Here is a 72,089-nt window from a genome sequence, read left to right as displayed (position 1 = left end):
TAAGTAGTATGGACATTTTAATAATGTTAGTTCTTTCTGTTAATGAACACAGTACATGCTTCCACTTATTTATATCTTCTTCAATGTCTTTCTTCAGGGTCTTATAATTTTTTTGAGTACAGTTCTTTTACATCCTTGGTTAAATTTTCCTATGTACTTTATTTTATGAAGCAATGGTAAATGAGATTGTTTTTCATTTCCCTTTCTGTTAGTTCATTATTGGTGTATAAAAATACAACTGATTTTTGGATATTTATTTTATATTCTGTTTCTTGACTGAATTAATTTATCCATTCCAGCAGTTTTTGGTAGAATCTTTAGGGTTCCCTATATACAGTATCATGTCATCTGCAGATCATAATTTACTTCTTCCTTTCCAATTTGGTTTTCTTTAATTTCTTCATCATGTCTGATTGCTGAGGCTAGGACTTCCAGTACTATGCTGAATAAGAGTGGTAAAAGCCAACATCCCTGTCTTGTTCCTGATCTTAAGGGAAATGCTTTTAGTTTTTGCCCATTAAGTATAATGTTGGGATGTTGGCTGTGGGTTTGTCATACATGGCCTTTATTACACTAAAGTATGTTTTCTCCAGTCCCATTTTGCTCAGTTTTTAATTATAAGTGGGTGCTGGATTTTACCAAATGCCTTTCCTGCATCTATTCATATGATCATATGATTTTTATTCTTCATTTTGTTTATGTGGTGCATCACATTTATTGGTTTGAGGATATTGTATCAACCTTTTACCTCTGGAATAAATCTTACTTGGTCATGGTATATGATCTTTTTAATGTATTGCTGGATTCATTTTTCTAAAATTTTGCTGAGGATTTTAGCATCTATGTTCATCAGGGATATAGACCTATAATTTTCTTTCTTTGTTGTGTCTTTATCTGGTCTTCTAAGTCACACCACTGATTTTATTATAGAAAAAACAAGGCTTTCTCCAGGGCACTGTTGTCATTGGACTGTGGTGTCATGTTACACAGGAGAAATGCATTCTTCCTTCCTGGTTAAGGTACACAGAAAGCCCACTCTCCCAACTTCCTGCTGTAGGTAACCTGAAGTAGAGAAGTGGGAAAGGACAGAATCAGTGGGAGGAAGAAGAACATTTGTTTCTAAAGGAACCAGTGTCTGTAAGGAGAGGAATTCAAAAGTCTCTGAGCTGCGAATGTCAGGCAAGCCTTTGACCCCATGAGGGAGACTTGAGAAGACACCAAATGATGAACACATTGCCTTTCACATCTCATTTTTTCATTCACAAATTAAGTAATGACATTCCGGGAAGGGGGGAGAAGATGCTGCTGCACTGAATATACAGTATTCAGTCTATGTTGTTACAGGTAGCAGATTGAGTTTAACCAGCCATATGGGTTATAATTGTCTAAGTATGATTAATTCATAATGTTGGTTCATTTTATGCCTTATGACTTGTTATTATTTCATTTAATTACAGTGTAAGTCCTTTTTCTAGGTGTGATTGGGACCCCTTAAAAATTTGGACATCCCTCCCATAATAACAAGTAACTTCCCAATATTTCTGGACTTTACCTGGGACCTGTTTCTATTGGTGGAAGTTCTGTGAAAGAGCTAAGTGAACTTGGAGCAGATGGTGCATCCTTCCATTGGAGAACTTCACTTGCAGCCTGAAGAAAACTTTATACTGAAGGTGGAAATAATGGTTTTCTGCTCAGTTTGTTGTAAATTCTAAACGGGCGAGTGAAGGCTGTAATGATCACTGTTGTTGGATATCTCGGGCCTTCAGCATCTGGCGAATGCTTTTACTAGCTGACAGCTGTTAGCCTTGGGAACATGGTGTGCTACCCAGAGCTTTTTTGTTTTAAGTAGGTGGGGATTATTCTAGAAGCAAGTATCACCAGTTCATGTATCAAGACAAAAAAACCCACAAAACTTTATTTTCAGGATTAACTTCCCCATGGTACATTTAGTAAAAACAGAGCCTTTTGCATATTGTTATGGAAATGCTACAGCCTCTTATGCTCAAAACCCAAGATTTTTATTACATTTTTAGCACAAGAATTTAAATTAATATTCTAAACCCTATTTAGTCTCTGTCAGAGACAAATCCAAATTGCGAACAAGCATAAGATAAATTTAGGAAAATTGGCTTATGTCCTGAGATCGGGTTCAAGATGAGTCAGTAAAACTCAATAAAAAAAGGAAGCAGTTTCTGGAGGTAACAGCTTGAAGGGGTAACATTGGAAAGTATAGTACTTTGCATTGGGATAAGCAATTTGGCTATATTTTAAAAGTGTGGAATTTAAGAAATAATAATATAGGCAAGATGTTTGGAGTAAATATTTCCATCACTAAGATACTTTAAATCTAGGTTTTGGGTGACTAATACAACTTAAATAAGAATAAGAGTAACATTTGAAAAGAAAATTATTACTTGAAGGTTTTAAAATTTTAGAATAGTATTCTTTCTCTTATTTTTTCAATAATTAAAAAGTCACTTTTAATCACCTTATCCAGATTCTTTTTCTTTCACATTTCAAAAACATTATTACTGGATTTAAGGACAAAGGAATTTTAGTCTTTCTCTCTTTCTTTCTTTCTTTCTTTCTTTCTTAGAGGCAAAAACTATCCCCCTTTTGATAAGGATCAGAGAGGGAGAGAGAGATTAAGACAGAGAGAGAAAGGTTCACGGCACACAGGCTTGGGTCTGCGTGCTATGAATCTGCTATTTTAAGAACTGAGGTGTTGGCAGAGTTATGGTCTGAGACGATCCAGCCTATAACTGCATACTTTCCATGTGAAAATACAAGTGAGAGAGAAGTTTTGAGTTAAAGGAAAAGGAGGTGGTAATGTCTCCTCTGGGAACTTTTCAGAGAAAGAGGGCCTTTTTTTTTTTTTTTTTTTAGTCCTCACCCAAGGACATTTTTTTTTCCATTGCTTTTAGAGAGAGAGTAATGGAGAAAGAGAGAGAGAGAGGGAAACATCAGTGTGAGACAGAGACATCGACTGGTTGCTTCCCATACACATGCAGACCAGGGAAGGAACCCACAACCCAGGTATGCACCCTAACCTGGAATTGAGCCTGCAGACTTTCGGTGTATGGGACTACTGAACCACACCAGGCAGGGCAAGAAGGCCTACTTCTTAGAGTCAACAAGTAGAACCTCCTGGGAGAATAGAAGGAGGGACAATACTAATGCCTGGAAATCCTTCCTCTTCGCTAACTCAGAAGATGAAACACTCACTCCTCTGATCTTTGGCGTCCTTGCCTTATCTAATACCAGAACCTGTGTAGCTTTATGTCTTTCTTCTCTGTGGAAATGCCAGAACTCATCATCAAAGGTGGTTTCCTCTAGATGGGTGTTGGGCACCCTGCAGATGATGATGATGTTGAAGATGATGACTATAATATGGGTGATACTGAGGAGTTTAGCTAACCTTAATTGAAGTAGAAAGGGAACTACTCATTTTCTTATAGTTTGGAATTATTTCTTTTCTTTTCTTTTTTTAATAGTTCATTTTTAATTGTATTTTTTCATTACCATTTATCCCCCCTAAACCCTCTACCACCTCGCCCCCACCCTGCAATTACCATACTGTTGTCCATGTCCATGAGTTCTTTTTCTTTTTTGCTCAATCCCTCCATCTCCCAGCCCCCCTTCCCAGAGCTGTCAGCCTGCTCTCCATCTATGAGTGTGTCTATTTTGCTTGTTAGTTCAGTTTGTTCATTAGATTCCACATATGACAAGTATGAGTGAAATCATTTGGTATTTGTCTTTCTCTGACTGACTTATTTCACTCAGCACAATGTTGAGTGAAAGGTCCATCCATGCTGTCACAAAGGGTAAAGTTTTCTTTTCCATTTTTTTTTTACAGCCACATAGTATTCTATTGTATAAATGTACCATAGTTTTTTTAATCTACTCATCTACTGATGGAAATTTAGGCTTCTTCCAAATCTTGGCTATTGTAAATAACACTGCAATGAACATGAGATGCACATATTCTTTCAAATTAGTGTTTTGGGTTTCTTCAGATAAATTCCCAAAAGTGGAATCACTGGGTCATAAGGAAGTTCCATTTTTAATTTTTTGAGCTAACTCCACACTGCTTTCCCCAGTGCCTGCACCAGTCTGCATTCCCAACACGCACAAGGGTTCCCTTTCCTCCACATCTTTGCCAACACCTGTTGTTTCTTGATTTATCGATGATAGCCATTTTGACAGGCATGAGATTCTATCTCATTGTGGTTTTACTTCGTGTTTCTCTGATGAATAGTAACGTTGAGCATTATTTCATATGTCTATTCGCCATCTGTATGTCCTCTTTGGAGAAGTGTCTATTCAGGTCCTTTGCCCATTTTTTAATTGGGTTATTTGTGGTTTTGGTGTTGAGTTTTGTAAGTTCTTCATAAATTTTGGGTTTTTTAAGAACCCAGTGTTTTAGATATCCTTATAAGCATCGATACAGATTTTAGAAACTCCACCAGTAACACTGATAATTTCAGATCAGCCACTTCCAAAGTGCAACTTCTATATATATAGTGTCCAGAGTTGATAACTGCATGAGTGATGAATCTAGTTCTACTTCTGTGTTAGAAACCAGAGTCAAAGGGAAAAAGGGTTATATTTATTAGGTAAATAAGAGCACATTGGCATGTGCTAAGAATCTTCAGTGTGTCATCTCACTTAATCCTTATAAAAACTCAGTGAAGAAGGTGTTATTTTTATCTTTGTTTTACAGATAGAGGCTGAGGTATAAAATAATGAAGGAACCTACCTAAGGTCACTCCACTATTAAATGGTGGACCCAGGACTTAGACCCAACCTCCCCAACTACAAAGTCATCAGCTCTTAACCACTGTCAATAGAGACTTACTGGTTGGTTGATTTTCAGTAAAAGGAAGTGACTAAGGAAGTCTTTGCTCTCTTGTCTCCTGATCACTCAAGTCCTCACTAGCGCTCCCCCTCACCCATCCTCCTCCCGCCCTGCCCCAGCACTGCCCCACCTACCCTCCCACCCCAGGCCATCTTTGTGTGTCTTACAGCAAGGCAGAACCTGCAACTGTATTTGTGAGAAAACAGTGCGTTGATTTAGCTATGAATACAGCATTGTAAAATCATTGGTTGGGTCATGATCTTTTAGGGAGCTGTTGGGAGATGTGAAATAAATCACAAGGGCAGCATGGCAGAGAATAAAGATTGCTACCTGAAAGTCAAGGCAAGCACTCTGCCACTAACTGGCAGTTAAGTCATATAACTTCGCAAACTCACTTTCCTCAGCTATACAGGAGAGCATTAGAGTAATTATGTCCAAGGTCTCTTTAAGTTATATTTTAAAAACTGAGCCATATACTTTCATGCCACTGTTCTTATTAAGGTGAAAACACATTTCATTTCGAGACGTAGCCTACAAGTATTTATAACCTGATATAGCTTGAAAACAGTCAGAAGCAAATGGCTACACCCGTTAAGTTTTCCTTTTCCTTAGGGAGTCTAGAATTTGCCATTTGGGGAACAGCTACAGAGGCCTGGCAGTTTGCCAGTTCTCGTGAAAAAGGTTTGCAATGCGGTAATGCCAAGAACTCTGCTTGTCAGTCTGGACCCAATACTGTGTCTCTTGTCGTTGTCTGCCCCTGCCAACTGCTGCTCTCTGCCCCAGCTGTTTGGAATCCAGACCTGGCACTCTGAGGTCTGCCTTGGCACGCTGTGTGTGTGCATGTGTGTAGATTCAGTGTGATCTGATGGAAAGGAGCAAAGAGGGCGTCATATGTGGAACTTTACCTTCTTTACCTACACATCACCAAGTCAAATTCCAAGTTTACTTCTTCCCATGAGACCCCCTGGCTGAGGCCCTGCTCAGCACCTTTGGCTATATTGAGACTGCAGAGGAGCTGGTGATAACCAAGTAAAAAGTGTTCCATGGTCTACCCTAGCTGGTGGCCCAGCATAAGTAATAATAATGAACTTCTGCACATCCACAGAACTCTATGTGCATCTCACACCTTCTGTTTTTTTGTGTTTGGTCTCCTGGGGGAACTACGGGGATTGTTGTGACATTCAGGGTTTATCAGCATACCTGTGGCTCCATCTCAGGTTGGGGGGCATCTAGGTGTTTCTGTGGGGAGTGCTTCTACGCCTTTGGGCAGAGCCCAGAAACAAGGCCATCTGGGAGGGAGAGTGAGAATGAAGATGTTCTTTTTGGCCCATGACTTCTCAGGTGGCAATTAAAACAAGGACAGCCTCAGGTGCTCCAGAGAAAAGTATGTATGGACAACAATATTACCTGTAAAATTGTGAGGTGTGTGAGAACTTTTTTCTGTCTTCTTATAATTTTCTATTTGTTCCCTTTATTTTTTTTATTATAACTCTGCATCTTGGTACTATTTTACAAACCCTCAGATTTTCTAGTTACTTTGATTATTGCTTGAGCAAAGTTGGAATAGCCATTGATTGTTTCAGTAAGGACACCCAGCTGGTTGCTGGGGATACACAGATCAGAAAGACCCAACTCCTGCCATCATACAGATTGCACTTTAATAGAGACAACACTAAATGACCACAGAGAAGTGTGCTCAGCTCTGTGGAGGGGACACCAAGAAGTAGTTAAGAGTCTTACCTGGTAGGAGTAGAGGCTTCATCTGGGGTGACTGGCCATGTGACAAAGGGCTGGGCGTTGAGAAGTCTGTGGGGTAGGAGGAGGTCTGACTGAGAAGACCAATGAACACACACAAAACCAAACAGGGAGGGTCAAAGCAGGAGGCACCACCTCAGTACACGGTTTCAGAGAGCTGGTACTGGGCATTCCAACAGTAGTCAACTCCCAATATCTAGAATTTGTTCCCATTTGATTCTAAACTATTAAATGGAACATGTGGGGCTATGTGATTAGTTAGTACTTGCATCATTTTATACCTTAAATTTTCAAGGGTATATAGCTTTTCTTAATCAGCTCTTAAGTTTACTGCAAGTGGAATTCATAAATTTTACTGTTCAGTGTTCCCTATAATATCTAGCCCATCGCTGCCTAGACAGTAGCTGCTGACTAAACATTTGTGAAATAAGTGCAGCACAAAATGATTTCTTATTGTTTTCCTCTGAGTAATTCTAGGACATAAGAAAGATGAGAAGCTACAATTACCCAGAATTCAACATTCTAGATTCATTACTTGCTCTTCTGGTGACCTTTTCTTCCTCTTCTTCTTCTTTTTCCTCTTCCTCTTCCTCTTCTTTAGCAGATGCACCATCTATTATTCAGGGCCTTCCTTCACCCCATTGGAAATGTGGATGCGTGAGTGTAACTCCCTGTAACACTTTCAGTAGCGTGGCAATCTCATCAGCATTTGAGGGGACAGAGGATGACAGCAGACAGATGGGCCCATTGACAAGTAGGTCCCCTTGTGGTGCTCCTGTCACAACTGAATCATTCTGTCACTTGTGCTGTCACCAGATCAAGGCTGATCCAAGAAGTACAAAGAAGAGCATATCTTCTGATTCTTAATCACAGAGGGAAATGGCTCTGTATATGTGTGCTTTCTGTGCAAGGGTCTGACTCTGTTATTTTCTAGGAGTGGTGACAGGTGGCATGGTGTAGCAGGATATACGTAAGTGACCTGCTTGTGAGAGTAACAATATTTTGAATTGCCTCCTGATTTGGGTCTCATTTTGTTCAACCAATATCCCTTTCCTGTATTTGCTCACCTAAATTTAAGGAGCCCAGCGTGGGAGCTCAGGAGCTGTGCTGGACCACAGGCCTCACCAGCCAGTCATGCTGTCTTCATGTTAAGGGCACTTAGTTCCCCACTACTAGAACCCTCCCCTGCCATTTCCAAGGAACCCCATGAGTGGGGCAATGTCCTGCCCATGCCCATATGTCTCCACCCCACATTGTTGGGTCATTCTTTGAGGACAGTCCCCCCAGGACTCCAGGGCACTCATGAGCTCAAGGAACCTTCTGGAGGGAGGAGCTCCCGTAGTTGTACCCCTGGCATCAGGCTTCCTTGTTGTGTAAGTCTCTGGCACTTGACTAGAAAGTTGTCTATTGTGATTCCAATCCCAGAAAGTGTGATAGCCTTGGGAACTAAGGGAATCGACTGTAGTAAGGCCCTTTGATGTCAATTCTAGGAAAACTTATTTACTAAATATAGTTAGAATCACATTTTTTAAAGCAGGAGAACTAGAGTTTTTCCATTGCTCATCACGCTTCATATTTCACTAAAGTTTTTCTGAATTACCCCAATAGCTTCATTTTACTCACTTTCTACACAGGACTTTCTGTGATTTGTCAAGGTGAAGCTCCCAGAGCACAAAGGCTGCTTTGTTAATGAATTCAACAAATATTTATTAAGTGCTTACTATGTTTCAGGAGTGTGGAGATTAATAAGGCCTGATATTGACTTCTAGGATTTCAACCATCATCAAAGGGGACAGTAGAATGATGTCTGGCTAATAAGGAGTAATTCATTCACTGTCCGGAGCATCTTAGCATCTGCTCAGGGCTGCCACATAAGTGATGGAGAGGTGTGCGTCTGGAGGTGTCTAAATGTTACAGTTTAGGGCTCAGTCCTCACAGTTTGAATTTGATATGTAATTATAAATACATACTAGAAACAGTCCCTACCACTCACATTGCCCTTTGTCAAACTGCCCGCACTGCCATCACTTACCTGCTCCCTGCAAACATTTGCGTGTGCAATCTCTAAATTCTCTATTTTCTTATCTCTTTCTATAGTCATTCTTGTTACTACTTTCTCAATGCATAGTTTGTGCTGCTGCCTATAAATATCAAAGCCATATTGATAACTGTATCCTAATAGTAAGTTGCATAATTCAATGGTAGCTTAGTTTTTATCCTTCAAGAAGGTTTACTTTTATTTTCCAGAGTATGCTTACATTCCTGACTGGATTTGAACATGCTGGCTCACTTTGTATAGGCAAATAAAGCAAAGAGTTTGTAATAATTTGAAGCAAATGCTTTGATCTAAAATGCTACAACTGTTACTACTACTATTACCAAACTCCATTGCAATAAACCCCTATATCATCCAGAATAAAAGCCTTTGTAATTAATAAAGGTACTTTCCTGGTACTTGCAAAACACAGGTCTATTTGCTATTGGCAATCTACCTGACTTAGAGAGAGCAGGAAAAATACATGAAAATCACCCTGGAGAAATGATGACTCAGGAATGCTGATGTTCCTTTGCAGGAGGATATTATTAAATAACAAGATAACTTAATTATAAATAGAATATACATATGTATATAAACATATAGATAACATTTATTATATTTAATATTATATATCTATAATACATATACTTATAATATTGTATAGTATACTTTCAAATAGAATCATATTTTTATAGCTATTCTACTACCCAATCACAGAGAGATTTTGTCATGTCAATAAAAAATCTAGAACTGGTAAAAAAAATCTACTATTTTAGTGCTTTATAAGTACTAATGAACATTTTAGAAACTCCACTAACCTGATTAATATTTCAAATTAGCTCCTGCGAGAAAGCAACTTTGATGGTGCCCAGAGTCGATTTCTACATGAATAATGGGTCTAGTAATGTGAGTGTGCTAAAAACCAGAGTTAGAGGAAAATACCTATCGTACCCCTTAGAAGAGTAACAGAGACTGGCTTGTGTTAGTGTAGCACACTTAGATGGCAGGGCTGTGCCCCTTTCAGGATTATGTTATTAGCTTGATCAAGGATTCAGTTGCTTTTCTTTTTCTTCCCTTCAAAGTATAATATGTAACTGCTTTCCCTCTTTGTCTGGCCTGCTACTGTGGCCTGTTAGCCTAGGGAAAATGTTACAGGGAAAAGGGCTGTGAGTGGAGGCAAGTCTTTAGAAATACTGAATAAGTAGAGAAATGAGGAAATTAGAGAGAACTCTAGAGGTTTTGTGATTTTTTTTTTTCAGTCTTTAACCAGGAGTAAAACTTTGTGACTCCCTGAACTTGAGGTAGGGTATGTGGTGAAATGGCTGTAACTGGTAACAGTTACAAGGACTCTCATGGAGATAGTAAGCCCAACCCCCAATGGATTTACGGTTTAGAACTGGCAGAAGGGCAGCTCTATCCAACACTGAGACATTTCACCTTGCTGTAAACCTTAGCCTCATTATAATACATTAGCTTACTGAATGACACACCCCACACTGCCATGATTGGACATGGAAAGCTCATACAAGAACACAACGTGGCCAACAGGGCTCTTACTACTCAGTTGTGATATATAATGTTGAAAACTGTAGCTGATGAATCAGAGAGAATGAGAGGGTTAAGTCTTTGTCTCGTTCCCTCCCCTCAATCCACTCCCCTCTCCCCCTCACTCCTATCAATTTCCTGTGAAACTAGACAGTACCAGGGTACTCAGATATTGCTGTTCATTCCCACAACAGGAAGAGGGACCTGCATAGGACCCACAGCATGCCCAGTCCTCGAGCCACCTTAGACAGTCTTAGTGGGACCCGTAGGCCCCAGGTGGGCTTCCTGGTCCAGTCTCCTCTAGGTGGCTCCCCTTTCTGTTCACAGTAGACTTTGTTACCTGCCTGTGTCCAAATCTGATCTCGGGATACTCGTCCATGCCTGTGGACGTGAGGATGGGTGTGTTTCTTTTACTTCAGATTTCTTTCTGAAGCACATGCACATTCCATTGCTCTGCACTAACGCTGCTGATTATGTGTGTGAGAGAAGTATTGAAGACAAGTACCTAATTATTTCTTAAATAAAAACAAAACCCAAACCTGTCTCTTGCCTAATTTAACTGTTCATCTGCCTGAGACCTGCTTCCATTTATATGCAAATAAAATGTAGTGTCTGCCTTAGTGTTTTTATCTAAAGTGCTTGCTTGACTTCTGAAGGTCAGCTGCCTTCCTCACCCGGGCTTGGCTCTGCAGTGTTTCATTTCTTGTATTTTAAAGTGTAGTTATGGTAAAGACTTTTACGTCAGAGTCTATACACAAGATGCATTCAAACAAAGGATATTTTTTATAGTCACTTATTTTGAAGACTATGCCATTGCGGTACCAAAGGCTGAGTCCATATACTGTGTTGTGTTTGCTGACATGTGAGCTGCTGGGCTTCTGAAGACTGGTTGGTGACGTCAGGGGTCCAAGCCCTAACACGCAGACGCGTGTTGAGGACGTCTTGGCTGTTTTGTTCCTCTAGATGCATGATGTATATGGTTTATGTTCCGGTGGGAAACAGCTATTCTGCACTGTGCAAATGCACACTTATAACCCATTCTTGAATATGTATAATTAAAAATACCTGTGGGATTTGAATCGACTCTTTTTCTGATTATGCTGTTTCTGATGTAAGCATTTTAAATTTTGGAAATATTTTGATTTGGAAATGGTCTTGATTCAGAGTTAGTGAGATTCTGGATGCACCTGGGAGAATGGTCTAACAGTGTTAAGTCAGAAAGTCTGAGGTAGTAAAAGGAGGGTCTTAGGTAGAGCACATCTACTTCTTAGGTCTAAAGTAAATGAAATTGGGACCTTAAGAAGGCAGTTAATCAGTTAAAAGAAAATGGAGCCTCTGATGTCCAAGAAACTTAATAACCTGCAAGTTTCTTTTCCAAATAGAGACAGTTAGATTTTTGTCAACATTTTGTTCATGGGTTGACTATACAGTTGTTGTGGACATTCTCATCTTTCTTCCAGAGAATTTGGGTGCTGGGTTGAGAACTTGAAGTGAAGACAGCCAGCCAAAATACACAATTAAAAATGAGGACAGCGATGAGAAATGGTCACAGGTGGACAGGGTGGGTGGGGAGAATTCTAGTAGGTAAAGCGGCAGATACTCGGGACATCAGGCCCCAGGTGAAAGTTTGCTGCAAACACAGGGAGGCTGCTGTAGAAAGTCCCGGGCCTAGAGAAGCTTCTCTGTGGGCCTTTCCTCTGTGGGTCATAATCCTCCGGCACCTCCTTCTCTCCTCCCTAGCATTTTACTGAATCTGGTAGGAGAAGGAGAATATTTGGGTCAGTAAGTGAAAAATTACTCACTTGATGCTCCCGCTCATTACAAGCAGAGGTTCTCAGCCCTGACAGACCTTGTGCTTTCCATCCAAAACATTTTGTTAACACTCCGCTGTCTAGAAATGACATTCATGGGTAAAATAATCTTCTTACACAGATAACGTATAGTGCTCAATTGTAATATAAAAGAAAAGTTATTTAAAATAAAATTTCCTTTATTTTAATATGTAAAGGCTTGTGTGCAACTACATAAGAATCCAGACATAGCAACCATGCCTGTGACAGCTGCAGAGGCACGCTGACACAGGAGTGCGGTGTCAGAGTCTCAGACACCTAGAGCAGCGTTACTGTCATGAAGTGACATTCGGAGACAATGACAAGTCGTGGTAAAGTCTCAAACAAAGCAAGGAATAACCTTCAGCAACTGGAAAATTGAGAGCATAATAAAATCATGCAAATTGCAAAAGAATCTTCTGTCTTCATATGTAAAGTGGAGGAAGGTTCTAGGTTAAAAATAAGACGATGTTCATGAAATGAATGTGCAGTAGATCATTTGAAAGTCATGAAGGGTGCGGCTGGAGGACAATTCTTTGTTGTTTGGGAATGCCTGTGTGTCACAGGACATCCAACGGCCTTGGCTCTGTCTACTAAATGTATGTAGTAACCCCCTCCTATAATTATTTTGACAATCAAAAACACCCCCACAAAGTGTTAAATATCTCCTATGGGGCAGTTCTAGACCTCTTGAGAATCATTGCACCAGATCTTTCTATATGCTCGATGAAGGCCCAGGAGATGGTGGGCTGGAAGGACACACACAAAAAAACAGTAATGAGGCCAGTATTGGCCATGTGATTGGCAGCCCAGACACCCCTACAACAATGGGGTTGATACAGTCAAGTCTGGGTGCCTTGCCAAGGGAGGCTGGGTGCTCTGTCACCATCTCTCTCTCTCATGTTTCATTATTTGTACCCTACAAAGAGCCCTTGCTAATTCTGACTTTGCTCTTTTCTACTCATCAGCTAGTTGTTATTATTGGATATGAGGGGGTACCCAAAAAGGGAATTCATTTATAAAAAATTGTATATTTGTTCTTACCTGTTTAAACTTCAGTTACCTTCAAAGCACCTGTATTCCAGGTGCACCTGCACAAAACAGTTTCTGAACTCATCGATTTTTATGCTTTTTAGTGCTTCTGCCATTTTTTGTTTTACCTCTTCCACATCGACAAAACATTTCCCTTTGAGGACTTTTTTTCATCCAGAAAAACAAAAAAACAAAGAAGTTGCTGGGGGTAGGAGGCAGGGAGATCAGGTGAATAGGGAGGGTGGAGCACTGGGGTCATGCTGTTTTTGGTCAAAAACTGCTGAACACTCAGCGTGGTGTGGGCAGGTGTGCTCATAAATCACCCATCATGAAATGGGCAAAGTATTGGAAGAGTCTTCAAAAACATTTCACAACCCGAAGCCAGCCTGTCACAACAACGCCAGCTGGTACACTGACACAGGTGGGTTCCTAGAACACTCAGCTAGCAGGGAAGCCTGTACTACAAGGGGCCCACCCTCCAGAAGATAATTCCAGTTTTTTGGGGGGTCTGCCCTCATGTATTTGGGCAGGGCTCATCCAGCACCTCCCTTTGAAGTTTTAAACAGGATCACTTACAGAAGTAGAACAGTGCCAGGGGATTCTCACTGTAAAACTAGCTTTCTCTGCTTAGATTAACATACATGATGAACACTGAATCTCTCTGTATTTTTTCATTAAAATTATTGGGGTGTCATTTGTTAATAAAATTATATAGATTTCGGGTGTACAATTCTATAATTCATCATTCGTATATTGTACTGTGGGTTCACCAACACAAGTCTCCTTCCATCACCATTTATCCCCCCTTTACCCTCTTCTACCTCTCTCCACCCCCTTTCCCTCTGGTAATCACCACACTGTTAATCTGTGTCCACGAGGTCTTTTTTTCCTTGCTTAATCCCTTTCCCTTTTTCACTCAGCCCACCAACCCCCTTCCCCTCTGACAGCTGTGAGTCTATTCTCTGTGTCTATGAATCTGTTTCTATTTTATTGGTTAGTTTATTTCGTTCATTAGATTCCACATACAAGTGAAATCAGATGGTACTTGTCCTCCTCTGTTTGGTTCATTTCACTTAGCAAACACTCTCCAGATCTGTCCATGCTGTCACAAAGGGTAAGATTTCCTTCTTTTCTATGGCCAAATAGTATTCCATTGTGTAAATGTACCACAGCCTTTTTATCCACTCATCTACTGATGGACACTTGAGCTGCTTCCAAATCTTGGCTATTGTAAATAACACTCAAATGAACATAGGGGTGCGTGTATTCTTTCGAATTAGTGTTTTGGGTTTCTTCAGATAAATTCCCAGAAGTGGAATCACTGGGTCATAAGGCAGTTCCACTTTTAATTTTTAAAGGTAACTCTATACTGCTTTCCACATTGGATGCACCAATCTGCATTCCCACCAACGGTGTATGAGAGTCCCCTTTTCTCCACATCCTTGACAACACTTGTTGTTTGTTTATTTATTGATGATATCCATTCTGACAGGTGTGAGGTGATATCTGATTGTGATTTTACTTTGCATTTTTTTGATGAATAGTGACACTGAGCATCTTTTCATATGTCTGTTGGCCATCTGTATGTCTTCTTTGGAGAAGTGTCTATTCAGGTTCTTAGCTTATTTTTTAATTGGATCATTTGGAGTTTTTTGGTGTTGAGTTACATAAATTCTTCTAAATTTTGGATATTGACTCCTCACCAGATGTATAATTGGCAAATATGTTCTCCTGTTCAGTTGGTTGTCTTTTCATTTGTTTTGTTTCCTTTGCTGTGCAAAACCTTTTTAGTTTGATGTAGCTCCATTTGTTTATTTTTTTCTTTTGTTTCCCTACCCCAAGGAAATATATCAGAAAAAAATATTGCCATGAGATATGTCTGAGATTTTACTGTTTATGTTTTCTTCTGAGATTTTTATAGTTTCAAGCCTAACATTTAAATCTTTAATCCATTTTGAGTTTATTCTTGTATATGGTGTAAGACAGTGGTCTAGTTTCATTTTTTTTCATATTTCTTTCCAATTTTCCCAACACCATTTATTGAGTACAGTATCTTTACCCCATTGTATGATTCTTGGTTCCTTTGTCAAATATTAGTTGACCACATAGCTGTAGGTTTATTTCTGGGCTCTCTATTCTGTTTCATTGATCTTATGCCTATTTTTATGCCAGTACCATGCTATTTTCATTACTATGGCCTTGTAGTGTAGTTTGATATCAGGCAGCATGATTTCTCCAACTTTGTTCTTCTCTCTCAAGATTGCTATGGCTATTCAGGGTCTTTAGTGGTCCCATATAAATTTTTGAAATATTTTTTCTAGGTCTGTGAAATATGCCATTGGTTATCTTAATAAAAATAGTATTGAATCTATAGATTGCCTTAGGTAGTATGGATATTTAATGATGTTAATTATCCCTATCCATGAACATGGTATATGCTTCCACCCATTTCTATCATTTTCATTTTCTTTCTTCAGTGTTTTATAATTTTCTGAGTACAGCAATTTTAAATCATTGGTTAAATTTATTCCTAAATATTTTATTTTCTTAATGCAACTTAAATGGGAGTCATTTCTTAGTTTCCCTTTCTGATAGTTCATTATTGGTACATAAATATGTAACTGATTTCTGGTATTTACCACATTTTTCAGACTATAAGATGCACCCCCCGCCCCCCAAATTTGGGAGGAAAATGGGGGGTGCATCTTATAGTCCAAATGTAGCTTACCTGGCTTACTGAGGAGGGGGCGGCTGTGGAGTGGGGTCGCAGGAGGCAGGAGCAGGGTTGCCGCTGCAGGAAGTCTTATGATCCGGTGCATCTTATAGTCCAAAAAATACAGTATTTTATATTGTTACTTGACTGAATTCATTTATTAGTTCTAGCAGTTTTGGGTGGAATCTTTAGGGTTCTCTCTATATAGTATCATGTCATCTACAAATAATGACAATTTTACTTCTTCATTTCCAATTTGGTTGCCGTTTATTTCTTTTTCTTGTCTAATTGCTGTGTCTAGGACTTCCAGTGCTATGTTGAATAAGAAAGGTGAAAGTGGACATTCCTGTCTTGTTCACATTCTTAAGGGAAACAATTAGTTTTTGCCCATTAAGTATGATGTTGGCTTGGGTTTGTCATATATGACCTTTATTACATTGAGGTATGTTTCTATTTCCACTTTACTGAGATTTTTATCATAATAGGTACTGGATTTTATTAAGTACTTTTTTCTGCATCTATTGATATGATCCTGTGATTTTTATCCTTCATTATTTTGTTTTTTCATTTTGTTTATATGTTGTATAATTTTTATTGATTTGAGGATATTGTACCAATCTTTCATCCCTGGAATAAAGCCCACTTGATTTTGGTGTATGATCTTTTTAATGTATTGCTGAATCCAATTTGCTAACATTTTGTTGAGTATTTTAGCATCTATGTTCATCAGGAATATTGGCCTATAATTTTAATTATTGTGGTGTCTTTATTTGGTTTTGAATTAGGATAATGCTGGCCTTATAAAAGGAGCTTCAGAGTCTTCCCTCCTCTTGAACTTTTTAGAATAGTTTGAGAAGGAGAGGTGTTAGTTCTTCTTTGAATGTTTGGTAAAATTCACCTGTGAAACCATTCGGTCCAGGGCTTTTGTTTGTTGGGATTTTTTAGTTATTGCTTCAATTTCATTATTTGTAATCTGTCCATTCAGATTATCTGATTCTTCCTGATTCAGTTTTGGAAGATTTTATGTTTCTAGAAATGTATCCATTTTGTCCAGATTGTCTAATTTGTTGGCATATAATTGTTGATAATATTTCCTTACAATACTTTGTATATCTTTGGTGTCAGTTGTTATTTCTTTTTCATTTTTGACTTTATTTATTTGGGTCCTCTCTCTCTCTCTCTCTCTCTCTCTTAGATGAGTCTGGTTAAAGGTTTGTCAATTTTGTTTATCTTTTCCAAGAACAAGCTCTTTGTTTCATTGATCTTTTGTCTTGTTTTTATAGACTCTAGTTAATTTATTTATGCTCTGGTTTTTATTATTTACTTTCGGCTTTGTTTGTTATTATTTTTCAAATTCCTGTAAATGTAAAGTTAGACTGTTTATTTCAGATTTTTTTTATTTCTTGAGGTAGGCCTGTAATACTATGATTTTACCTTTTGGGACAACTTTCACTATGTCCCATAGATTTGGGGTTGTCGTGTTCTCATTTTCATTTGTTTCAAGGTATCTTTTGATTTTTTCCCTTGATCTCATTGTTAACCTATTCATTGTTTAGTAACATGTTATTTAGTCTCCATGTCTTTGTGTGTGTTTCAGGTTTTTTCTTGTTATTGATTTCTAGTTTCACACCATTATGGTCAGAGAAGATGCTTGATATGATTTCAATCTTCTTACATTTATTGATACTTGTTTTCTGTCCTAACATGTGGTCTAGCCTAGAAAATGTCCCATATGCACTTGAAAAGAATATATACTCTGCTACTTAGAGGTGAAATGTTCTGAAGGTATCAATTAAATACATCTGCTCTAGTGTGTCATTTAAGGCAACCATTTCCTGTTGATTTTCTCTTGGCAAGATCTCTCCATTGAAGCCAATGGGATGTTAAACTCCCTTCCTATGAATCTATTTCTGTCATTCTCTCTTTTTATGTCTATCAAGATTGACTTTACATATTTAGGTGTTCCTACACTGAGTACAAAAATGTTTACAAGGCTACATGTAGCAACAAGAGGCTACATTATAGTCTCTTGTTGGATTGTTCCCCTTATCATTATGTAGTGTTCTTTTTTTGTTTCTTACTATAATCTGTGTTTTAGTGTATTTTGTCAATATAAGTATTGCTACCATAGCTTTCTTTTCTTTTCCATTTGCATGAAATATCTTTTTCCATCCCTTACTTTTAGTCTGTGTGTATATTTTATTCTAAGTGGGTCTCTTGGAGACAGCATATATATGAGTCCTGTTTTCTTATCCATCAGCTACCTCATGTCTTTTGATTGAAGCATTTAAGCCTTTTACATTTAAAGTGATTATTGCCATTTTAATTCTTTTAACTACATTCCCCTTTCTTCCTCCTCCTTCTCTTCTTCCTCTTCCTTCTCTTCTTCTTCTCCTCCTTCTCCTTCTTCAAGAAGACTCTTTCTGCTCAACATTACCTCTAATCCTGGTTTGGTAGTAACAAACTCTTTTACCATTTTCTTATCTGGGAAGCTCTTTATTTCTCCTTCAATTTTAAATGATAACATTGCTCCGTAAAGTGGTCTTGGTTGTAGGTCCTTGCTTTTCATCACTTCAAATATTTCAGGTCAGTCTCTTCTGGCCTGAAATGTTTCTGTTGAGAGATCAGCTGACAGTATTATGGGAGCTCCCTTGTAGGTCACTAACTTTCTTTCTCTTGCTGCTCAAAAGATTATCTCTTTGTGTTTAACCATTGCCATTTCAATTATGATGTATCTTGATGTGGGCCTTTTTGTGTTCATCTTGTTTGGGACTCTATGTGCTTCCTGGACTTGTATGTCTTTTTCTCCCATCAGGTTAGGAAAGTTTTTGGTCACTATTTCTTTAAATAGATTTGATCCCTTGTTCTCTCTCTTCTCCTTTTGGTACCCCTATGATGTGGATGTTGTTATGCTTCATGTCTCAAAGGTCCCTTTTTTAAAAATCTTTTTTTTTTTCTTCTCTGATTTGGTGTTTTCTAATACCTTGTCTTCCAAATCAATGATTCAATCTTCTGCTTCAACCAACCTACTGTTTATTCTTTCTAGTGTATTCTTCATTTCTGACTGGTTATTTTTTATGATTTCTATATTCTTTTTTCATGGTGTTGTAGTTCTCACAAAGTTCCTTGAGCATCCTTATAACCATTTTTTTAAACTTTAAATCTGGAAAATTGTTTGCTTCCATTTTCATTTGGCTATTTTTCTGGATATTTCTCCTCTTCTTTCATTTGGGGGTTATGTATTTGTCTCCTTGCTTTTGCTATCTCTTTGTGTCTATGTATTAGGTAGATCTGCTATGACTCCCAGTGGCAGGGTGGCCTTATGTAGTACATTTTCTGTGGGTGCAGTCTTCTGGATCATCTGAGCTGTGTGCTCCAGGAATGTCCCTTGTGTGGGTTAGGTGGGCCTCCTGTTATAATTGAGTTTTTATTGCTATCAGCCCATTCATATTAGGGGTCAACCCTCAGGCTGGCTGACAGTGAGGGTCAACCCCAACCACAGTGTACAAGCTGCTGTGCAGGTGCCAACAACCTGAAGCACAATTTGCCTCAGCAGGGTCTGGTGCCTGTTGAGATCTCCCTTTGGATATGCCACTTGTGAAGCCAATTGGATCATGCTCTGATGTCTGAAGATGAGCACTGGGGTGGTTCTGGGGCCTCTTGGGAGGGTCTTTGTGCAGGTCAATTCAGATGCTCCCTATAACTGGCCCTGGGCAACTCGTTTAGAGTTACAAAGTCATCCACAGTTTGTGGCTGCCTCTGCTGGGCCTGGATGTGAGTGGGAAGGTCCAAGCTGTGCACCAAGGCCAGCTTTACCAACACTGGGCCCGGGGATAGGTCAACAAAAGTCCTAAGGGACCCTGAGATCTGCCTCTACCTACCTCCACTGGCTGGCTACCTGTTAGGCTCAATCACTAAAGGAGCCTCTGGCTATACTCAAGTTGCTTGAGGTAGATTCTCAGTAAGTCACCAGGCAGAGGCGAGTCATGGTTACCAGATTGATAAAGGGTCAAATGGTGCCAGGGCTGGGTCTATGGCCACTTAGCAAATGTCCCAGGGTATACTGCATCTAGCTGCCAACTGCTGGCTGTTCTCACATCTTTGTATGGGATCATGGTCTCAGGAAGTCATCAGGGTGAGACGAGCAGAGTTTGTCAGGCCCAAAGAGACCAAGATTTGGCCATGTGCAAGGATGGATCTGCACTGGTCTGTGAGGGGAAAAAAATCTCCCCCCTCCCAGAGCCATACGACTCAGTCTGTGCAGATTCTGCCCAGAGCTTGATCTCTGCAGAGAGGGCTACTGTGAGTACGTTGGGTGGGGCTAGTGGATTTTCTGTGAGGGGATGTGCTAATCAGGCTTGGACAAAATGGGGGAGTAGCCCCTGCCTCAAAACCACACAATTCAGTGTGTTCTGGATTCTGCCCAGACCTTGGCAGGGGGGTAGAGCCATTTGAAGTCAAAGTCAGGAGAATGGAACCACCAGAGGCCTGGAGAGTGGTGCTGGAAGGTCTCTTGTGAGGGGGAGCACCAGTCACATTAATAGGATAGTGCGGTAAATAGTCTTATTCCAAAGCCACACAACTCAGTCACTGACAACCTATGTGTCTGCCCAGACCTCTACAGCCCAGCCCAGGTAGCTGACTACTCAGCGGTGCATGAGTTTTGCAGGGTGGTGCAATGCAGAGCACAGAGGGTGGGACTATTGCATTCCCCCAGCTGATGCCATATGGAGGGGAATGCACCACCAATAAAGATGGTGCCTACGGTGTGGGAGAGGGACTTAGCACAGGGATCCTGGCAGTTGTCCTCCAGCTCTCTACCCGGAGACACAAACCCCAGTTTTTCCTCATGTACCTAGTCTGGACTGCCCTGCCTGTGCCAGAGCCCATGGTGAGTGGAATTACAACTATCTCTATTACAACTATCTCTTACTATTTCTGGGCATCATCACAGCCCACTGGGCTTCAAATGAGATGTTGTCCATTGGCCTTTTAAGAAGGTGCCTGTGTCTCTAGCAGTCTGCCATTTCTGTCTGGTGGACAGAATCCCCACTGATTTTCACAGCCAGCTCTTATGTGGGTGGCTCTTCCTGGCTCTGGTGTTCTGGGCTGGGGAGGCCAGCTTGGTGTTGAGGCCCCACATTCCCAAGGGGAACCTTTGCAGCAGAGATATCCCTCTGAGTACCTCCTGTGGAAGTGGGCCCAGACCTTTTTAGGCCTCTGCCCTTCTTACCACTCTCAATGTAGCTTCTCCTATAAGTCCTTAGTTATAAGGTTTCTCTTTAGCTAGCCTTCAGTTGGTTATTCAGGTTGAATGTTCTATATTTTAGCTGTAATTCCAGTTTGGTCCTGGGAGGCAGCAAGTGTAACATCCACCTTCTCTGCCACCATCTTGGATCCTTAAATCTCTCTCTTTGGAAGAGGAGTGTGAATTTCACAACCAAGACACTTAGCCACACTGCATCATTATCTATCTATCTATCTATCTATCTATCTATCTATCTATCTATCTATCTATCTATCTATCTAAAACAGGTGAAAGATTTTCCAAGTCTTTCCATTGCCCCTGATATGTGGCATTGTATCATGAAGTGTGTCCTCTTCCTCCCTGACAATATTTCTGTGGCTCTTTCTCATAGTATGAGACCCAGAGGAGTTTTTTTTTCCTGGAGTCAAATCAGTAAGGAAGCCGAAAAATGAGCCACTGAGACCAAGAATAGTGAGTGTTGTTTGAATCTTTGCCTTTTCTTCTTTTTCTCTTCCCTGTGACTGACAGGACCCAAGTTCCTGCCTGTTTCTGGCCAGGAGCCATTCACTTTGCAGTGACCTCTAAAAGGTTACAAAATATGAAAATGGCCAGTGAAATTAGTATATGATGAATGGTTCCGGAAGACAAGAATTATTTCTGCAATGCAGGAGTCTGAGGTCATTGAAATGGCCAAGACAGGTTTTCCTACAATGAGTCCCATTGCTAATTGCTGGGAGTGGCTCACAGCCCACTGGGCTCTGGACCTTCTCTAGACTGTTCCCCCACAAGAGTCAAGATGGAAAACCACCAAACCCACACCTTCTCCCGTTATGATCAGTCTTTCATACTTCTAAGCAAGATAATAAATCCTCTCATTTTTAAAAGAAAAAATTGTCCTGCTATCAAAAGACTTATTTTGACTCCCAGATGGACCTTCTTAAGGGAATGCATGATAGGATATTTTTATTAAATGACTGGGTTATGTGAGCCTAGCTAGAGAGAAGAATTTTTGTTCATTGGTTACAAGGATTTTTCAGAACAATCAGAACTTTCTAATTGACACTTTAATTTCTGGACACTTATCTTTTTCCTCCATACAATAGAATAAATAGTGTCTCATTTCTTTGTTCCTTTAAAAGTGGAAGTGGAGGAAGGATCCAGTATCATTTGTAAGTATTTATTTTTCCCTTCCTTAAATGATTTGTTTCCTTACTGTCATATTGAACTGATATGTTAGCTATAAGGCATTGGAAAATAGTAAATGAGTATAGATTATTCTTCTAAAAACTCATACTATCAAACTTACTATCTCTGGGCATCATATGTGAAAACTTGGGCTTTGTTTTAAAAATATGTTCGTTGATTTTAGAAAGAAAGAGACACTAAAAGAGAGAAACATTGATTTGAGAGAGAAATACCAATTGGTTGCCTCCCATACGTGCCCCAACCAGCGTTTGAACCCACAACCTAAGTATGTACCCTGTCCAGGAATGAAACCCCCAATCTTTTGGTGTACAGGAGGAAGTGCCAATCAACTGAGCCACACTGGCAAGGGCTCAGGCTTCATTTTTGACTTGAAACTTTTCTTTATCCTATGTGTGTGGTGCCTGAGAGCATTTACTTACTTTATTTTTAAATTGTATCTTTGATTCATAATTTTACTAATGAGATAATTAGCCATCCTATTATTTTGAGTACTTTTGATTACAATCTCTAGATCCTTCTCGAAGAGCTTTACGTATTTTTTTTTGTCTTGGATGTCTCCTTACCCTCCATCAAGTATTTTGTTTGGAAATCTATGGTCTTTACCACAAAGAAACAAGACATTTTTATAAATCTTTTGCTGATTTCTTATAGCTATTGGTCATGTTTTCACCGTCACAACAGGAAATCAGGGCAAAAAAAGACTCAGACATTTTATTAACATTAGAAATTAGACATTTTATTAACAATGCTTAAAAATTCAGACATTTTATCCTTTAAAAGTTAATCCCTAACAGTGTCAATAAGAAAGATCCCTAAGTGGAAATAGTGCTAATAGTAGATAAGATTTCTCAGGCCTGGGAAGTTTGACTTTCTTTCGGATCTACACTAAGGTAGTGTTCCCATTATCTATTGCTGTGTAATAAATTACCCCAAAAGTTAGCACCATAAGACACACACTTTATTGTGTTCATAATTTTCTAGATTAAAAATTCCCAAGGCGCTTGTCTGGGCAGTTGCTTTTGAGGCGGCTGTTGTTCAGGTGCTGTGAGATGCTGTTTGGAGCCCCTGGCGGGGGGTTCAGCCAGGCTGTCAACCAGGGTGCCTACATGTGGTTTTTCTGTGCCGTGGACTTCCCGCAGCATGACAGCTGGATTCCAAGAGGGAGCATCCAGAGAGGGCTGTCCAGAGAGACACTGTTCAAGAGGCCATGGCAGAAGCTGCAATCCATCTTCACTCCACTCTTGTAAGAGAAGTTTGCAAATATCATAAAGCACAAATCATCACATTTTAGCCACATAGCATTTTAATTTGCTCTAGGTGAAATATATAAAAGTACTGAATTCAATTGGTTTTGTACATAAAAGACTCCAAGTGCATTCTCCCTTCAAATGGCCACAATATGATTCAACATTAAGAGTAGTTATCAAATCTAAAGTCTTGTGAATGTTCACTTTTGATGAATCTTTTTGCCAATTGGACCATATATGAATTCAGCCAATGGTAATTCAGCAATATCCTGATTTAAAAAAATTGATTCTGTGTCTCCGAACTTTGAAATTAAACTGTAGAAGTAATTCATATGGCCTTTTGTAAACAACATAAAGTAATTGTAGAAGTAGATTTTTCATAGGTTGTGACTAATAATAAAATAGTGTTGTACCATTACAAAAAAAAAAGTCTGGGCAGGAAAGAACATGACAGGAACAAAAAATCAGAACTAAGTTTGGCAAAAAGACAAAAGTGAGTAACTTCAGAAAAAATTAAGTTCGCTTCATTTACAGCTTTTCCTTGAGCCTTGCTAGGTTTAGCTTTGTCACCATATAGAGGCACTGCACATTTAACTTGTGTCCGTTCAAGCAAATGAGTTCCCCTATCTCTCCATCTGCACCTCCCTCTGCACTAGTGGATGCTCAAACCATCCAGCCAGTCATCCAGGCAAGAAATGTTGGATTCATTCCAGATAATAAAGTACAAACATTCAGTCTGCCATATGGCTCCCTTTGCTATTTGGTCCTTTTCCATACTTCCAGCTTTAGCTTCTGCTAGTCCGCTTAGTGTACCTGTGTTCATGAGAAACGCTTTTGGCTGCAAGTAACAGCAAACAAATTAAGGTTTGTTTTTCTCAGGTGATAAAAAATTTGGAGTTCATTGGCTCCCAGCATAAGTCCAATGATTCAGCTATTCTATAAGCAATGTCCTATCCTGAGATCCTCCTAAAAGCAGAATCTGAGGGCTGGTATGCAGGTGACTTATTGGGGAAGTGATCCCAGGGAGCAAGAATGAGGAACCCGGGGGACTAAAACAGGGAAGGAGGGAAATCCCAAAACAAATACATTACTGAATTGATCACTTCTATAGGTGATTAGTGCTTGATTTCACAAAATCTTCTGAGTGGTATACAATATCTGCCTTAGAGTTGTTTGTCCAAGGGACATAAAGGAAAGGCATTTATCTATTGGCTCCTTTCCCCATTGGTTGAGAATTACTTGCAGGGGTATCCAACCTGCGGCCTATGGGCTGCATACAGCTCAGGATGGCTGTGAATGCGGCCCAATACAAGGTTGTAAATTTACTTAAAACATCATGAGACTTTTTTGTGATTATGTGTCACAGGTGTATTTAATGGGGCCAAAGACAACTCTTCTTCCATTATGGTGCAGAGACACCAAAAGTTTGGGCACCCCTGATTGGGGAGTGGGGGGTGACTCACCCAGTGAGTCTGAATTACAACGTGTGAGTATCGTGTGGGCTCCCACAGGTATGTCATGCAATAGCAGAAAATAAGCCCAGGCAGGAAGTTAGGGGCAGGTGGTGCATGCTTGAGGTGACCTGTTGTCAGTTCGAACTGGTTTGAGGGTTGCCTGCAATCACCACACAGCTGTGGCTGGATCATTAATGAGGGTAAGAATGTATGTGGCAGGTATCTGTCTTCTCCTGATCACTTACATGTAATAATTTACTTGCTCTATCCTATGATCAATATGAAATCATCTCAGACTTATACACCAATGTGATTGACAAGAATATATCCTACCAAAGGTGTATAGCGAAAGTACTAGGTTCACAAATTACTTCAATTATTTTTTCCTATACAGTCATGTGATCCAATTTATTTACTGTTAAAATCATTTGTTTCTCTTTATAATCAAAAGAAAACATAGATAAAATTGACTATATTACTGGGGGGAAAAGGCTTGTGTCTAGATGGAAAACACAGTAAGCAAAGTCAAAAGACAAAAGAAAAACTGGCAGAAATTATTTCCAACAAACCTCCTAGATAAAGGATGAGCTTCTCTAGTATACAAAGAATTGTTAAAATTAAAAGAAATTATTAAAATTTGGAGATACCAATAGAAAAATGGGCAAAAGACTAATAGACCTTTCACAGAAAAAATATATAAATTTTTCTTTAACATAAAGTTATTAAAATAACATTATACTGAGATACTATTTCTTAACTGTCAGATTGACCAAAAAAATCAAAATCTTGACAACAAATGATGATTCATAAAAGACCAATTGAATTAACTCTAGTACAAGCATACAATGGAGTACTATACAACCACAAATAGACAGTGGGAAGATCTTGATGAAGGATTATATAGCAAATACAAGGATATATATAGTATCTTTATATATATATACTTATATATATAAAATGTCTTCTGAGTAATAAAGAATTGGCAATAAGACTGTGTGGTATGTATGTGTGTATATGTGTGATTTAGAACAAAAATCGGAAGGATAAACTAAACACTAATTTAAAAGTTACCTATAGGGATAGAAATGGGAACCTCTTTGAGTATGCCTTTTTATATAGTGTTAACTTCTGAACCATAAAAACATTTTAAATATTCAAAAATATAACTAAATAAAAAGGAATATGTAGCGGATTGTATTTTTAAAAAACAGCCACAACAATAATGCGCTCTTCCAGACTCTCAGCACACCCACTCTGAGGGTAGAATTAAGAGCTAAAACAAATTTTACGCAGGTGGTAGGACTGGACTTTAGAATTGCTGTGGAGCAAAGACCTCTCTGTGCCTCCATTCTCTCTCTTTTTGAACAAGAGTGTTTATTGAAGTTGTCCTGTATCTGTCCTACCATTCATTGTATGTTGGGTGTGGGGGGGGTTAATAACTTTCTCTGTAATTCACGGGTTTTAAGAGCAAGAGAAATTTCACATGGGGATCTGACCTTGAGCAACTTCATCCATGGAAGCTTTATCTCTTTGTGTGGCCATCTGTTTTTATTTCTCTCAGGAGTGAAATGGCTGGATCATGTAGTATTTGTCTTTCTTTGGAAGAAATTTAACTTCTTAAGAAATTGTTTTCCACTGGATTTGCTTTAGATGATATGATCCTGAACCTCAAGTCTGAGCCCAGTACCATCAAGGGATAAGACTTTGCAGGTCTTGGAAATGACAGAGTGTATTTTGCATGTGGGCGGAATGTGAATTATTGAGCCAGAGGGTGGACTGTGTTAAATAATATTTTCCATAAAATAGCTTCAACAATAGTTGCTATTCCGTATGCTCTTCCAGAATTTTGTGCTCCTCTCAAGAGTCTATTTCCCCTTTCCTTGAACCTGGGTGTGCCTTTGTGACTGCCTCCATTACTAAGATTTGATGGAAGTGATGCTTTGTGATTTCCAAAGCCAAGCTCCATTTCAGGACACTTGGTTTTTGAATCCAGTTAACAGGAAGCTCACGTCATCTGTAGTAGTTCACTTGTAATAGACTGAGCTCCCAGCTTATAGTCAGTACCAACTTGTCACCATGTGAGTGAGCCAACTTGGAATCTGATCCTCCAGCCCTCAACTAAGTTGTCACAGCTGGTGCCACATGAAGCAGAGATGAGCCTTCCCCATCAAGCCCTGCTTACTGAGCAAATTAAATGATTTTACTTAGCTTTATTTGTTTTAAGCCCCTAAATTTCCTTCTGGCATTGTGTTTCAATTTTTTACTTAAAATTTAAAAAATTGAGGCAGAACTGATATGCAATGTATTTAAAGCGTCCAGTTTGATGATTTTTAACATATTATATACCTGTAAAACAATCACTACATTTATAATAATGAACATATCTATTATCCCTAAAAGTTTCCTTGTGTCCTTTCATGATCTCTCTTTGCCCTTCCCTCCATGCACTCACTGATCTGCTTCCTGTCACTGAAGACTAGTTTACATTTTCTAGAATGTTATAGCTGAACTCTTACAGTATAATTTTTTATTTTTGGGTCTGGCTTCTTTCACTCAGCATTACTGAGATTCATTCATGTTATTGGGTGTATTAGTAGTTCATTCACTTTTATTTTTATTACTTGAGTAGTAATCTGTTGTATGAATATACCACAGTTTGATTATTCATTCACCCATGGTTGGACATTTCCATTGTTTCCAGCTTTTGCTGATAAAAAAAATAAAGCTGCTATACACATTCACAGTTCTTTGTATGGCTGTGTGCTTTCATTTCTCTTAAATAAATATACAGAAGTAGAATAGTTGGATAACATAGTAGTGCGTGTTTAATATTTTAAGAAGCTGCCAATTGTTTTTTACTGGTTTTCCAAATGGTTGCACTACCTTACATTCCCACTAGCAGTGAATGACAGTGTCAGTCGCACCAACTCCTTGCTAACACGTGGTATAGTCAGTCTTTTTATCTTAGACATTTCAATGTTTATGTAGTCTAAACCACTAAATTTTGGAGTGATTTGTTATACAATAGGTAACTGGCATAGGACGAAAATAATTACACCCCAAATTTAATATAAACATAAACCATTTTAAGTGCATTAGGAATTGTACTTGTTGAGGTCCTTTCATGGTTACACATATCAAAATACATAACAGGGAAAGAAGGCTTAGTGCCCCAAATTTTAGAAGTATATAATGCCATCAAACAGTGCTTATAGTCTGAGTTTCTAACCAGCAACGAATGAGTCATTGAAAGCTTTGAGATTTAGCAAGATGCTAGAATGATGCCACCACTTAACTCACCTAAACATCAGAGCCCACCGAAAAGCAAGCCTGGAGTACATAATGAACATGTAATTGCTTTTGATCTCCTTCTCTTAGTCTGACCTTCAGTCTCTGGCAAGTGATTTACCCACCAGGTATTTTGGAGAGCTCCCAGGGGGTGTCTTTACAAATACTCCGTAGCAAGTCTGGACAAGTGATGGGTTCTCCCTCCACTGGGTGCCTCCAGGCAATGAATCTCCACCCCAATGGGAACTCCAGTTCCCCCTAGAGTACCAAGGGCGCTTGGTGTTCAGGTGGCAAGGTGGGAAGGAGACCTATCTCTTCTTGTGTTTGCTGTCAGAGGGATCCCCAAGCAGAGTTGCTTTTGCCATATGAGCTTACATAAATCTTCCTAAAGAGGTTCTTTGAAAGCAACTCATAGTCCCTTCTGCCCAATACCCTGTTAGCACCCAGCCATGAGTCAAGTTTGGGGCTGCAGTAAGGGAATAATCCAACGAACAGACACAGGGCTGTGTTCATTTGCATGTCCCATATCTCTTTGTCCTGGGGTCAGGCTCAGTGTGTCTGCATCCTTCTTTCCTAAGGGTAAGGTATTACCAAAATGCACCTACTCACTGCTCAAGCAAAGAAATCTCAGGCAGGTGCACCAACCATTTGTCAGATTTGCCCAGACATGTCTGACTCTTAGCGGGTTCTTAACCAGAAACTAAGCTGAGATAACCCCCACCCCCAAACAGTGCTAAATCAGAATTATTCTACTGCATTATATTTCTCTGTTCTGTGACTGTTTTTGTTTTTGTTTAAATGTTTTTGTTTTATTTTTTTAATTGATGTTTAGTTTAATTTTTTTTTTATCTCAGAGCAGACTACCACAACCAACCTCCCTTTCCCCAAACAATTCTTTTCTCTCATGGTTTTTACTTTCCTGATTTTCTCTTTATTTGGATGTTTCTCTTCTCCACTCTTCATTTTAGCAGTAGGCAATAAATATGTGAAAATTCTGAGACACTGAGTAAATATTCAGAGTCCATGGGGAAGAATAAAGATTGTGGCTTCTGCATGTGTTTTACCATTCGGTCTCTCAATTCCAGGGCTTAAATTGAAAGTGTAAACATCTTGGTCAAAAACTTTTCAGTTGGTTGTACTTAGTCCTTCATGACTAAAACTGTAAATCCAGCACTTGCTTTCTCAAGTGCCCTTGGGAAGGGAACTGCTCCATGACATCCCTCTCCAGGACCCCTCCCAGCCCTGCTCACATCACGCAAACAAAAGCCTGAAAGGACAGAGTTGCACTGACTTTCAGGAGCCTGCGATTTTTGAAATGAAATGAAAAAAAGAATCCCACATTTGACAGAAATTGCTAAGAGTCTCTAATTAACAAATAGATATGGCATTAGTGTTTTTCTAATCAAAATCTATTGTTCTGCGGATGCTCACTGCTGTTGTGTTAACTGACAGTGGGCTGCCCTTCCAGGGGGCCAGGAGAGAGAGTGGCGCAGCCAGAGGGGAGTGTGCTTTCCGCCTCACGGCTCACGTGCCAGACTGTCAGACCACCCAGAGCAGTGCAGGCAATTCGCGATTCCTATCCTGGCCACTCTGATGACGTACCAAGTTTGTCTTGGAGCGATCAGCCTTTCCTGAAGTCTTAAAAAAAAATATTAAGTTCTCATTGAACGAACGAATGAACTAATTAACTAACTAACTAGCTAACTAACTAAAACTGAACAGAATTCCTGAACAGATCTGCTGGAGCTGGAAGCCCCTTGCTGGTGGTGCCCCTTCCAGTCCAATCCCCAGAGATCGTGGCAGACGATAGGAATTGCTGGAGAAGTCTTCTTCAACTTAGCTAATTAATCTGATAACATAATTCATTTAATGAAATAGTGACCTTAGATGTTTTTTAATGAAATATGGTGATGACAAAGTTTGTGAGCTGAGATATTTTCATAGCCAGTAACCTACCTAATTTTTTAAAAAGCATTGATTCAAATACAGTACTTGCTGCAAATGAAGAATAGCCAGAAAAGGGAAATCTTCCGATGTCTTATTTAAATATGTATATAATTTTTAAAAAACAGATCCAGATCATTGGTATCCTAATTTTCATGTCCTGGGGTGTTTTACAAACCTTACAATGTCCCTGAGATTTTTTTTTTTAGGATTTTATTTATTTATTTTTAGAGAAAGGAAGGGAGAAATAGAGGGAGAGAAAGATCGATGTGTGGTTGCCTCTCACAGGAGTCCCACTGGGGACCTGGTCGGCAACCAAGAATCGAACTGGTGACCCTTTGGTTCTCAGGCCAGCGCTCAATCCACTGAGCCACACCAGCCAGGGCAAGATGTTTAGCTGCCTCTGTTCAGAACTTGATACCAAAGGACGTAGGTCAATTCCACAGACCAGCTCTGAGCATGCTGTCTGGCTCTTCCTTGCCACCCTGACTCCATGGTGGTGGAGCTCGGAGCTCAGTGGCCTCCCTGACAGTGCCTGCTTAGCTCACATAACTGGTGATGGTGCATGGAGGGAACTAGAAGGTTTAATTTCTTTGGGCAAAGGCTGCTCCTCATTATGCTTGAAATCCCCCTGGAGGGATTCCACCATGTGGATGAGTGGCAGACAGAAGATGGCTGAGCACACCACCTGGGGACCTGACTACATCCCACCTCCTGGCCCAGGCCTGTCGAAGCCCAGCTGCATTCCAATTCCCTAGCTTTATTGGAGGAAGAGGAAGAGGAGGAGGAGGAGATAAGCTACTGCACTTTTTGTACATGTAACTCTAAATAATGTTACTTGCTGTTTACAATCAAAAGTCCCAGTTAAATCGGGGTGATTAACTCTGTCTTAGAGATGAAAAGACTTCCTTGAAGAGGTGGTATTTGCAGTGGATTCTGAAGGCTGAATAGGAGTTCACCAGGCAGATATAAGGAGGCAGGGTAGGAAAGCAGGTCTGACCCTAGTGTTTACTGCAGGGCCCAGAACAGGGGTACAAAGAGAGGCCCAAATGCTATGTATCTAAGTATTTAAAAGTTACAAGTCAAAATAATAAACTATTAAACAAAATATCTACTTTACTACCTTGGTAAATTTACTTTTACAATGACCTGGAAGACCAAATTAAAATTTTGAATTCTAGCCTTCTTAGGAGTTCCATGCTGGGATGTAAAGGCATGGCAGGCAAGATCTGGTCCCTGTCCTCTGGGGCCCCTTCCTAGGAGCCACTTTCCTGCTTTTCCCATCTCCCGGCTCGAACCTGAACAATAAGGTACCTTGTGTGCCACGTGTGGACTCTGGGTTTACTGCAGACCCTCCACACACAGCTGTCTCGTGGCCACCCTCAGGCCTAGGAAGGATGAGGTTGGTGGTGTGGGCTGCCCTCTGGAGGATGCACATGGGAAGAGGCCCATACTGGCCCTAGAAGTAGGCTTGGGTTCTTTGGCGAGAAAACTCTGGAGCCCTGGGCACTGCGAACGTGGTCTAGAGGGGATGTGCAACCTCTGGGCAGGCACGTAACCTGGGTCCACAGACAGCCTGCCTGGTGGAGAAGGGTGGCCAGAGGAGGGTTACAGCAGGAGCCCCCTAAAGCTTAAGGACCTGGGCAAGGGTCCTTCCTGCACAGCCAAAGGATGATTTTGCCAAAAAAGTTATACAACGATTGAAGTTGTGAAGAACATGGTAGACATGGGAAATGTTAAGAAATTCAATGTGTCCCAAACATGGATTATTTATAGTAAAAACAGGAGATAAAAGTAGGGCAAGACTGTGAAGGGCATAGTGAGTAGTATGAATTTTATTTGGAGGGCAGTGGAAATTTTTAAGAATGAGAAGTTTGTTAATTATGTCTTAGCAGGAGAAGACAGAAGATGAACAGAATCAGGGCAGTGGGAAGACCTTTTAAGATTACTGGAATTCTTCAAGTGAGAGAAGAGTTGGATGCCTGAGCTGAGGGATAGAAGAGAAAGACCAGATTCAAGAGACATTTCTGGAGTAGAACTGATTTTGTGAGAGAGAGCCTTTGAGACTAAAGGCCGTGGGGAGTTACAGTGCATTACCCAAGGGAAGGAGTTTAGGGCAAGGTGCAGGTTGCCGGGTGTTGGATGTGTTCAGGTTGAGGCTCTGTGACCAGAACTCTACCTAAACTCTACCTACCTTGTGATTGTCAATGACAATAGAAATTATAGCTGTTGACCTTTGACATCTGCACCCTAAGTGTCAATGTGGGGAAAATGGTGTGGGAGCACTTTGGAGAATTTCTTAAAAAAGAAGATTGCTTTTTCAATGCCTGCATTTTGTAAGTGCTTGATTGCTAACAGAGAAATTTAAGGCGATCAATTTCTTATGTTGAAGTCTGTTCTGTTATTCATTCAATAAACCCAGGCCCTCTTCAGCTGGGAAGAATGTAGCTCGTGTAGTGGAGAAAAATAACAACTACTTCTTGTGAGCAGCAGCAGGGAACTTGGCGTGGCCCCGTTTCTTTTGCCAAGACCTTTCTGGGTAAGTCAGTTCCCTTGGCATCCTCTGCGTGTGTGCCCACTACTTCGGTATTTCAGGAGACTGGGCAGACACAGCTGAAGCTTGTTGTTACTGGCTCATTGGATTTCCCAATCATTGGAATAAGGACTAATATTTTCAGAATATAAATTCTGGATGACTGAAAATTTTATTCAATGTATTTAACTGGTGAAATCGGAGCATTGAATATAACTGGATTCTCAGGAATTTAAGGGCAGACATTTCAGAATGTAACAAACCATTTTAAGTTGACCATTTAGAAGTGGGTATACTAGATTTGCTAGCTAGTGCTCCAAATTGCTAACTTTTCAAAGGGCTTATTTCCCCAGATAACATTTATTTGGTTGTTGTTTTTTTTTTCTCATCTTTTTGCTTATGGCATGTTGTTATTTTCCAAGTTACTGGGATTAATGCTCGTTTTCTGGTTAATTAAAATTTTTTAAATAAAAACACTCCAAGTTTGGAGCATTATGGTACTCATTACCATTTCTGCGGCGTCTTTGCAGCTCAGCTATTATGCGTGGCTGCAGTAATTTTAACGCGGCCCTTTTATTCTGTTTGTCTTTATTGAAGACTTTGTTCTCATTACTGGATTGTCTCCTGACAGCCCAGAGCACTCCCCCAGACTTTCCCCCTGTACTGTGCGGAATCTATTTTGCATTTGCAAGTGTCTGGTCCTTCCAGGATCAGGTACGTGACTGCATTCACCGATAGTTAAAAATTGGGGGGTACAATCTCTTAACATGAAGCTCTCTCCACCTGGTCTTCAAATCACCCACATACTTCATCTTTGGGGCATCAGAAAACTTCAAGGCATAGAACTGGCTTAACATGCATCAATGGTAGTTACATATTCATCTTAAAAACGCAATGCATGATACATGTTTGAGAGATGTACCACTTACTTTTGAAGGTGTTCCCTGGTTGGTATGCCTGCTTCATTACGTACTGAGGGCAGTTTTCATTCTGCAAACAGTCGCTGTGTGAGGGGAGTTCCGATTCCTCTCATCCCTGTCCATTTTCTGCTGGACAAACCACCCCTCTATCATGTTTTAATAGGCGGTTGCTGTCTCTCAGGGCATCTTTCTAGGCTTGCTAAGTAGGGGTGGGAGGATTCATTTTGACATGCTTGCAGCCCACTCCAACTTTGGTGATTCACAGAAGCAGCTTAAACTAGACAGAAAAACCATTTCATGCTCAGATTATTCTTAGCAAGAGGCTACATTTACTTTTGAAGAATGATGAATTTAGAGTAGCTGTATGGGTTTGCAAGTAGCAGATAGCTCTAAGTATACACACGGAAGAAAGCTATAGCAGAGTTGAAGCGGGTCAGGGCATCTGCTCTTGAATTTGGATTCCACCCCTGTCAATGGCAGAGGATGGGCTTCCACATGAACCTTTTCGTGCCTTGTACTGGAGTCTAAGCCTCGACACCCACACACATGCAAGTGTGCTGCTGGTCAGGGCTCAGAGGGGCCCTGGTGACTCCTGCAGGCCCCTCTCAAGCTCGCTTTCAAACAGTGCTCACCTCCGTGGCAGCCGTGGCCTGGCATAAAGGCAGGGAGATGGTCGGTCACATTGCTAAGGGAGAGTACGTATCTCTAAACTTCTCCTTTGATTTCTCTTCACTGTACTTCAGATGCATCGCCAGGTTGTCTCTGCTTCAGCTTCTGCTCCATCTCACCATCCAACATAAGTGACTCTATGATCGTGCCCCCCAAAAATTCATGTGCCTTTTTCTGTCTCCTCATCTCAGGAGTGTATCTGTCACATCCATTCCATACCTGTCACGCTAGCTGAGATGTATTTTCCCTTGAATTCTACAGATCTATTTAATAACTCAACATTTCTTAGCACCTACTGTGTGCCAGGGACTGAGCTGGGCCCTGGACCTGCAGCAGTGTGTAAATGGACACAGGCCCTGCCCTCTTCGAGGCTACAGATCAGAGTCCGTGTGCTAACAGGAGCATGGCTTATGGCTTTGAATCACACACTGCGGTCAGGAGTGCTGTGACCCCAGGAGAACCCTGGAAAGAAAGCCCCTCCCTCTGACTACTGTCTTCCTGCAATTTGTGAGTACGGGTGGGGAAACAGGCATAAGGAGTCCTTAGATGGTGACTACTTCTATGGACTGGCAAAACATTTTTAGAGCCCCTGGTCACACAATCATCCAAGAACCTGCTGACCTTTGTTCCACTCATTTTAAATTCATGCTCAACTTGGAGTGCCGATGCTTCAAATGTCTCCTAGAGAATTCATAGATATCAGTGCTCTCTGGAAGCCTAGCGACAGTCCTCATCAAAGGCTAGTTCCCTCTGTCCAACGGTTAGTTCTATGAGGAAGAGAATAACGTGTAACTAACCACATTTTATTCTTTGACATTCCAATTACATTAACCAAGGCAGGCGTTAGAGATCAGTTGATGGGCCAGCCCAGTGATGTGAGGGCTGAGAGGGGCGGGTCACCGAGGAGATGGCCCTGGGTGGCCACAGGGCAGTGGTGGGTGCCTCTGAACAGATGCCTTCTCTCTATGAACCTTGGCCTGTTGCTTCTAAAGTGCTGTCCCTTCATTACCTACCTGCTGTTCTTTTCTGACAATCTGAGCCTGTCAATCTCAACCATTGCCTGGGTTGGAAATCCAGTTAACTAGAATTCATCTCGACATTTCAAAAGGCAGTTTCTGTTTGTCAGAAAAATAAATGAGTGAGCTCCCAACTACCGGGCATTTTCACTGAAGCCCTGTGGGCCCCTAACGTAAGTTTAATCAATCTATTTCTAACTTAACCAGCCTAGGATCTGGTGGATTTTACCTTTTCTAGAGCAAACTAGCTGTGCTCTCTTTTATTTTGCAACTGATTGACTATGGCATGGAGTTTAGTAGATTGTGGATCAAATGAATTAGAACCATAAAATTTCCTCTCCAGGGACTAGGTTTTGATTATTTCATTGACCCTAGAACAAGAAATGTGCCCTCTGGACCAAAAAAACTCCACGTGGCAACCCAAAGCCAGGTGCTCCTGCCCAGGACTGATCCAGTTACATTTATTAAAAATAGAAAGGTAAGGGGAGCATATTTTGGGGGAATTATCACATGCCTGATGGGAGAGAAACTGAGAGTAATATTCAATGCCTAAAAAAATCTAATGATTCCTAGAAAGTGAGTGTCAATTTGGCACTCTCTCTGGGTTTCAGAAAAAATTCCAGGAATTATGATAGGATAATTATGTAAAAATTATAGTGATGGTGAAGATATGCTTTTATTTGGAAGGATCTAAAAGCCTTATAATTATATTAGTACTGAAGTTTAGTGCTTTCTAAATGGATGAATATCTTATCAGAGAATGCAGAATTTAGCAGCCTATCTATGAATGTTTTATCATGTTTCACTGCTCTGGAAATTTCTGTGTCCTGAGTGCCTATTATGTGCCAAGCCATGGGAAACAGAATGTGGCAAAATTAAAAGGATACATTTATGGTGTGGCAGATCTAGGTCAGAAGACTACTTGCTACCTGTATAGCCCTAGGCACGTCACTTAGTCACAATAAACCTGTAAAAAGGGGGAAATAATAGCACTTGCTTGTAACAGAGACCTTTGGGAGTGCTTGCCTACCTGTGTTCTCACTTCTCAGACACCACTTCCCTGTCCTGCTGCTTTCATAGACATGCTCTCTTTGGCCCCACTGGGCCCTGGGCTTAGAAGGACCCTCCCTACTCTTGGACAGTCCTGCCATCAGCATCTTGAAATTCTTAATAATTATTAAACAAGGGGTCTTGCATCTTCATTTAGCACTGGGCCCCACACATTATGTGACTGGTTCCTCTCCATGCACAAGGGTGCCCCGTGACCCAAGAGATGCCCACACCTCTCCCTTGCAATTCCCCCTTTTCTTTCAAGGTTGTCTGAATGCTTTCTGTAACTCACAATCAAACCTTCAGGAAGCTGCCCTTGTTAATGTAATTTAACTGTCAAAGAATAAAATGTGGTTAGTAGTGTTATTCCCCTATCTCATGTTGGGCCCAGATGGACATCTGGCCCAAGATGCACCCATCAGAATACCTCCACAGGCTCTGGGACTGAGAGACTCTTGTTCATCTTTGTAACTGCCTGAAGGTGGACGCTGAGGGAATTCAGAGGCTGTAGGGCAGCCAACTTCTGTGTATAGGGAAAAGCAAAGAAATCCCTAGTTAAGGCAGAGAAGTGTGGAACAGATGTACAGTGAGAAGCTGAAGACAAGAGACTGTGGTCTCACTGAGGGGCAAATGGAGCAAGTGTCTCATTTCCTGAGGACTTTGCAGTTTCACTTCCTGTTCCAGTTGGAACGGAGCCAGACTTTGCATCCTCAAGTTGTGAGGGACCTGTGTCTCTCCCCCAACAACTGCCCCTTTTAGTTTAAGATAGTTTGGATGGGTTTCTGTAACTCAACCAGACTGTCCCCAACATGCTGACCCACTCCCCCGTGGGCTGCAGTAAGGAGCAAATGAGCCAGTGTGATGTGAGGCCAGCACTGTGTACACTTTCAAGCTTCCTACAACCGTGGCACCTCATTGGTTACATAAAAAACCAAGCTGGAAAGTAACAGTGAACTAGGCAATTCTTTGGTGTTTATTTTACAATGATATTTAGCAGGGCACATTCTTTATCTTCTGAATTTTCTATGATGGACCTTGTGTCCATCATGGAAAATTGTCACAAAGTCATGTGTTTAAAGTCGTTTAAATGTTCATGGGGAAAAATGTCACATTAATCATATAATTTGGACTAATGTGAATATTTTTATAGGGTTATTAACATTTCAGAGATGTTAGAGCTGTTTTGGAATTTAAAATTAGATTTATGGCTTTGGAGAATGCAAAAAATTAATCTGATTTCTTCTGGTTTGAAACCATGAAATTGAAACAATTGAAAGCAACAAAAAGAGTTAGTGGGCAGAATAGAAAAGGTAATTCTAAAGAGAAGGAATAGGAGATAAATACTAAAGGACTTGGGAAGAATGTTCACGTAACTGACAAGTGGAGAAGCTTGAATTGGGCAAGTAAATGGAATAGTATGAAAAATGGATGGAAGCAAGAGTGCATCCAGAAACAGGTATATAGTTGAGGTATGTAAGTCCCAGTACAGTTTATTTCTTGACATTTTATTGCTTTCTTTTACACTTTGACTACTTGTTCTTTCTACATGCCCTGTGCTCTTTGAGGTGCTGGGGTATGGTATTGAATAAAACAAGTCTATATCTTCATGGAGTTTACTTTTTGGTGAGAATAGAGAGGCTGAAGAACCAGGCATTCATAGACCCAAAGAAGGGGAAGGAGAATAGAAGGGAATAATTTTTTTTTAAACAAATGTCATTTCCCTGTGAGGTTTCCACCGACCACATTGTGCCAAGTACCATGCTGGGTGCTTTGTCTGCAGTTAATCCTGACCATAATTCATGGTAGATAGGATTTCAAATGCCTTCAGGGGCCGGCAGGCCGGACAAAAGTACATGAAGCAGATGGCACGCTGGAGAGCTCATAAGTCCTCCAAAGGGGCCCCCACTGCTCAGCTCTCACTGGCTGTTGGCACGTGGGCGTGTGAGTTCACCACTGCCAGATCCTGCACTTTTCAAGTGAAGTTTTAGATCCACTTTTTAATGTGAAATCTGATTATTTAAAATGTTGGATCAATTTCTTAAAAAACTATTATGCAGCATTTGTGAAACGACGTGCATAAGATCATTAGTGTAATAGCAAGAGATTGGAAACAGTCTGAATGTCCACCAATGGTGGACTGACTCACTAAATTAGGGCCCATCGTATATAACTAACCTGCAGCCCCGAAGAGCAGCAAGGAGGCTTCTTATATGCTTTATGGCATCCTTGTTAAGTGAAAAAAGCTAGGGGCACTGCAGTGTGTATGATATCCTACCACCTGTGTACATCAGGGCAGAACACATATATTCGTATGTATGCATTCAGCTGTATATGAATAGAATATTTCTGAAAGCACATATATACACATCAGATAGATAGATAGATAGACAGACAGACAGACAAGTAGTATTAGTGTGCTCTGGGAGACAAAACTGCATGACTAAGGGATGGGTGAGAAGGAAACCTTATCCTCTTTTGTATCTTTCAATTTTGAGTCATGAGAATACATCGTACCTCTACCAAACAGAAACTTTGAGAAGCCTGGGAATCGTCAGTTTGCCACCTCTCCTAGAACCTAGGTTAATTCTTGTGAATATCAGAAATCACCCAATGGGTTTGTAGCATGACTGTAATAGACTGGAGAGTGTTCAGTCGCTTCGGAGTAGGAAGCACCAAGTCCAGAACACACACACGACAGCTGATGCAGCTGTAAATCTCTGCTCTTTTAGCTCTCATGCATTTTGATCAAGTCAAGAATGATCCCAGAAATCTTGTTCATGCTGGACCCGAATTCTGTTGGAGTAGGTTGAACCCAGAATGGCTTTGCTAGCTCTCAGGGTTGTCCTGACCTCTGGAAACGTCACTCAACACTTTGATCTCATAAGATTGTTATTAGGTTGGAGAAATTGGTATATGCAATTCCAGGAGTCTTTGGTCATTTTGGCGGAGGAGGGTGGCTGTTTGTTGGGTCCCATTGAACTCACTTCTGAGTGCAATGCATGCCCTTTACAATATCCAGGTTTAGGTATTTGCCAAAACACAATTGGCATTTCTTGACCTGTATGTAATGTAGGTTTACTTTATGATTTTTACTTTTTTTACCATTTAGGGGTGTAATATCTCTGGCTGTTACTGCATGGTTGGGCTGCTGTCAGTTTTCTCTCTGGAGTGTTTAAGAGCTTCCCAGTGCTCTGCCTGTATCAGTCAAGGTTCCAGCAGGAAGTGGAATCCCTCTGAGACGTTCAGCTGAAGAGACTTTAATGAAGGAGCTATTTACAGAGTTGTGGACAGGGAATGGCGCCATTAAGGGATGCTGAGGCTCTGGAGAGATGCAACTGGTAGAAGGCTTACTAGTCCCAGGCCTGAGGGGCAGAGGGAGGGAAGAGTGTTTGTGGATCTCTGTGAAAGCTTGAGCTAAGGAGGACATACCCACTCCTCGCCACACACACACACACACACACACACATACACACACATACACAGAGGAGCTGTAGTCAGACAGGGGTGCTACCCCTGCTAAACCCTGGCATCAAAGCAAGGAGAGAGTGGGGAAATAGTACCGCAAAAAACTCCTGCCCTACCCTTTGCCACTCTGCCGGTCCCTCCCATTGGCCAAACTCAACCAGCAGCCAGGCAGCAAGGGGACATCCTGGACCACAGGGAGGGACAGCAGGGCAACAAATGCATCAGAAGTCAGGATGGCAAATGGGTTCATCAGTCAGGGTTGAATGGGTTGATGGGACTGTCAGTGCCTCCTATGATACCATCACTGTAGCCAGAGGTGTCCTAAGTGGGATGTGGGGCGCAGGGGTTCATTTGGACCTGTCCCACAGCATGGGGGGAAATGCCATCCTCGTCCTGCCTTTTAACAGATCTGGTGCTGGCAGCCATTTCCATGAAGGAACCATTCTATCATCTCTTCTTGTGAATAATCTACCTCCCTTCGACTTTAAATTTTTTAAATTCTTTTTTTTTACATTTTAAATTTTAAATTAGTAATTTTAAAAAAGCCTTCAAGGTTGACAAGGACTAGGGTTGACAGTACTATGGCTTTTAGAAATCCCTGTTGTCCATTTAAATTTTAATGTTTCTATCATTTGTTCCTCAGTGTAAATTAACAGCTATGGCAGTGTGTTGGGTTTCTTTTCTGAAGTCGGGACTTTAAATTTAATTCAATAGCCGAGATTTACGGCGCTTCTATATTTCACACGGCAGAATCAATAATGTGACTGAAGTGAAGAAGATAAAAATTTATGGTATCTTGCAATTTAATGGTTGAAAAGATGCAATTGGAGAGATCATAAATTGTGAAGGAGTTTATGCTTCATTGCTCCTGATTCAGTGCTTGCTGTTAGAACTTGATTTGTGGCTATTCACAAGGTGTGATTAATGATGTGATCGATGCTTGCTTCAGTGCAGTAAAGCAGTTGTAATGCTCTTCATTAGAATAAATAAAATAAATTGACTGAAGCTTTATAAAAACTGTGTAACATTTAAAACCTAAAATGTCAATTTTTTTTCCTGTTACAATTTAGGTTTCTTCAGGCAGTTTCCACCTACATCACATCACTCATTGTCATTCTTTTTGGATGTTCTAGAAATCCATGTGGGTTTGGGTAAGCTTTATGCAAAGCTCACTGAAGAGGAAAAAAATTGTTGAATAGGACTGACAGAGCTGGGATATTGAGGTGGCTTGCTTTGCCATTCTCCTAATGTGCGTTTTATCCTTCTTAAACACAGGAAGTTTAAAGAAATGAAGGCAGAAATGACCCTTCTACTCACAGATTTGATAAAATACAATACAAGTGGATAGTTTTCCTTTTTTAAGTGGGGTGGAATGCATACATCTCCATTGCAAGAGCCTGAGTGCGCTTTAGACGACTTTGTTTTAATGTTGGGATTTTGCTTGACATGTATCTATTGCCAGTTCATGCCATGATTCAAAAAAGTGAGCGAGCACAGAAGGGAAGCAATTGCCTCACTCTGATTAGAAAGAGTGAAGTGAGTCTAGGTAATGCCTCCAGGGCCTTGGTGAGTCACTTGGGCCCGGAAAAGTGGCCTTGGCACTTGCACAGACGTTCTTGCCAATTTGGAAACCTATTTGTCACTGTTGGAACCCAGTGGCCTTTGTGTCAGTATCATTCCCTAATATTTATTACTGCCAATTAAGGGAAATTTTGGCCTGTCTTGGAGAGAGGTATGTGTCTACAGAAGATGCCTTTGCTTGCTTCATCTTCTGTGTTCATCTCATCTTTAACGCCCAAAGTCACAAGCAGGTGATGTGGCTAATCTTACAGACATAGTTGTACCTGACTTATGGGTGCCCTGATCCCAATACTATTTGCAATTGTAGATTTATACCAGGCCCTGGAGCAGGCAAGCCTTTTAACTGGTTTCCAAGACTCAGGTAGATTCAACTAGGGTGAATCTGGAAAGGTTTGATGTGGTGGCGGCTTTTGTCTTCTCTTCATGCCAAGGCCTGAAAAGGGAAAAGAAGACTGAGGTAGGCCTCCTTGGTTTTTGCCTGTGCACCACTCCGATGTGTCTTCCTGTCACCCTGAGGTTCTGCAGGAGATGAGGATGGGGCCCATGCATGGTACTCAACTCAAAGGTGGCAATTCAACTGGCTTCCCAATTTTCCTTTTTTCCCTTAATAGATCCCTAACTCACCTGGTATTTTGAAAATGAAGCACTTCAGTGTAGTAGTAGAGCCCTAACTTCCAAAAATGCTTCCAGTTATCTGCTTTGGCACTCCATTTGAGTGAATTTCCTTTTGAGTTGGCTTCCGGATGCTAAACAGGAAAGAGAGTTGCACTTAAATTCTCAAAGATTTATAATATTGTGTGCATTTATGGGTACTTCTTGAATTACTCAAGGTGTAGGAGATGGAGTTTGCAGAAAAGGAATGTACTTATTAAAAAAGACAAAATGAAGACAAGAGTATAAAGAATCAACACAGCTGAAGTCGGGCAATGCAGCAAACCTCTAGTGTGCACCCAGAAGTGTGGGGTCTTCCTTCCCAGCGTGCCCATCACCACACAGCCAGTATCTAGAACAATGCCTGGCACCTATAGCAAGCCCTCAATAAATGTTTGCTGAATGGGGTGAGGCAGTGACTATATCTTTCTAAAGACTGTAGGCAGAGTAAGCAACTCAGGAAATGTCAGGGGCCATCCCTGAGAGCTGTAAAAACCAAACAACCTGTTCAAAGAGACAAGAACCTGAGTAAAATAGGAGAAAAAACCCTAGCACAGTATATTAATGAGTTCACGTAGTTTCAGTGAGCCATTGTACTTGTTTGGCTGCTTATGGCTTCGATCTGGCTTCCAGTCAATGTATCTTAGTAGTTTGAGAGGGAAACAGCAGGAGAAATCCCAAGTTGTGTGTGTGTGCACATTCACACGCGTGTGTATTTGTGTGCGTGTGCGTGTGGAGAAGGGAAATTCCAGCCCAAATGTATGAACAATGGATGAGAACTTTTTTGTCAAATGTAGGGAAATAAATAAACTTCTCTGGGCCTCTTTCCTTATCTGTAGTGTGGGGGAGGGGTCAGATGTTTCCTGGGGTCCCATTCTACTTGGCAGCCTTAGCGCTATGCTTCTAATGTATCCTACCCCCTTTCTGGATCCTAAGCCCCAACCCCCTGCATAAAGATATGGGGTTATTTTCTTCTGAGGCTTTTCCCTGACCTTCCCAAAGCACTGCTGACACCTGACCATACCCTTACCTGCCGTGACACCTACTCCATGACAAAATTAACTAGAGTTTACAGATGGGATTTACAATGAGAAAAGAAAACCTTAAAATTCAATATTAGCCAGAACTCCTTCCCAGGGGATACCAGTCCCAGCCCTCCATAAGGAGGCCCCACTGCCCTCTTGCTCCTTGACATCCGCCTGTCCTTCCTCCTTGGCACCTTGGCCTGCAATAATTGTGAGGGCCTTGGTCCCTGTCCTCCCTACCCTAGGACTATACCCCAGCTTTAAACTCAGGACCCAGCTAAGGGGAAAGCAAAAAGGCAAAGCCAGACTAACTAATCTTGCTGTGAGGTAGCCCGTGCCAAAACCAAACTTTCAACGCAGGGCCCCAGATCTCTCCATTTAGAATAGGTTTTTGGCCTCACGTTTGCCTAGGATATTGAAATGTTTCCTTTTGTCTGTGTCTTACTCCCTGAAAACAAGTGCCCCCTGTCCCTCAGTTTAAGCCTGTTTCTCCAGCAATAGAAAGAACCACTAAAGCTTTGCTGGTTTTTAAGATATTAGTGATTGCAGGATGAGTTTTCTGTAAGAAATCAGAGATTACGGAATCAGTGTGTGACTTACAGCCCTTTGACCAGTGGCCTCAAGCCTGTAGCTCTAATTAGGGCCAAAGATGGGGCTTCAGAAGGCCTGTCTTGCTCTTCCAGAGCGAAGTCCAAGAATCTGGCCTTTTCTGTATGGTTTAGGAAAACCAGGTCTTTTGCAGTAGGTTTTATTAAAAGTCTTGAGTTATGTTCCTAGGCTGATTGTGTGATCAAGAAAAAAGAGACGTATATAGTTTGTGCCTAAAGTTTGGCCTTGGACTCTATTTTATGTTGTTTCCAGTTTAGATACAGGGGTGAGGGGGAAGTGGGGTGAAGGGAGCAATTTCCCGATGGCTGAGGATGACGTCCATGTGTATCCAAAAGGAAAATAGCTGCACCACTGCTTTTCTGACCTTTTACCCTTTCTGCCATGTTTTGATGCCAGCAATTATTACAAGGTCAGTAAGAGAAATGTTAGCCTGTTGAAGTAGCTCAGGAAAAAGGATTGTTATGCTCTTCGAAAATATTAAGTGCTATATAAATGCCTAATGATAAAAACACCTCAGTCACCAGATCATCTCCATTTTCCCTTTCTCCCGATTGAATTTTGCTTAGAGCTCTCCAAAATGCCACAAAAATGTTACCTTTGGAAAGCACTTCAGAGTTCCTGGAGTACTTTCCCCCCCGTGTGGTCTCATTTGGACCTTATTCATAACAGCTGAGTGGGCTAACCTTGGTTCGTTTGGTCCATTTTGCAGATGAGAAAACTGATAGTAGGTTACCCCGGATCAAGCTATCTGAGCGATCCTTTGGTGCTCAGCCCCCTGGCACACATACAGCATTCTGCATTGGAAAGTACAGTCTGATTCTGCAGAAAGCCTTTGTGTGGTACTTCAGAAGAGAAATTCATTCTGCTACCTTTTATAAATCAAAGTGATTCTTCTAAACATCTTTTCCCAGAAGGTTTGAGCTAGCTCTCACACAAACAACTGCTTTGTCGAGTGCTTTCTGAAAGAATATGTCAGTTCCTCCGCAGCCTGAGGTACTAGTTCACTGTGATTGCTGCCCTGCTTCCTCAGAAAGATGTCATGATTTAGGGGCCGGGTCAGGGTGGGAGAAAGGATCTTGTCCTCTCAAAAGATTCCCAAACCATTCCTACATCGGTTGTTTGAGCTTACCAAATTTCAAACCCACTGCAATGCCCAAGAGCCCTTTGGGTCAATCTGATAGGTCTTCGTCTGCCTTCTAAGGATGGCACACCTTCCCTTTAAACAGCCCCTGCTTGCGACTGCCATGGTGTTTGGGGGACTGATGAAATAGAAGCTTTATTTCTAATTTTGTCCTCACCCTCCCTTTATCTTAGAAAAAAAATTACAAATTTATTTTCTTAGCACCCTTTATTACCTACATTTCAGTGACCCCATTATACAAAGCAAACCATGTGTGTGTGTGTATGTGTGTGCATATATATATATAAAATAAAAGCTTGGTTGGGGCTGAGAACAGTCATTGAGAGTCCCTCCTGTCCTGCTTTTCCGGAGTGGCCATCTGATGTTGGGCAGGCCAAGGCCCCAGGAAAACCAGCCTCCCAGCAGCTGTATACAGCTCATGCATGGGGAGCTGCTCTCATTAAGGCTTCCTGGGCTCTGCTGAATGGCTGGAGGCCTTCTCAGGAAGCTGCTTAGAAGATTGCTGGAGGGACTCCTGCTGTTACACTTAGTTGAGTTTCTTTCCCTTTTCTCCAAGTTATCCCCTTATTAGAGAATCCTGTAAAACCAGGAGGAAGGAGAGGCGAATTTTCTGGCTAGCTCAGAGTCCTTCTGTCTCTCATTAAGGCCTCTTTCTCGGTGTATTCTGTGATATGAACTTGTGAACTCAGCACTGCTTACTTCACCATCCTTGCAAAATCAGCACTTAAAGATATCAAGGACCCAACAGCAACTCAGCTCTCAGGAGGCAGGAACAAAGCACAGCCCCATTGTAGTCTCCTGTCTACTTGTCCCTTTCTGCTGCTCATAGTTGAAGGCATTTCAAGGAATAGGAATTGGACTATGGGATGCATTCTTACCTATCCTTGAGCTCCATGTATCATGGGTGAAGAGCACTCTTTGGGTTTCTGAAATGAATTCTGAGCACTTAGTAAAAGGGAACTGGGTTACATAAATCGGTTTTGCTTTGAGCCAGAAGGAAAACCCTCAGGATTATAGTGTTGAGCACAGTCAATATGAGGCAATTAAGAGTAAAGTAAAATTGAAGGCAGGAGGAGGAAAGATTCCAGTTTAGGAAAGTTCTGAGGGCATACCTCTCGTGATGGTAGAAGTGGTTGGCCTTATTCAGTGGGCGCGGGTGGAGGGTAGGACATATGTCATCCCAGACCTTGTGTTCATTCTGGCTCACATGACGTAGTGTTGGACATGGGTACTGTGTACTGTCCCTGTCTTCCTGATGCAGCTTTCCGGACCAGCCTTGGACAACTATGATTATGAGACCTATTGCTGATGACCCCCTAAGGATAGGATGAGGGGGAATCATCAAACTAGGCCCCCAGGCCAAATTCAGTGTAAGGCCTGTTTTTGTAAATTAAGTTTTATTGGAACACAGGTTCATTTAGGTGTTATCTCAGGCTGCTTTCACACAGCAGTGGCAGAGGATGTGCAAAGCCTAAACTGTTTACTTTCTGGTTCCTTATAGAAAACCTGCTGACTGCTGGAATAGAAGGACAAGGTGTGCTCTGTGGGTTTACATAGTAATGGAGAGATGGGGTCTTCCAGGTACTATGGCTTTGGTTCAAATTACCCTAAAACCTAATGAGTGGCATAAGGTGACCATTTCTTATGTCCGTGAAGTCTATAGGTCAGGACAGAGAACAGAGTCTTGTCCCCAATTCATGATGTACCAGGTCTCACCTAGAAGAGTCAAAGGTTGTGGGCTTGAAAGGCTGGAGCTCCTCAGGCATCTCTCTCTGTGCTCTATGTGATCTCTACAACATTCTTACCTGTTGGCTTAGGGCTCCCAAGATGTGTGTGTGTGTGTGTGTGTGTGTGTGTGTGTGTCAGAGAGAGAGAGAGAGAGAGAGAGAGGGGGGGGGGGGGAGATGTGAGGAAGGCATGAGTCCTCATTGTCTTTTATGACCTGGTCTCAGCTGCATGAGTCATGTAACGTCATTTCTACCTCACCTTCCAGTTGCAGCTGTTACAAAGTCCTGCCCAGGTTCAAGGGAGACAACATAGACCCCACTTCTCAATGTGGGAGTGCCAATGTCTCATTTTAAGAAGAGAACATGAGAATTACATATATGGGTATATTTCCACCTTTGTTAAATCTGCCACATGGGGTAAGACCCTCACCCAGAGATTCCCCGCTTTTAGCCTACTTGTGCTCATCACTCTTTCCTTTGTTACCCACACGTGCTGCTCTATTAGAATATCCTCTTCATGGACACTGCTTGAAGGCACTCTCCCCTTACAGCCTACCCTTCATACCAGGCCAGATTTACCTGTCTCTGAAGGAGCCACTGAAGCCTTTGATTTCCATACTTAGCCAGTTTCATGGTGCTCAGCCTCTTGTGTCACTGTGTTCCCCTCCCTGTACTGTCCCTGCAGCCTTAACTGGGCCCCTCCATAGGCCCCAGGGACATGCTGCTCTTTCTCAATAGGGCCTCAGTTGGGGCCTGCCCCAATGTACTTTGCCCTTCTCTGGATTTATTTTTTGACCAGTCACATTTTTAAAAAAGATTTTATTCATTTGTTTTTAGAGAGAGGGGAAGGGAGGGAGAAAGAAGAGAAAAATATCAATGTGAGAAAGAAACATCGATCAGTTGCCTCTTGCAATGCCTGACTGAACCCACAATCTAGCACGTGCCCTGACTGGGAATTGAACTGGTGACCTTTTGCTTTGTGGGTAATGCCCCACCAACTAAGCCGCAATGGTCAGGGCTGCTGAGTCACATATTTTAAAGCCAAGCTCAAGTTTCATCTCTTCTGTGAGCCCTTCCTTCATCATCTTATGTCTGAGGAAGCTCCCGTGCTTCTGTGTATTGCCCATAGCATGCACATGGCACTTAGAAAGTGGTACTTTGCTCATGGCGAGGAGCCCTGGCTCAAGTTGTGTTCCTCTTGCGCTTACTCAGCACCCTGTAAACACTTGTTGACCCTGTAAACACTTGTTGATGTTGCTCTGCATAGTTCTTAAATTTCTTGTTGGTGAGCCTATTGCCAAGTACGGATATAAACTCTTCAAGCTCATTTAAATTCACGTGGATTTTATGATACATGAGTAAGAAATAGAGGCACATTGCCTCATTCATCTGAAAATGTTTAGATTCTAATCAGAAGTATATGTAAGATATATTTCATAAATAAGGTGCCAAACTTCTAGTTTTAAACTGTATGAACAGACTGCTTAGCCAGTGTCTTTGCCTATTCTAATGCTAAAAGATATATGTTATTAAGTAAAAGCCAAAGAAAAAGACAGGAAAAAAAGAAAAATGGGAATAGAGAGAGGCAGGACAAAATTTGTCTTACATGACTCAGAAAATCTGACATCCTAAGTTGGCTCTACCCTATCTTGAAGAAAACAGTGAGAAAGCTTGTTCAGGAGATTGTTCCACATGCCCTTCTGAACTTTCTTATTTAGGCATGCTAGGTCAGCCAACGGGTGGTGCTCACTTACGTTTGGCTACTAAATGAGCTAATTTCTCTGGTTGCCTTGAATTCCCTTAGTACAAAGTTAGCAATCGGTGTATCATGGAAGATGGAGAAAGAACATCTTCTCTTCCTGTGTGTGTGGGCACACACAACATATTTTTGTCTGGTTTGCCATTTCTGTGACTGATATGTAATAATTCCTCTCCAAGTGCTAACCAGGCCTGACCCTGCTTACCTTCCAAGATCAGACGAGATTGGTGCCTTCAGGGTATGATAGCCATAGACTAATAGTTCCTCTCCAGGTGACTCACAGTTCATTAAGGGGTTGCTCAATCTATTAGGAGCCAAGCATACATTCATACATTCTTTTCTGTGAAGTGCACTTTTATTTTTTTAATATATTTTATTGATTATGCTATTACAGTTGTCCCAGTTTTTCCTTCTTTGTCCCCCTTCTCCGGGTACCCCCCTTCCCTCCAGCAATTCCCCCTCTTAATTCATGTCCATGGGTCACGCATATAAGTTCTTTGGCTTCTCTATTTCCTACACTATTCTTAACATCCCCCTGTCTATTTTGTACCTACAAATTATGCTTCTTAATCCCTGCATGTTTTCCTTCATTCTCCCCTTTCCCCCTCCCAGCTGATAACCCTCCAAATGATCTCCATAACTACAATTCTGTTCCTATTCTGGTTGTTTGCTTAGTTTGTTTTTTTTAGATTCAGTTGTTGATAGCTGTGAACTTGTTGCCATTTTAATGTTCATAGTTTTGATCTTCTGCTTTTTCTTAATTAAATCCCTTTAACATTTCATGTAATAATGACTTGCTTGGTAATGAACTGCTTTATCTTTACCTTGTCTGGGAAGCACTTTATCTGCCCTTCCATTTTAAATGATAGTTTTGCTGGATAGAGTAATCTTGGATGTAGGTCCTTGCTTTTCATGACTTCGAATACTTCTTTCCAGCCCCTTCTTGCCTGCCAGGTTTCTTTTGAGAAATCAGGTAAAGTATTATGGGAACTCCTTTGTAGATAACTCTCTGCCTTTCTTTTGCTGCTTTTAAGATTCTCTCTTTATCTTTAACTTTTGACATTTTAAATAGGGAAGTTTTCTTTCATTATTTTTTCAAATAAGTTTTCAATTTCTTGCTCTTCCTCTTTTCCTTCTGGCACCCCTACAATTTGGATGTTGGTACATTTGGAGATGTCCCAGAGGCTTCTTATACTGTCCTCATTTTTTTTAATTCTTCTTTCTTCTTGCTGTTTGGTTGTATCCTTATTTCTTCTTTATGTTCCAAATGGTTGATTTGAATCCGGGATTCCTCCCCCTCACTGTTGGCTCCCTGTAGATTTTTCTTTATTTCACTTAGTGTAACCTTCATTCCTTCCTTTATGTTGTTGCCATAACCAGTGAGTTCTTTGAACATCCTGATCACCAGTGTTTTGAACTCCGCATCTGATGGGTTGGTTATCTCCATTTCATTTAGCTCTATTTCTGGAGTTTTTTATTCTGTTCTTTCATTTGGGCCATCTTTCCTTGTCTCCTCAATTTGGCAGCCTCCCTGTGTTTGTTTCTGTGTATGAGGTAGGGCTGCTTTGACTCCCTGTCTTAGTAGCATAGCCTATTGTAGAAAAGGCACCTGTAAATTGTGTGGGGCAGAGCCTTAGGTAATAGCCAGGGTGAGGCAACCTGCTTCACCACTTTGTGGCTCTGTGTGGGGGAGGGCTCAGAGAAGGTACAATGCCACTTCCTGGCTTCTGGAGGTTTGTCCGGTACTCTCCCCATTTCCAGTCACTTTGGCCCAGGTGGTGAATCCCAGAGTGGGTGGGTTTGCGTACATTCTAAGACCATGTGGGCCCTTTATACCAAGTCTCCTGAAAATCCAGCAGCTTCCTCTGCTGCCCCAACCCCCACTGGTTTTTACAACCAGAATTTATAGGGATTTATCTTCCCAGGGCTGGAACCCTGGGCTGTGTGGCCTGGCCAGGGGCTGGGATCGTTCACTCCCAAGGTAACCCTCCTGATTTTTATCCACCATAGGTGAATGTGGGGTGATCCCTTCCACCACCACTGCCACCTTTCTGTGCCATGCCACGGCACCATGCCTCTCCTTCTGCCTCTCCTACACATCTGGATAAATGTGGCTTCTTTAAATCCTTGGTTGTCTGTATTCCATAAAGCTCAGTTTTCTGACAGCTCTGGTTGTTATTTTTTCTGAGATCTACTTGTAATCTTTTCTGTGGTTGTACAAGGGGGCAAAGAATGTCTAACTATGCCTTCATCTTGACAGAAGTCCCTGAAGTGCCTTTTAAATGTTTGACCACGCACTAATCAAGTAGAATATGATAATGAGAGCACACTCACATTGTTAAGATAAATGACCCAATGCACATGGAGTGAAGACCTATTTGAGCTGCCATTTGCACTTTTCGCAGCAATACTGAAGACTCCTGGCAAGGGTTGGGGAGCTGTTGGCAACTGACTTGGGGGTATTTGATCAGCTGTGCACAGAGAGCCAGACTGTCCTCATGTCACTGTCACTTTGTTTTCCACCATCTGTGAAAAACAGCAGGATGAGAGACACTTAGAATAAACAAAAGAGAATTTTTTAGAATAGCAAAGAGTTGACTTTTTTTTTAATTTTTAAGTATAGGTGGAGGGGGGAGTAAATGTGTGGATGACCTCAAATAGTTGAGAATCAGAAAATAATGTATATTTATGTTTGGAGCACATTTTGGTGTGTGGTTTCAAATTGAACAGAATTTTCTTTGAAGACAATGATGAATGAAGCCACACTATAATGACAGCACTTGGGAGAAGCTGGAAGAGTAGGAACTTCACCACTTTTGCCGGAATTGAATGCGTTGAGTCTCAGATCTGAGCTGAATAGGAATTTGAACTAAGCTGTCATGGAAGGGGGGAGGAGTAGTTTACGACTTGCTTTCTCTTCTTGTCTGATAAACAATGTGCTAAGCAAGTATTTTAGAATAAGTAGAGATGGTCAGTAAGTCTGCAATAATGTAACCTTACATGGAAGTTTAAGGGTAAATTTTATTTCTGGACATTCTGGTTTGAGAAGGAGTTGGTCTTGCTGCATAAATTCTTATTGATCCAGGCAAAGAAAACAAAGAGAAATTGACTCTGTGTGTGTGTGAGAGAGAGAGAGAGAGAAGAGAGAAGGTGAATGGGATCATTTTCACACTGGGGAGCTTCTGGAACTAGTGTCTTGCCTTGTCTTTACATCATCATGCAATTGCCATGACCACGTAACACTTCTTGAGCACCCTGGTGAGCTCGGCTCTGCTGACCGTTTTATACTTACTTAACACATTCTAGTCGTTGCTCAGTAGACGCTTAGAGCTGATGAAGAGCTGATGAAGTGAATCCAGATGCGCAATGTCAAGCAACTGTGGTGTGAAATAGGATACACTTTAAACAGGGAGAGCTATCAGGCTCTGTCTTGATTTAAATTCCCCAGGCCTCAGTTTGGAAAACTGGACCCCTTCAATGCTAACATTCTATGACTCTAATTCATTATTTTAGTTTTCATTTAGGAATGAACCAAACAATACTAAAATTTATCAAGAATATTTTTGTAAGTATGACATTTTAAACCTAAGTGCCTTTCATGCATTATCCCATTCCATTGTCTTAACAACCCACACTTAACTGTCGAATTCCTACGGGGCTGATGAGGGAAATAAAGGGCCTGTGGCTCCATGGAGAGTGGTGGGTTGGGATCTCAACCTGTGTGGTCTGTCTCCCAAGACTGTGGAGTTGACCACGGAGCTCTACCGCCCTTTCTTTCCCCAACCAAACAACAGTGTCACCTGTTGTGTATTTTATAAAACAACAGACAGTTGAAGTGTCCTGCCTCCAAGTGCTGCTCTTATCTCATGGCTTTGGGACTTTAGTAAAGTATTTATTTGATTTTCTAGTACCTCCTTGTCACAGTTTCACCAGCCATCAGCTCTAGCACAAAAATGTCATTTGTATAATATTTTTTATTCCAGGAAATTATTTAGGTCACTAAGTATGTCAGCTGTAATAAAGCAGCAGCCAATTCTTCCAAACACAGAAAACTGTTTTTCAGAATTGCCACTAGCAATAATTCTGACCCAGACCATCCATCTTCTCTTAGCTGAAAACTCATAACTATGTAGAAAATGATTTTGTTCTTCGTAAACCTTCAGCCACCAGTTGGGCTTCTGCACATTGCATCGAAGTTGCTGCTTGGAGAATAACTGACCATAATTATTTTTAATGTACCTATTTCTGAAACTGTAGTCAAAATGTAGTCAAACTGCCTTGGAAATTTCTGACAAGTTGATTTGCATAAAAGTTATCAATTTGATCCTAGAATTTTTTTTTTGTTCCCAATGAATTTCTATAAAAATCTTTGCTCTAAAATAAGAGATGTTCTTTATAATTGCTCCAAATTGTGTCTCCTGTTCTTCTGATTTTGTTAACAAAATCACTAGCTTTCCTCTTCATTTCTCTGGTTCTTCTGTTCCACATTTTTCTCCTTTTTTTCTTTGTTACATACATAATAAATACCATATTTGTAAAATAAGAAATTGTGAATAAGCAAAAGAAGAAGAGAAAGATAAGGAAAAGAAGGTTAAAAAGGAGAGAAAAGAAAAATAAGCTGTGTTTCAACCTTTTAGTGTATACGCCCTTTCCCAACCATCTAAACATGCAGATAGGTATTTTTACCAAAGTACGGCTAGACTGCTTTAACAGCTTTCTTGGTGGATAATTGGAATGTAATAAATTGCACACTTTAATAGTACACAATTTGATGTGTTAACATGTATATACACCTGTGAAGCCATCACCGCAGTTAAGGGAGTGGGCATCTCCATCACCCCCAAAGTTTCCTCATGATCAATTCTAATCCCTCCATCCTGCCTCTCCCTCCATCCCATTTTTAGGCAACTTCAGGTCAGCTTTCTGTCACCATGGATAGTTAAAATGTCTAGGTTTTTATATAACGGTATCACATATTATGTACTCTTTTTTATCTGCTTTATTTCACTCAGCATAATTATGTTGAGATTCTCCCAAGCTCTAGCATAATCAATAGTTTATTCCTTTTCATTATTGAATAGAATTCTATTGTATGGATGTGGTATACTTCGTTTATCCTTTCACCTGTTGAGGACATCTGTTTTATTTCTTCTCTTGGCTATTATAAATAAACATAATAAAACATTTCCATGAGCACCTACCTGTATATGAGTCTTTGTATGAACATACATTTTATTGCTCTTGGGTAAACACCTAGGAATGGAATGACCGAATCATGTGGCAGCTGTTTAACTTTTTGAGAAACTGCCAAACTGTTTCCAAGTGGCTTTACCACTTTTTATTCCTCCCAGCTGTATATGAGAGTTCGGTTCCTCCATATATTTGCCAGCTTTTAACATGATCGGTTTTTTAAATTTTACTATTCTAACAGATGTGTAGTGGAATCTCATTGCAGTTTTAATTTGTATTTCCTAATGACTAATGACGTTGAGCATCTTTTTGTGTGCTCATTTGTCATCATATACCCTCTTTACTCATTTTAAAAAACTGCATTATTTTCTTATTATTGACTTTTGAGGGTTCTTGTTATATTCTGGATGTGAGTCCCTTATCAGATATGTGACTTGCAAATATTTTCTCCAAGTCTGTGGCTTATCTTTTCATTCCCTTAACAGTGTCTTTTGCAGAGCAGAAGTTTTTCATTTTGATGAAGTCAGTTTATTAATTTTTTTATGCTTTTGTTGTCATATATAAGAAACCTTTGCCTAACCCAAGGCCATAAGTGTTTTCTCCTGTATTTTTATGGGAATTTCATAGTTTAAAATCATTAGGTATATAATCTGGTATAAATTAATAAAATTGTTGTCTTTGTCCTGCTTTTCCTCCGCTTTCCTCTCTCTCTGTCTCTTTCTCTCATGGACATTCAATTGTTCCATCATTTGTTAAAAATACTATTCTTTCTCTACACATTTGTAAAAAAATCCATTGTTCATATATGTGTGAGTCTAATTATTGACATCTCTACTCTGCTGTATTTATCTGTCTTCTTACTAGTACCACACTGCCTTTATTACTGTATCTTTGTAATAAATTTTGAAATCCAGCAATGTTAGTCCTCCAGCTTGTTCTTTTTCAGAATTGGTTTTGATCATTCTAGGTCCTTTACATTTCATTCCATACGAACTTTATACTCAGGTTGTCAAATCCTATTAGTAAATCCACTGGGATTTTGACAAAAATTACTTGAATCTTTACACAAATTGGAGGAGAATTAACATGTTAATAATATTGAGTCTTCTGATCCATGAACATGGTATTTGGACTCTATTTAGGTCTTTTAAAATCTCTCTCAGCAGTGTTTTACAGTTTTTAGCACACAGGTCTTTCATGTATTTTTTGTCGGATTTGCTTTTAAGCTCTCATAAATGGTGGTTTTTTCATCTTAATTTCTGATTGTTCTTTGTTAGTATATAGAAGTACTGATTTTTAAACATATTGATCATGTGTCTTGCAACTGTGCTAAACTCAGTTATCAGTTCTTGTAGATTTATATTTTTTAAATTTTATTTTGCAATTACAGTTGATATTCAACATTATTTTATATTAGTTTCAGGTGTGCAGCACAATGGTTACATAATTATATAACTTATGGAGTGATCCCCCAATAATTCAAGTACCCACCAGGCACCATACATAGTTATTACACTATTATTGACTATATTCCCTGTGCTGCACTTTACATCCTCATAACTATTTTGTAACTGCCAATTTGTACTTCTTCATCCCTTCACCTTTCACCCAGCCCTCCAACCCCCTCCCAGCTAGCAAACATCAGTTTGTTCTCTGCATCTATGAAACTGTTTCTGTTTTGTTTGTTTGTTTTTGTTCTTTAGATTCCACATGTAAGTGAAATCATATGGTATTTGTCCTTGTCTGACATTTCACTTAATGTAATACCCTCCTAGTTCATCCACGCTGTCACAAATCTAAGGTTTAATTCTTTTTTACGGCCAAGTAATATTCCGTTTAAACAAAGATGTCTTTACTTCTGTCTTCCTAATGTAGATTCCTTTCGTAACTTAGTCTCGACACACTGCACCGGTTAGTCTCCAGTAACCATTGAATAGAAGTAGTGAGGGTAGGTACCCTTGTCTTGTTCCTGATCGTAAAAGAACACCATTCAGTCTTTTACCATTACATGTGATGTTAGTTACGAGCTATTCACAGATGCCTTAGGTTGAAAAAGTTTGCTTTTATTCCCAGTTTGATGAGAGTTTTTCTCAGGAATGACTGGATAGTAGATTTTTTTCAAATGCTTTGTCTACATTGTTGAGATGAACTTATGGCTTTTATTCTATAGTTTGTTTGAGCTGTGAATTACATTGGTTTTCATGCCTGGGTCATGATCTATCATGTTTATATATTGCCAGATTTGACTCACTAAAGTTTTGTTTAGAGTGTTTGTGTTTATGTTAATTAGGGCTATTTGTCTGTAATTTTCTTGCAATGTTTTTGTGTTGTTGCTGGGTAATCAGGGTAATGCTGGTCTCATGGGATATGTTTGAAAGTTGTACCTTCTTTTCAGCTACCTGGAAGTTTGTGTAGAATTGGTATTATTTATTTCTTCCATAAGTATTTGGTAGGATTAACCCATAAAGCAATCTGGGCCTAGAGTTTTCTTTGTTAGAAGATTTTAAACTCCAGACTCGGTGTCTTTAATAGACATAGGGCAATTCAGGTTGTGTATTTCTCCTCAAGTAGACTTTGTTGAGTTTTGTGTCTTCCAAGGAATTTGTGCATTCCTTTGAGATTGTGAAATTTATTGGCATGAAGTAATTCACAATATTCCCTTTTTATCCTTTTAGTAGGGTCTATAGTGAAGTCTCCACTCTCATTCCTGATTTTGGTAATTTGTGTCTTTGCCCCTTTTGCCCCTGCTCAATCTGGCTATAAAGGTTTATCAACTTCGTTGATATTTTCAAAGAACCAGGTTGTGGTTTCATTGTTTTTTGCTAGTGATTTTCTGTTTTCTAGTTTGTTTTCTTTTGCTCTGACTTTTATTTTTTCTTCTCCTAACTTTGGGTTTAATTTGCTTTTCTTTCTATAGTTTCTTAAGCTAAAAGCTGAAGTCATTGATTTGAGGCCTTTTTCCCCCTAACATAGACATTTAATTCTCTAATTCCCTCCCCGCCAACTACTACTTTAGCAGTATGTTATAAATTCTTATATATTGTATTTTCATTTTCACTTACCCCAAATATTTTATCATTTCTCTTTTGATTGCTTCTTTTGCCCATGGAGTATTTAAAAGTATGTCATTAATTTCCAAATATTTGGAGATTTTTATCAGGAATCTTTTCATTATTGATTTCTACCTTAATTTCACCATAGTCAGAAAACAAAATTGTGTGACTCATATCCCTTTAAATTTACTAAGCAAGGCTTATTTTGTGGCCCAGAATATTGTCTATCTTAATTAATGTTTTATATATATGTATTTGAAAATAATGTATATCTGTTGCTGTTGGGTGGAATGTTCTCTAAATGTCAATTAGGTCAAATTGGTTTACAGTGTTTGAATATTCTATATCCTTACTCATTTTCTGTCTACTTCTATTAAGTGTTGAAAGAAGGCAGTTGAAGTCTCCTACTATAATTGCAGATTCTTCTGTTTTTCCTTGAAGATCTTTTAGTTTTTTCTTCATATATTTTACAGATGTGTAAATAAAGACATAAACATTTATTGTGTCCTTTTAACAAATCCTTTATCGCAGTGAAATTTCCTTTTTTATTTCTGGTAATATTCTTTGCTCTGAAATCTATATCGTTTAATATTATATATATAGCCACTTCAGCTTTCATTTGAATGGTGTTAGCATGATATATTTTTTCAATTCTTTAACTTTTTACCCACTTACATTTTTATATTTAAGATGAATTTTCTGTGGACAGCATATAGTTGAGTCTGGCCTTTAAAAATATGTATTTTATTGATTATGCTATTACTGTTGTTCCATTTTCCCCCTTTGTCCCTGTCTGCATAGTACCCCTATTCCCTCCATCAGTTCCCCCCATAGTTCATGTCCATGGTCTGTGCATATAAGTTCTTTGGCTTCTCCATTCCCTATATTTTTCTTAAATCCCCCTGCCTATTCTGTACCTATCAATTTGTACTTCTTAATCTCTGCACATTTTCCCCCATTGTCACCTTCACCCTCCCAACTGATAACTCTCCTAATGATCTCCATACCTATGATTCTGTTTCTGTTCTGCTTGTTTGTTCACTTTGTTTTTTAGATTCAGTTGTTGATAGTTGTGAATATATTGCCATTTTAATGTTCATAGTTTTTATCTTCTGCTTTTTCATAAATAAATCCATTTAACATTTCATGTAATAATGGCTTGCTGATGATGAACTCCTTTAGTTTAACCTTGCCTGGGAAGCACTTTATCTGCCCTTCCATTCTAAATGATAGCTTTGCTAGATAGAGTAATCTAGGTTGCAGGTCCTTGCTTTTCATCACTTTGAATACTTCTTGCCAGTCCTTTTTTGCCTGCAAATTTTCCTTTGAGAAATCAGCTGACAGTCTTATATAAACTCCTTTATAGGTTACTCTCTGCTTTTCTTTTGCTGCTTTTAAAATTCTCTCTTCATTTTTACTTTTGGCATTTTAATTATAATGTGTCTTGGTGTGGTCTTCTTTGGGTCCAACTTGTTTGGGACTCTCTGTGCTTCCTGGACTTGTTATGTCTATTTCCTTCACTAAATTAGGGAAGTTTTCTTTCATTATATTTTCAAATAAGTTTTCAATTTCTTTCTCTTTCTCCTCTCCTTCTGGCATCCCCTATGATTCGAATGTTGGTACATTTGAAGTTGTCCCAGAGGCTCCTTACCCTATCCTCATTTTTTTTCTTTTTCCTTGCTGTTTTGGTTGAACTTTTTTTCTCCCTTGTATTCCAAATCATTGATTTGATTCTCAGCTCCATCTACTCCACTGTTGTTGGTTACCTGTAAATTTTTTTTTATTTCACTTAGTGTATCCTTCATTTCTACCTGGGTCTCTTTTTTTATGCTGTTGAAGTACCCAAAGAGTTCCTTGAGCATCCTCATATCCAGTGTTTTGAACTCTACATCTGATAGTTCGCTTATCTCCATTTTGTTTAGTTCTTTTTCTGGAGTTTTGTTCTTTTCTTTCACTTGGGCTATATTTCTTTGTTTCCTTATTTTGGCAGTCTCCCTGTGTTTGTTTCTAAGTATTAGTTAGAGCTGATTTAACTCCCTGTCTTAGTAGTGTGGCCTAATGTTGAAAAGTGTATTGATAAGTTGGATGTGGTGGCACATTAGGTAATTGCCTGGGTGGACAACCCATGTGAAGCAGGTTGATGGAGTCTCAGATATGGTGTTTTCACTCTATGGCTCTGTCGGGGGAGGGCTAAGAGAAGGGACAGCGGCTGCTGCCTGGCCTCTGGAGTTTTGTCCAGGAGGGAGATGTTCCCTTACACTCACCCTGATGCCTGACACTTTAGTTTCTCCCCATATGCCTCTGGTGCCCTTTGAGCTGCTGCCCCGGTGCTGTAGTCCAGAGGAAGTGAGATTGTGAAAGTCCTAAGACCATTGCAAAGTCTTTAAGAGGAGATGCCTGAGAGTCCCACAGTTTCTTCTACCACCCCAACCTCCACTGGTTTTTACAGCCAGAAGTTATGGGCTCTTATCTTCCTGGCACTGGAACCCTGGGCTGGGGGGGGGTCTAGTGTGGGGCTTGGATTACTCACTTCCAAGGTATTGCCCCCTGTTTTTATCTACCACACTTGAATGTGGGACCACCCATTCCGCATCTCTGAGTCTCCTCATCTCTGCCCCTCCTACCCATCTGAATGAACTCGACTTCTTTAATTCCTTGGTTGTTGAACTTCCATACAACTCAATTTTTTGATGATTCTGAGTGATAGTTGTTTTGTAGTTTAGTTGTAATTTTTGCTGTTGCTGTGTGAGGAAGCAAGCCATTTTTACCTATGCCTCCATCTTTGAGTCTTGCTTTTTAAATACAATCTGACAATCTCTGCCTTTTATCTGGGGGTTCAGACCATTTGCATTTAATGTGATTATTTACAAGATTTGGTTTAAATCTGTCATCTTGCTGTTTTTATTTTATTTGTTTCATGAGTTCTTCATTCCCCATTTTTTCTTTTTTTATCCTTCTTGTTAATTAATTGATATTTTATGATTACATTTTATCACCTCATTGACTTATACGCTATAACTTTTTAAATTTTAGTGTTTGTTTTACTGTTTTATAATATACATCTTTAACTTATCACAGTCTACCTTTAAGTGACATTAAATTATTTCATGTACAATCATGTACTTCTATTTCCCCTCTCCTGATTTTTGGGCTATTGTTAGTATACATTTTACTGTTACATGTGTTCTATCCCCCAACTATATTGCTATTATTTTGTTTAAAGAGTCAATTGTCTTTTAAATTTCTTTTTAAAAGATTTAAATATTAAGAAAAATACCATAAAATACCTAAAAATTCCAGTCACCACATCTGGTTCTCTTCATTGCTTTTTGTAGATTTATATTTCCATCTGGAATCATTTTTCTATTTCTAAAGGATATTTTTAAAAAATATTTCTTATCATGCAGTCTGCTAGTAATGAATTCTTTCAACTTTTGCATGTCTAAAATGTCTTTATTTTGTTTCATTTTTGAAAGTTATTATCACTGCATATAGAATATAAATGGACAGTTTTTTCTTTCAATACTTCAAAGATCCTACTCCACTGCCTTTTTGCTTGCATTGCTTCTACAGGAAGTCATCTGTCATCCCTATCTTTATTCCTTGTATGTAACATCTTTTTTTTTTTCCTGGCTTCCTTTAAGATTTTCTTTTTATCCCTGATTTTGAACAATTTGATTATGATGTGCCTTGATGTAGTTTTCTTTTTGTTTCTTTAAGTGCTTGGGTTTGTTGAGTTTCTTGCATTCCTGAGTGTATAACTTTTATCAAAGTTGAAACATTTTTGGCAATTATTGTCTCAAATATTGTTTTGGTATCTATTTGTCTCTCCTCTCCTTTAGGGCTTTTACTTCCATGTATATGTACATGTACATGGAGTTTTTACACAGCTCACCAATGCTCTGCTCATATTTTAAAATTCAATTTCACTCTGTATTTTATATTTGATAGTTTCTATTGCTATATGTTGAAGTTCACTATTCTTTTCTTCTGCAATGTATAAACTGCAATTAATCCCATCCAATAATTTTTAAAAAATTTTTAGACATTGTATATTTAATCCCCCAAATCTTGATTGATATCTTTTTATGTTTTCCATGTCTCTATTTAACTTTGTGAACACATGGAACACAGTTATTACAACTCTTTCAGTGTCTTTTTCTACCAGCTCTAACATCTGTGTCCATACTTGGTTAGTTTTGATTGATTTTGTTCTTCATTATGAGTTTTATTTTTCTTCTTTTCAACTTGGTAATTTTGACTGGAAGGTAGACATGGTAAATTTTACTTGCTGTGTGCTGGATGATTTTGTATCCCATAGATATTATTGAACTTTGTGACATAGTTAGCTTACTTGCAACAGTTGGACCCTCTTGGGTCTTGTTTTTAAGGGTTACCAGGCAGGCTTGGGGTAGTGCTTTGCCTAGGGTTCATTACTTTTTATTACTGAAGCAAAGCTATTTTGCATACTTTACCCAAGGCCCTATGAATCATGAGGTTTTCTAGTCTGGCTACTGGGAACAGGTACGATTCCTGGCCCTGTTTGTGTATTAGGCTGTTCTCTCTAATTCTTTTGAGTGGTTCTTTCCCTGGCCTCAAGTACTTTCCTCACATGCCTGCACCAATGAGTGCTTAACTGAATACTCAAGACCAACCCTCTATATATTCCAGTGTGTGAATCTTTCTCCTTTCAGATCCTCTTTCCTGCGAAATCTAGCCACCTTATTTCCCTGTGGGCTCTCTTCCATCTCTGTTACTCAGGGAATTCATTGGTCTCTGACTGTGGTTTGAAACTCTCTAAAGGCAGTAAGCTAGGATGATAATAGAGCTCACCTAATTTGTTTTTCATTTCTGGGAAATCACTTTCCTTGGTTGACTAATGTACAGTACCTCAAAAACCATTGTTCATATAGTTGATACAGTTTGACCTTTTTTTTTGTTGTTTCTAAAAGGAGGATAAATCTGATTCCTGTTACTTCTTTTTGGCCAGAAGCAGAATTTCCCCCATATTATATTTTAATCTGATTTTTTTTCACTGTAAAGTATTTGAATAACTTATTTTAACATCAATAAGTAACTTCCACAGCATTATTTTACAACTATTTTTATTGTATTTTTTCCATTGCCCTGTAGTCTCCTTTTACCCCCTCCCCCATGCTATCACCACACTGTTGTCCATGACCATTAGTCCTTTTTCAGTTTTGTTAAATCTCTCCACCCCTACCCTCCCCCCACTTAGCTGTCATCCTGCCCTCTATCTATGAGTCTGTCTCTATTTTGCATGTTAGTTCACTTTGTTCATTGGATTCCACATATGAGTGAAATCATATGGTATTTGTCTTTCTCTGACAGGCTTATTCTACTTAGCATAATGTTCTCCATGTCTATCCATACCTTCCACAGCATTATTTTAAATGGCTGCATAGTATTCCACCATTTAGACAGACCAGAGCTTTCTAAACTAATCATCTATTATTGAATATATTGTTTCCAATTTTTGTCATTACCAACAATGTTAGGATTAACCTTTCTGAAGCTAAATATTTATAGACTTCCCTAATTACTTCCTTAAGAGAAATTCCTAGAAGTGGATATCCTGCATCAAAATTATATACCTCTTTGATGAATTTTATAATATATTTTGTCAAACTGCTCTCCAAACAGTTTGTGTATTTTTTGTTTTACTCATTTCTTTGCTCATTTGTTAGTATAACTAGGTTTTTCCCCCTCTTTTTCTTTGTTTTATTCTTTCCTTGACTTTTCATTGTCCACATCATTTTATTACAAAATCCTACAATTTATGGTTTCTCAGAAAAGGAAGGGAAAGCCATGTAAATTGAAAATATGACTTTAATGAGTCTTCTTTCATGATCCTCAGAACTGTAGCAGACTTGTTTCAAGATCCTGCTGTCCCCAGCTGGTGTTTGCTCACTGGTATCTACTCTCCCACGGTTCTCCTTTCCAAGTACAAGCTTTATGGCTCAGCTAAAGTCACTGCAATGGGCAAACAGCAGGGCGAGTGATATTTCTAAAGTGAGGAAGGTACTGGAGCATGACAGAGACGGTTTGGCATATCAGAAGCAGACTAGCTTGAAGTGATGTTTTTCTCCCGTGTCTCTTTCCTGTCTGCAAAATGCACTGTGACTAAACTTGACATTATAACTCCCTGAGTGTGACAGAGAAACCTACAAGAGGCTTGTGCTTCCCTCCCGGCTAGGGGAAAAACTGAATGCTTGGCAGCTGTTACAAAAAGAGGAGATCAGGAGTCACCAAGGGAAGAAACATGTGGACCTCAAGTGAAAGATTGATGATGGTGCTTCACTCACAGGCTACTCTGATTAAGACTGATTTTGAAGTCCGCGAGCAAACAATGACGTGGCAACACAAGGCTAATTGCTGATTTCTTTTTAAAAATTACAAAAATATTCTGTATTTTGGGGAGATACTTTGTAAGATTTTAAAACTGCTTTAGTGTTTATAATGAAAAGGAGAGTCCTTTTTAAATTACTTCTATAATAATTGATGAAAAATATTGGATGTATTTTCTTGTTCTTAATTGCAAGGCCTGTGTACTGTGTGGCAGGGTTGGTGGGGTGGGGGGGGTGAGAGGTTCTGGAACTGTCAGTACAGGATGCAGTGGGGCTGTGACAGGAAGTGGGCTGGAAGTTGAGGTGGACAAGTAGGAGCTGCCTTTGGAGTAAGACAGTTGTGATTCTGAATCACGGCTCTGCTCTTAGACTGTGAAACCTGGTACAAGTCTCCCAATCTATTTCAATCTTGGTTTCCTTATCTGTAACACACAGATAATACTCGCATCACAGATTATTGCGCGGGGTAAAAGAGCTAATGCTGGGTATCAGTAAAAGCCAGAAACATAGATGATACTATTTTTGCTAATTGAAGATGCCCTTGATGACATTATTTGCCCAGGACTATGGCCGCCCGGTATATGTGAGCACTTATCACTGGACACAGAGTGAACCCTTGATAACATACTACCTATTATAAGTCAGGTGGCAAAACAGATGTATTGGTATAGGCTTATTTTTAGTAATAGGAATATAATTTATTTGGGGAGAATCTCTGACATAATTATTGGTAAATCATTTGTATGTTAATGGAAGAGAGGGGAAAGTATGATGTAAACCTCACTGTGCTCTAGGAAGGAGAATGCTCAGTATGGCCCTTGCTATGGATGGAGAGGGGGGCCCTTTTGTTTAACCGAGCCTTGCAATGGGTCTAGACTTGAATTTGAAGGCAGGACTAGAGAGCACTAAAATCCTCTTGTCCTGACTGGTGTGGCTCAGTGGATTGAGTGTCAGCCTATGAACATAAAGGTCACTGGTTCAATTCCCGATCAGGGCACACACCTGGGTTGCATGCCAGGTCCCCAGCTGGGGTGTGCAAGAGTCAACCACACATTGATGCATCTCTCCCTTTCTCCCTCCCTCCCGTCTGTCTAAATAAGAAGTGGGAGGAGAGGGGGAAAGAAGAGTCAGCATAAGGTGCCTAGCTCTGCCCTCTGTGTAGTGAGGCAGCCTGTGGTAAATCCAGTTAACAAGTGGCCAAGAGGTTTTTCAAGAACAGAGGTACCTGATACTCCACATCAACTTGTTGTGTGGCTCCTCCATTGGCCAACACCTTTCAGGAAACTCTGTGTACACAGTGGCCGGTGATGCTTCCCTGCCCAAACCCTTCCATGGACCTGCATCTGAGCCCATCTCTTCCACTCTCTCCCTTCCCACTCAGATCCAGCCACACCAGCCTTCTGCCTGTTCTTGGAACGTGGCAAGCCACCTCTCTGACTGCAGGCCTTTGCAGATGCTGCTCCCCCTGCCTGGATGCCCACAGAGCTCATACCTCACTTGCGTCAGGTCTGAGTTCAAATGCCACTCTCTAAGGTCACTCTATGTTAAATGACTGCCTTCCTGCTATACCTTAGCCCATTGGCATCTTGCACTGGCTTATGGGTATTTAAGAACTGATTGCTACATTTTCAAAAATTGCTACTTTAAAAAATTAAGTTACATAATTACTTTAATTATTCTAAATTATACTAATAAAGAAATTATACTAAAGACAAAGGTAGTAAATACTTAAAATACATCATTCCCTAGTTATTTTGTTGTATTTTACTACCACCTATTCTCTTGATTTTCTTGGCATTGTTGACCTTTTGTGCCAAATAATTCTTTGTGGTAGGACGTTTAGTACATCCCTGGCCTCCAACTGCGAGATGCCAGTAGCACCTCCTCTCTCAGTTGTGACAACCGAAAAGGTTGCCACACATTGCCGAGTATCCTCTGGGGGACAAAACTGTCCCCTGCTGAGCACCATTAATCCATATGTGGAAATACTATATAACTATGTGCCACTGTGTCACTTCCCATCTCTGGTTTGTAAGCTTCATATTGGTGGCTTGAAATCAGCCATAGTGGAAATAGTTACACCACAGAAATCTGCAAATGCAAGATAGGGTTTATTTGTTGTTTTATTTATTGCATAGATTTAATCTTAATAACACCTTTTAAACTTAAAAGTGTGTATGTCTGGAGCTATTATTACACTGTGGGAAGCACCAAAAAATTGGAAAAATATTCTTCCAGAATATTTCGGGAAACATTCTTTGTCAAACATCGTTGACAAAGGAGTGAAGATTTGATGTACATCTTTATTATTGCACTCTGTCTTCCTCTTAATTGTAAACAAAATCATCAGTCAACATTCATGTCAGAACTACATTTATTTGTTCATTGCAACCAGAGGGTAGGTATGGATATAAGAGTTTAGAGAATCAGTAAGTTACATGGAATGTATAATGAAGAGCATTACATATTTTATTGTTATTTATAAATTGTATGCTATAAATCTTTTATATAGTATGTGTGCTATAAATCTTTTATATAGTAAAATTTTTAACAAATATAAAATATATGTTATATAATCAATATATATCATATAATACATATTTAAATAAAATATAAAATTTACAATGTACATATGTATGCACACCCTTTTACCCAGATAGCCAACTTTTGAGCATTTGCGAGTACACCACCACCTTATTCCTTTACCCTTTCATTCATCCAATAAACATTTATTCAACACCACATGCCAGGCCTATTCTCTTGGAAATAGGTCAATGAACCAAACAACGAAGCAAACAAAGTCTCCTGCCCTTGTGGCGCTGACATTTCCATGCAGTGCTCCGTTGGTCTCCGCGGCACTAATCGCTCTCTGACAGACCATGCGTTTACTTGTTTATCGTGTTGTTGCACATCTCCCTTCACTAAAACATAAGCCTCTTTATAAAGGAGCTTCATAGGAGGACATGCGCATTTTATAAATGAAAGGATCAATAAATGAACATGTGCACCTGTGTGTATCAAGGAAAGGAACTGGGTTTCATGCCTGGGAGGAGCAGTACCCGTGAGGTGATAGAGCAAGCCATAAATTGAATTAATTTAGCGATAGCCTATGCGCACAGACAGAACTGAGTATGAGAATTTACAAACCTCTAGGATTTTCAGAAATTTTAAAAAAGCCCTTGTACTTTCTGCGTGGGGGTTTGTACTGAGCCTTATATTGGAAAGGGATGGGGTGACTTCAGCTGACACTGAGATTATGTCTGATGTCCTCCAGGAGAGTCTGGACCAGGGACAGTATACAGGTGTGTCTCAGTATAGACTGCTTGCCTTAGAACTCATCCAGGAGGTACATGCTCCCAGTGAGTAGCAACTTCTACATCCATGATAGAAGGGGACCACAGGCAGACCCACTACAGGCTGAGGTAGACCTTGAAAACCATCTAAAGTGAGAATGAATTTGTGGAATCCCTTTTTGAAATCAGCTTCACTATGATGGAGGGTAGCAGGATGTTTGAGTCTGATATTTGAGATAGAAATCTAGACAGAAAATGAGGCAAAAACATTGGTGGGCAAGCCAGCATCCATAGCCAGACAATTTACTTAAATACTGAAGTTTTTCCTAGAAGGGCAACATGGGATGTTGGCGGGTATGCTCAGTCTAATCAAAGATCCTCTTCTCTGTTCCATCCGGCTAGACGGCAGTGCCTAAAAGCTAAGTTCGTTCTGGGCACCAACAATCAGTCACTCATTGGAGCTCCTGGTGGAGGCCCAAAGCCCCCAGAACCTGAGGTTTGCTCAGAAATGGTGGCCAAGGCCATGGAGACATCACAGGAGAGGCCTCCCAAAGAAGGAAAAGTCAGGGAGAGTGATAGAATCAGTGGGCCCTAATTAGAGACTGTACATCGTCTCAGGCATCATGGGTCTCTGGCCAGCAGCCTAACAGAACTGAGATGGATTCTTAGTGATGGGTCCAACTTTTGACCATGCTCCAAAAGAAGAGAACAAATAGGAAGACTTTTGCAGAGAGACAAAAAACAATTGCCATTGAATGGAGAAGGAAGCTCAGTTGGAGTAAAGGGTTCCTGGGTTTAACTGGAGGGAAATTATGCTTGGGAGACCTGGCCTGTATGGGAGATATGGAGGACCACTGCATTCCCACTGTTAGAATGGTGGTAACTCAGGAGAGAAAGGAGAAGATGAGGGAGAAGGAAGCAAATACTCACTCACACAGAATAGCCCAGAATGGATGTGGGGAGACAGAGTTAGTGGGGTTTTGCCTTGGTGCTAGGAGTATGGCCAAGCAGGTCACACCTCCCACCGTCACCTGCCCAGGAAGTTGGTCAGTGACTATGCCCACTCATTTGCTACTGGTATGGAGTTGCCAGCCAGACAGCCCCCATCACCAGACTGTGCTCAGTGGAAAAAGATGCTGAGCTCACTCCTGAGAAGGCCAGGTGTGCCTCAAGCTCTGGACAAGGTCCCGCTCAGCTCCGGAATAAAAAGCTTATGCGAAGTGCTCATGGGGAGCTCATAGGACTGCCTTTGGACTTGATGACATAAGAACCCCATCCTTTTGTTCTTTGCATGTAAAAAAGAGTATTATTATTATTATTTTGCCAACTGTACCTTTACTGAGAATCTGACACTGTTCATGAAGAGGTAAAGATTTCCCTGACAGGATGGAAAAATGAGAACATTGCCAGAGGGGAACACCCTGACTCCCTGGTGAAACAGGCCCCACTAAAACCTCCTCTTCCTCTGCCATAAGCAGAGTGCTCTGAGGGAAAGATGGCCCAGGGCATGGCATCTGATCTTTCTTTCTCATTGCACCCCAACTATGACAGAATCAGACGGGGAGAATAGATTGGAATTGGGGGACAGAGAGGGTATTGGATTCTTATAAACAAGATTGTCCATGACCCCATCTGAGTTCTGCCATGGCCACACAGCCCCAAGGTAACTTGGATTATTTAGGAAGCACAATCTTGCGTGGCTTTTTACAAGCATTGTTAACTCTATTAAATTAAGGAGAGAAACTCAGGCATGCCCGAGACTTCTCCATTCTTCCTTCCCAACTCACAGCTTTGTGGAGATGGAAATTCCATCCCAAACCCAGCAAATTCCTGCAGGACATTCAGGAATGTCCCTCAGCCCCTCCTCTACCCCAACTTCAAAGTGTCTGATTTTGGGGCCCCCTATTCTGACTTAGTTTCTATCCCTCCTCTGAAATTCCAGAACTCCATTCTCCAAAACCAGGAAAAGATAGATTTACTTTGGTTAGGAGAATGTGATCCCATCTAAATAAAAGCCAGAGCTTTGACTCATCTGAATCAGTGGTGTTTTAGAAAGTCACGGGGACAAATGAATTGTTAAAATGATGGAAGAGATGGGGGGCACTACTGATATTTAGAGAGTGCAAGGGTGGCACAGGATGTTTAGCCCTGTACAGTGAAAATTTGTCACACCGCCTACTAGACTCTCAAATATCTCCCACTGGACAGTCACACTGGTGGGAAATTAATTTGTGATCACCTGAGACTAGAATATGCACTCTTTAGAAAAAACTTATACCCATCTGATAAGAAGCTAATATCCAAAATTTATAAAGAAGTTACCAAACGCAACACAAAACCCCCCAAAATCCAATTTAAAAATGGGCAAGGACCTGAATAGACACACTTCCCCAAAGAGGACATACAGATGGCCAATAGACATATGAAAAGATGCTTAATGTCACTAAACATTAGAGAGATGCAAATTAAAACCACAATGAGACATCATCTCACACATGTCAGAATGGCTATCATCAATAAATAACAAACAAGTTCTGGTGAGGATGTGGAGAAAGGGGGACCCTTTTGCAATGTTGATGGGAATGCAGGCTGAAAAGCAGTATAGAGATACCCCCCAAAATTAAAAATGGACTGCCTTATGACCCAGCCATTCCACTTCTCAGAAATTATCCAAAGAAACCCAAAACACTAATCTGAAAGAACATAAGCACCCCTATGTTCATTGCAGCATTATTTACAATCACCAAGGTATGGACACAGCCCAAGTGTCCATCAGTAGATGAGTGGATAAAACAACTGTGGGACATTTACTCAATGGAATACTACTCGGCCATAAAAATGAATAAAATTTTACCCTTCGTAACAGCATCAATGGACATGGAGAGTATTATATTAAGTGAAATAAGCCAGTCAGAGTAAGACAAGTACTATATTCACATGTGGAATCTAATGAACAAAGTGAACTAACAAGCAAAATGAAGACAGACTCAGAGAGCAGGCTAACGGCTCTGGGGGTGGGGTTAGAGGGTGGAGGGATCAAGCAAAAAGGAGCAAGGACTCACGGATATGGACAACAGTGTGGTGATTTCAGGGAAGGGAGGGAGATTTAAGGGGCATAAATGGTAATGGAAAAAAATACAATAAAAAAAGCTATACCCTGAGGCTCCAAGATGACTGCAGAGTAGCTAGAAGCTCCATCCACTTGCTCCCAGCCCTGGACTGGTCTTGCGGCTAAACCACAGAGCAATCCATTCGAAAACCCAGCTGAGTATGAGTGAGAGTGTGTGTGAGTGGGCGAGAGCCTGCCTGCCTGCAGGGCACTCAGGAGCAGGCATCCCAGGCTGTCTCAGTGGAGCAGCTGTCACTGTCGCTACCCAGCCTGACACTTCTGGCCACGCAGGTATGGTGTGGGAGCCATTCTGAGGAATTTAAAATATCTTCCTCAGGAAGAAGCCTCTAGAGTACCCACACCTTGATACCCAGATGTGTCTCTGTGCCCTCCATCCCAGGCAAGGCTGCGCAGCCTGCCAATGCCAGGAGTCAGGGTCCGGGGCCTGCAGCAGTACTTCCTGGGGAGGGGGCTGTCACCTCCCAGACCCCAGGCACCATGGGAACTGCAAGCAAGACAGAGTCTGAGGAGGCTGCGGTTCCTGGTGCCATCCAGAGAGAGGCAGGGAGAAACTCTATGTAAAACTGTCAGAGGCGCCAGCAGCCTTTCTGGGGAGATGGAACGTGAGGAGAACAAGCCCCCCATGGCTCAGTGCTGCAGTTTGAGGGCCACTTAGAAACTCTTTTTTAAAAGAGAAGTTGAGGAGAGACACGAGACTCTGCAGGGACCCTGCAATTGGGCACCCATGTGTGTGTGCACACGGCTGCTCTGCCAAAAAGAAGTCAGAGTGATAGAGTCATGCTAACGGGACTGTGGGACCCAACCCAGCATGGCTGGTGAGCAGGGGTTCGTGCAGAGTGGAGGGGTCAGGCCCAAGTCTCCCGCAAAAGCAGCAGGCCAGGAGTTGAACATCTGAGTTTCCTTGCAGCCAGGCAGGTCCCCTCATGGGCAGGCATGCCCAACCCCCACCTGCGGAGTTACAGGATCCGCAGATCAGTGAGGCCAGGCTCAGGAGCCCAGAAGGAAAAGCTCTGAAAAGGCCCTTTCAGAACTTCTACCAGACTCTATGAGCTACACTGTTCCTCGGGCCCAGATCCACTGAAACCAGCAGAGCAGAGAGATTGGAGACAGGCACAACAAGGGATGTTCAGGGTCCCGCCCAGCCTCAGCTCTTAGAGCTGCCACCTGTGCCGAGTAGGAAAGAGATGCCCCTTTTACACAGACTGGCCCCTCACAGGAAATCAACAGCTAATTCACAAGAAACCATACATTATTGGAAAGAATCTGGGACAGACCAAGATGTGTGGCAAGGGGACAGGAAATACTCCCACCAACTTCCCTGAAGACTGAACAGTGGCCCCTGGGATTCCACCCTCCCAATTGTACCAGAGATCCCCTCTGGAGGCAGGTGGGGGTGGTACTGGCAGTGCTCTTGGACATTAGATGAGCCACTCCTGGGCCTGGTACTGATGGAAAGCGGGCAAGGCAGAGAGTGGGGATCAGCCAAGACTGAGGGAGATAGCCACAGACTGTGGATCACTGGTGGTTTGGAACAGGCTGCCTAAGGCCAGTCTAGGACACCATCTGACATTACCAGGGGCAGATCCAGAATGAGAAGACAGTGCAAAACAACAGACTCTGCTGAGGCGAACTCCACTGAGGTCTTCTTCATTATTTGCATTATTTTCTGCCTGCATAGCTTTTTAACACCCATTGCTTTTTCTTCAAGTTTGTTGCTATTATTTCACTAGTTTCTTTATTTTAGTTTATTGCAAATCTCGTACTTTATTCCTCCCTTCTCTTACTCCATTTTGCCTTCTTCCTTCCTCTTCTTATTTTTGTTTTAAATTTATTTTAAACTTGCTATGACTTGTTTCTATTCTACACTCTTACTATTCCCCCTGCTCCAGCCTCTCAACACCATTTTTCTTGTCATTAGTCATCTCACATTCTTTTTCCTGTTCTTAAAATACCCATATTCTCTCTCCACCTTTATTAATCTTTGCACGTTGGTTGTTGCTATGGTGGTTGTTGTTGCATTTCTTTAACTTTATTCCTAGATCTTTGCTATTTTTATATTTCAAATCTCAAACTTACTGTTCCCCTCTCCTACTCCACTTTGCCTTCCTCCTGCCCTTTCTTTTTTCATTTTAAATTTCATTTTTTCCCTCTCTTAGCCTGGTTTTCATTACTCACTCATTATTTTTCTCCCTCTGTCCTCTCAAAATTACTTTTCTATACTTTAGACATCTCATAAGGTTTTTATTTCTTTTTTCCTGCTTATTCCCTTTCCACCTATATTAGTCTTTACTAATTTGTCATTAATATTGCTGTGGTAGACATTTGTTTTCAATTTGGTTCTTATTTTTTCATCTTTAAAAAAAAATTTAAACCTCATAATATACTCTTCCCTTTCTTACTCCATTTTGCCTTTTCCCCTCCCTTTTTTATTTATGATATAAATATTATTTTCTTTCTTCCTTCCCCTTGTTTCTATTCTCTACTCTTATTATTTCTCCTCCCACTACCCTCTCAAAATCATTTTTCTTTCAGTTACTCACCTCATTTTCATTTTTCCTTTTTTATAATAGTCTTAAGCTCTTTACACCTTTATTAACATTTGCTCATTTGTTGTTGGTAGTGTAGGTGTAGGTGGGGGTTATTTGTGCAGGTGTGGGTTGTGTTCCAGCAGCAGCTGTACAACAGCACACAAGACATGGTGGGTGGTGTGACTTTCTGTCAGCCAACCTGAAGGAAGAACCCACCAAAGATC

Source organism: Desmodus rotundus, chromosome 2 (assembly GCF_022682495.2).
Source record: "Desmodus rotundus isolate HL8 chromosome 2, HLdesRot8A.1, whole genome shotgun sequence".
Lineage (NCBI taxonomy): Eukaryota > Metazoa > Chordata > Mammalia > Chiroptera > Phyllostomidae > Desmodus > Desmodus rotundus.
This window is presented reverse-complemented; position numbering follows the sequence as displayed.